The sequence below is a fragment of the Ailuropoda melanoleuca genome, chromosome 7 (genome assembly GCF_002007445.2).
Source record: "Ailuropoda melanoleuca isolate Jingjing chromosome 7, ASM200744v2, whole genome shotgun sequence".
Taxonomy (NCBI): Eukaryota; Metazoa; Chordata; class Mammalia; order Carnivora; family Ursidae; genus Ailuropoda; species Ailuropoda melanoleuca.
This window is the reverse complement of record NC_048224.1, coordinates 41,884,990-41,938,285: the sequence shown is the minus strand read 5'-3', so window position 1 is coordinate 41,938,285 and position 53,296 is coordinate 41,884,990. Positions and strand designations below refer to the sequence as shown.

General features: G+C 45.4%; 1 protein-coding gene across 1 annotated transcript; it reads left to right on the top strand.

Annotated features, from left to right (window-relative positions):
• Window positions 1–14,646: 14,646 nt before the first annotated feature.
• TNFSF8 (TNF superfamily member 8) lies at window positions 14,647–42,748 on the top strand. Its single transcript, XM_002915772.4, has 4 exons — window positions 14,647–15,472; window positions 25,115–25,157; window positions 37,369–37,440; window positions 38,899–42,748. Exons 1-4 carry the CDS (start codon window positions 15,278–15,280, stop codon window positions 39,291–39,293), a joined length of 705 nt encoding a protein of 234 aa, XP_002915818.1. The 5' UTR covers window positions 14,647–15,277; the 3' UTR covers window positions 39,294–42,748.
• Window positions 42,749–53,296: the final 10,548 nt, after the last annotated feature.

The window sequence follows — 53,296 nt, the reverse complement described above, 5'->3', positions numbered from 1 at the left end:
ACCATACAATACATCCTTAGTTTTTGATGCAATGTTCCATGATTCATTATTCGTGTATGACACCCAGTGCACCATGCAATACGTGCCCTCCTTAATACCCATCACGGCCTACCCCAACCCCCCACCCCCCTCCCCTCTGAAGCCCTCAGTTTGTTTCCCAGAGTCCATAGTCTCTCGTCAGACCAGCTACTTTGAATAGTACTGCCTAATACAGTCGTCTTTCCCTGGAATGCTCGTCTTTCCCTGGAATGCCTTCCACCATCAAAGGTAAGATCTATCTATCATTTAAAGCCCTACTCCCATGCTGCCACCTCCAGGAAGTCTTCCCTATTCATCTCCACTGAAAACAGTCCGCCATTGGCACTCCCTCTTATACTACTATGATGTCTTATATTAACATTCTATATACCCATATCCTAACTCTTCCAGTAGGCTACCTGGTGGAAGGGCTGCGCCTTATATGCCTTTATTTCTGCCTCCCTCTCCCCCAAAATCTGTACAGGTCCTGGCACACTGTAAGTGTCAATTAATGGCCTTAAGCAAATTAAAAGACTAATAGGTCTAATCTGATTACGACACTCCCTGCCTAACCTCCTTCAGTGGCTTCCCCTGCACTCAGATTAAAGCCAAACTCCCTCGCAGCAGCTAGAAAGCCAGGTATGACTACGTCTGTTCACTCCCCCAGCCTCACCTGGCACCACGTCTGCTCTGCGCCTACATGTGTGTCTCTCCCCCATATGTCACTTGAACACATAAAATTCTTGCTGGCCTTGGGGCCTTCACACATGCTCTTCCCTCTTTCTAAAACCTGCTTCCTCCCATTCATTTTCTAGTCCATAATTTCTGACATTTCAGATTTCAACCTAAAAGCCACATCCTCAAAAAGACCCTCTTGAGTGTAGTTTAGCCAGGGCCTGGCAGGAAACAAATGTCACCTACCAACTGGGGTAATATTTTGATAAAGAGCCTAACTACAAAGGTACAGCCAGGGTTGAGGGACGCCAACAAGAGATAGCCCAGTACGCCATGGCTAGCCCCAGCAGGTGCCTAAGGCATGAGGGGAGGGAACAGGTACCGGAATCTGGAGACAGCAGGTGCAAGAAGAAGGTTACCGGACACAGTTGCTGGTCTTCACTAGAGGGTCACGCGGAGCAGTAAGATCTGTAGGAGCTAAGGAAGTGAACACCCCAGCGTCCTGCCTCTCCCACTGCCCCAGTGGCCAACCCCCAGCTGGAGCCCTTGAAGGCAGCCCAGCCAGGCCAGCATCCCAGGAGGGTGGGGAACGATGGGAAGAAGGATGACAGAGCTACCCAGCGTGCCCTCCATCCCCAGGCAGAACCTCCAGTTATCCTGCCTCCCAGCAACCTGCTCTTCTCAGTATTCAATAAAACGTTCACTCTTTCATCCTTTTGCTGACTGTCGATAAGCAGCTTCAAACTGGAAGTCCCATGGCCGTGAAGGCATGAGTTTTGTTGGACGTGCTCAGTGCAGCATTCCCAGAATCTATCCTATCGTCGGTGCCCGATAAATACTTGCCAAGGGACACATGGACGCAGAGATGAATCAGACATAGTAACACGTGTACTTGTACACGTACACATCTCAGTTTCAAAGGCAGAAACGTCCTCTACAGAATTAAGAAATGCCAGGAAATTTCACATCAAAGTCAATTCAATGAAAACAAAATGCTGCCTAGCATAGAAAATCAAACTCTAACTTCAAAAAAAAGCTGATCATTTTCTAAGAAGAGAAGAAAAAAGTCTTTCCTATTAACCTGCTGTGAAAACACTCTGAACCAGACTAGATAAGCTGTCACTGCAGTATACAAAATTGTCCTCTTCCCCAATCCACACTGCAGATTTAAATAAGGTCACGGCAAGCGGTATTCTTTCTTAAACTCTGTTTCCAGCAACACCTCGGCAGCTCCCATACCTGATTTATAGTTGCAGGAGAAGGAAAGTGCTAGCAAACCCCCCATCCCCTCCTCCGAGTCTTGGGCGTTAATGCATCTCCCCAAAGTCTCGATTTCTCTGAGCTCTTGTGGTAACATTACGAGGAATATAGATACAAAACTTTAAAATCAAATTCAACATGAGTTTGTTTATGTGGTAAGTGTACTTTATAGAGAGTTGAATTTGATACCCAACCACAGATGTCTACATTTGCTTCTCTCCTCTGTCCCCCAACACATTCACACTTGGCTGAGGAGGGAGAAAGTCTTTTTCCTTACAGCATGTTACACCTTATGATTTCAAAGACTTCATCCTTCTCTCACTTCCTCAAATGTGTCTTGGGCATATTCTCCCCAACCACAGGACTTTCCTGTTTGCCGCTCCCTTTCACTGGAAGATGCATCCCTCTTTTCTCCAACTAATTCTGCAAAAATGGGCTAATATTTGGACCTAGATCACACCGTGATTGTGAGGAATCATTGCGGTAATAGTATAATTAAGGTAGTATACTTAAGACACGTAAAACAGCTCCTGGCACATAGTACCATCTTGTTTGTTTGTGTAATCTCTACACTCAACATGGGGCTCAAATTCACAACTCTGAGGTCAAAAGCCACATGCTCCTGTGAATGAGCCAGCCAGGCACACCATGATCTTGATAAATGTAATCATCATCATCATTAATGATTACTTCCAAATTCATCTTCAGATCTGCTATCAAACATCACTTGCTCAGGAAGATTGTATGTCCCCCAGATTAGATTGGGTGTCCCAATCGTGCCCATTCATGTAACTGAGTACCTTTCCTTCATAGCACTAATTACAATCCATAATTATTGTGATTCAAATTATCATCAAAATAATATATATGTCCCCGACTAGGCCAAAACAAACAAACAACTGTGAGAGTTTGTGCAGCAAGTGAGTTTATTGGTCACCATTCTATCTCTAGTTTGTAGGAAAATCTTTCACACTTAGTGGTCAAAATGCATGTGAAATAAGATGAACAGACATCATCTCCTTTTCTGACTGTGGCACAATCATCACCACCTCTTTCCATACATTTCCTTCATATTTATTCTTTTAAGAGGTGTAAAGGTAAATATTTGAGGAAACGGATGCATCAAGAAGCACATGACCAGAGATTCTAGTTCCCAGCGCCACAGGTAGACCAGAAGCCAAGTATCCATATTTCCAATCATATAGTGTCTTGAGTACAAGGGGAAATGGCAGAAGGTTTCTGTTATGCACTGAATGTTTGTCTCCTCCCCAAATTCATATGTCGATGCCCCTAATCCCTAATGTGAAGGTATTTGGAAATGAGGCTTCTGGAGGTAATTAGGTTTACATGAAGTCATGGGCTGGGTGGGGGAGGTCCTCATAATGGGATTAGTGCTCTTATAAGAAGAGACCTGAGAGCTTGCTCTCCTTCTCTTGGGCCATGTGAAGTACAGCAAGGAGGCAGCCATCTGCAACACAGGAAGGGAACTCTCACTGAAACCCAACTATGGGAGTACCCCGATCTTGGACTTCCTAGCCTCCAGAGCTATAAGAAATAAATGTCTGCTGTTTAAGCCCCTTTATCTATGGCATTTTGTTATAGCAGCCTAAGTGGACTAATACAGTCTCCTATGCAGGACAGGAGTCAGGGAGATTCTCTGCTGTATTCAAGAGGCCCTCTTACTACAATTGTTAGAGCCAACTGTTAAAGCATAGTTCTGAGAGAGTGTGTGGAGAAAACGCTTCCATTCACCACACTATGGCTTCTTCCTAGACACATAGAAAAGCTGCATTTCCCAGCCTCCCCTGTTCTGGGATTGGGGTCATATGACTAGTTCTGGCCAGTAGAATTCAGTCAGCAGTGGTATAAGCCACTCAAAGGCCTGATCCATTGAATATTCCATGTGCAATCCTTCACATTGTCTTCCCTCTCCACAGCCAACTTGGAGGCCACAAAGGTTATCTATTCCCTGCTAGACCTCATGTAAGTGAGAAAAACATTTTTATTTTATTAAGTCCCTGATATTTCAGGACTAACTTGTTACTGCTACATATCCTAGTAGTATCCGACTAATAGAAAGAGACAGAGTGGAAAACTAAAAAGAGAAATGAAGAAACCAAGAATTTGAGGCCCAACTCTGACATCATTATAGTATGACATTGGAAAGTCATCTCTCTGGATCTGAATTTTCATCCATGTTACTCAGACATGACTATATCACCATGGATGGTCCTTGATTTTTCATATTACCTGGAAACTGCACTCAGTGCTTCCTGTATCCCTCTCTCCCACACATATACCCGACTCTGAAAGTGATGGCAAAACACATTGTTTTACTAAAGAATTTGTTGGGTGATAAAATGGGTTCTATCTAGAGTGACCATATGTGCTTGCTTGGACAGTACCCATTTAGACCTGTTGTCCCCGTGTAATTCAGTGTAATTATTAATATAAGAGAATTCTTTTTATTTTTTTAGATTATTTATTTATCTGACAGAGAGAGAGAGAGACAGCCAGCGAGAGAGGGAACACAAGCAGGGGGAGTGTGAGAGGAAGAAGCAGGCTCCCAGCGGAGGAGGGAGCCCGATGCCGGGCTCGATCCCAGGACCCTGGAATCACACCCTGAGCCAAAGGCAGAAGCTTAACGACTGAGCCACCCAGGCGCCCCTATAGAGAACTCTTGACCTCTAGGGCATCCTGGCTTAAACAACAAAATTATAAGTTAAGGTAGTTATATTACACACAACATACAGCAACTCTTACCCAACATCTCTCTGTTGTTTACCCTCTACCCTGAGACTCCACCATCCCCCACACAGCTTCCCTGGAGTCCTTTGCCGGATCTTCTGCACCTAGCTCATTCACTGAGATGGACCTCAGAGAAATATACCAACTCATAACTCCTCATCGTATTTCATTGCTCCAAACTAGTCGCATGGCTCCAACCTAACTGTAAGGGAGACTGATTATTGTAGACTTCATGGTGATCTTATGCTCAGAAACAAAAACAAATAGGTAAGTATGAGTAAAGGTTTAACAAAATGCCTTCACCCTCTCTGTGGGGAAATGACCACGGCTTAACCTCAAAACACTGTTCCCTGATAAAGGTGGGATGGTACGGCTAATGGGGAAAATGACTCCTAATTGATAAACAGCCTCTATGTGGGGCAAACTCTACATGAACTGTGAATACCTGGTGGAAAGGCATAGATTTGGAACTTGGAGGCTGTGAAAACAGATATTAGTTCCAATGGCACTTGGGGTTTTTAAACCAGGGTGGCCCCTATACCCAGCTGTGTAGTTTCACTACGAGGACAACACCTGTGTTATTGGGGGAGAAGGAATATAGACCCTAGACTGCCACAAAGACGCCCACTGAGGAGACTCAACTGGCACTGTGGTCTTGGCCTGCCATGTTTCCTCTGCTGTGTCTTTCCAAGTGGAGTGGACCACTGCAGTCACGTGGGTATGATTATCTACTCCCTCTATGCAAAGTATGGCCCTTGGAGAGACAACATCAGCATTACCTGGAACTTGTTAGAAATGCAATCAGCCCCACTTTACACCTACTGAACTGGAATCCACATTTTCACAAGATCCCCAGGCAATTCTTCTGCATGAAGGTCGAGAGGTGGTGGTATAGATGAACCCAGGACCAGAACAGCTGGTCACTCAGAATGGGCGTAACAGTGGACACAAGCCAATCTCTGCCACTCTTACTCATTCCCAGGTCAGATCAATATTCATGTATATTTTCCTCTTGCTGTTTCTAGTTTTCACTTATAATGACAAAATTACTGATGTTCTTCAGAGGGCTCTGTAAGAGAGATTAAGTCTTTTTATTTTAAGTTACAATTAATCAATGAGGCTTCAGTCCCAATGCAGCAAAGAGGTTACAGCTTCCACAACGTTCTAAATGAGTTAAGTTTGAAGGATTATTTCCGCTCTCCAAAAATGCCTATGAGGCTCCATCACATCAAAGCAAGAGAAAGAGGAAAGAAAGGCAAAGCCATGTGGCCTCAGGCATAGAAGCCCATGAAGGCCAGTAGGGCTGGACCAGTTTTGTTCAGTCCACTCCTTTGAGGGGCATTCACAGGGAAACCAAAGGCAGGACCTCGCAAGCTCAGCTTCAAGAGCCCTTTGCCAAGCCACACCTGAGTGCCAGCCCCCGAGGGCAGGGGACTCATCTCCTAAGGTTTTACCAAATGGACAGATGAGCCCCTTGGACTGATACTCTATGCTCTCTCAGTTCCCATAGAGGTTTTCCAGCTTGTGTAGCTTTTCATCAGCTACGCTCACATTTTCTGATGTGAAGTACAGAATGGGATGCCAGAAAGCAACTTCACAGAGGAAGGAGAAAAGGGCACACAGGGTTGTGTCAACCGCTCTGTGGGCTGGTTTCAGAGGGAGAAATTTAAATTCGTATATATTCCACATTCCCTGGAAAGAGGTAGTGAAAGGTAGTCCATGGTATTCAGACAAGGAAATAATAGATTTTCCTATGACCTATAGGAAACTACATATATTTAAAAAAGAAAACAACATTAGATGTCCAGTAGGATCCCAAGATACTGCTTGTGGTCTCCCCTCTGGGTACAGATTCAGGCTTGTTTCTAGTACCTTCTGCACAGAAAGTGATGCATATTCATTATAAACAATTTGGGACAAACAAAAGCATAAAAGTAACATTGCAACTGGAGAAGGGAACAGAAGAACAAAGGTAGGATAGGACAAGTGAGCGAAGAGGGCAGGGAAGAGCTTGGGAGGAGAGACAGAGGGAGAATGGAAAGAGGGAATGATGTCTTCGGTGGTTGGCCCAGGAATGACGGAAGAGGAGTTCGGTCACCTAGGTAGGTACGCAATGGTTTATGTAGCTAGATTAGTGTCTAACACTTCAAGTCAACAAAAGGAAGGATCCGATCCTTCGACAAAGGTAAACCAAGTGCTCACAACGCACCAGGAGGTGTTCTAAGGTGTTTTAAACACAGTATCAATCTTTTAAGCACCCTAAAAGTGAAAATAAATGATTGCTGTCTCATTGCCAATGACAAATGACGCGGGTGGCCAAGCAGACCCCCTCCCAAAGCTTTCGAGCATTTCCTCACAGTGAGTGCTCAGCAGATGTTTGCTTGAGTAGAAGGAAGGGGGAGGGGTGGGATGTGAAGTCAGGCCTATGTTTCCAGAACACTGCTCTGAACCCCTCTCCCCTTGTGCACACTCTTCTAGGGCTTCTCCTCCTGGCCGTGTGCTCCACAGCACATTCTTCCATTCCTTAACACCTTCTGTGGTCCCTGTCATTCATAAGCCCCCTACAGACACTCACATTTCAGGCTCTCCTTCTGCCAGTCACCCCCTTTCTTTGCATGGCTGGAAGTTTGAGGCTAAGAAGGCAAGGTTAGGTTGGGACTTTTTTGTTCTTCTTCCCAGTAAAAATAACCACAAAAAGTGAATTGGTGCATTTTCTTGTGGTTGACATGTTTTCTCCTCGGGTTGTTGCTTCACAACTGGAAATATGTGACACGGTACAGCCAAAGCACCTGCTTAATTTGAGATCATTTACTCCGGGGATAAATCGGGTTTTACTTCAAAAGCAGGATCCTTTGAGCTTCAAATTTCGTAGAAAAAAAAAAAAAAGCTAGCCCACTTTAAAGAGAAAAGAAAAGAAAAGAAAAGGTCATTTCCTGATTTTGCTACCATCAGGAAAAAACACTTCAGGACATCCACCCCCAGCGAAGTCCATAAACCTAGTGCCCCCAGGGGGTCAGGCTTGCACTCTACTCGAAAGAAGTCTGAGTAACTCAGAAATGAGCCATTCTTCTCTTCAAACAAAACAGACCCCAAACTTCTGAAAAGTTTCCAAATTCTCTTTCTCCCTCCCGCCCCCCTCTTTTTCTATTTCTCCTTTTCTCCAAATAGCATTTGTTCATCGAATTCTTTGCCCACCAATTATGTTCCAAGAAGCCACAGATCTCCTTAGACATCTACGTGTCACACTTTCTGTCTGCTTCTATTTGGAGACATGTGTGTGCGCATATACTTAGGGGCAGGGACTGGACTCGGGAGAGGGACGGGAATTTGGGAATGGAAGGCAGCAAGAGGGGAGGCCGCCGGAGAAAAGATCAGACCTTGGATCTATTCTCTGCAACAGGCTCCTATTTAGACCTCATTTATGAAAATGGCACGGAGTCTTAAAATAAATGGTGTTTCCCCCAACGTTATGGACTTAAAGTGGATTTATTAGGTAAATGTACCATTTAAACATGTATTGGGAGCCTGCTAGGTGTGGACCCTTGCAAGCCATTTATTTACTCCAGGGACGTGCTGTGTTCTCAGGGTGACGACAGTGCCGCTGGGGAGACAGAGCCCTAGGTAGCTACCTGGAATACAGGTAATAGAATTTCATGGTGTTTACAGCCACCTGCTCTGTAGTCAGACAGCCCTGGTTCAGAGGGCCAGCTCCATCGCTCAATACCAGAACGACCTTGGAAGAGCCATTTGGCAGCTTGGAGCTTTAGTTTTCTCTATTGGCCAGAGGGGAATAAGAGCGCTCTCGGGGTGATGTACAAATTAAGTGAAACTGTGAATGTAACGTGCTTAGCACACAATGAGCTCATGCTCCTTAAATGTAGGTGGCGGTTGTAATCGTAAAACCATCACTCTCATCACTATTGACTAGAGGTAGAAGTGGGCTCTGAAACCCTACAGAGGGATTTATTTCTTCCGAAAGTCGGGGGTGGACGCTCAGAGCAGAGACAATATTTGAACAGCAACTTAAACAAACGTGTAGAATTGCCAGAGCAAGAGATGTCAGAAAGGGCATTCGATGTTGCGGTAAGGACGCTGCCTGCACGAAACAGGGCGCCAGGGGAGGGACTAGCCGGCTAGGAGAGCAGCATACACAGGGCACCCGGAGTGGAGCTAGGTTTTTAGCGGGATCAGAGGCCGAAAATGAAGCTTAGGGGATGGCCAGGGAGGCCGTGCAAGGACATGGGACCTGGACTCCACAGGCAAGGACAGATGCTGGAAGATTTTAAACTGAAAGAGGAAGGGAGAGAAGCAACCTAGTAGAATTTGGGTGAGTTTTTACTTATTTAACCAGTGTACACATCAAAGATGTCACCGCCAGGAAGCCCCTCGGGGGAATGATCGATGAGATTGGGTTTTCCCACCATGCACATATAATACCCTGAATTATCTGGCATTAATATCCATTACATTATATTGTATTTACATATTTAATTGTCCATCTGGCTCCCCCGACTGTAAGCTCCTCGAAGTCAGGGGTGATGTCTGTGGTGTGTTCGTTGCTATAGCAGCGGTGCCTAGCACACAGTAGTGCCCTCAGATGTCCAATGGGTGGCGTAGCATAGAACGTGTCATCCTGTCTCTTCTCCTCTATCTTTTACTGAGATGGAAGGACCTTTCCTCAGCTTTGCAAAAAAATGCAAATTCGTCTCTCTGATTGCCAAAGGAGTTCTTAAGGACCATGCAGCTTAAGAGTTTTCTAGTCCTTCAGCTCTCTTGGAAGCTCCTAGAAACCAGGAAAGTGATGCTCTTTTTTTTTTTTTTTGTCTTGAATCCTCCACTGCCCTAGTGTTTGCTCATCTTCATTTCTGCATCACTGAAAATCATAAGACTATATATTTTTTAAAATATTCCAGTATTTTCACTTGTGCGGATCGGTTCTCCTGATTCATTGCGATGCCATGCTTTAAATTCATAGATTACCACCAGCCATTTCATAATATGCTATGTATTTCAAAGCACCTGTACAAGCAGCAAAGGGTCCATTTCCCCTTTTGAACTCATTTGCTTTTTATGATCAAAGAGAGTTATGCAACCCAGTATGTTTTCTTCTTTGCCCTGGTTACCAAGAAGCTCAGAAGCATACATGCTGTCCTCAACCGCTGAACACCGTCGTCTGCCAGGGTGTGTTCGTTTCTTAATCCTTAATGTCTCCCTTTACATCGTGGCTCCTACCTTGTGCCTTGTCCTAATGGCTTCAGTTCCTAGATATGTGTGCATTTATTTTACGTTGCCTCAAAACCTTTTTAAAGGAGGCAGGGATAGCGTGCGTGTCTGCACGTGCATGTGATGTATGCAATCACATATACGTACATGAATATTGCATATTATTTACGAACACACACATATGCATAATGCTGAAAGCATATCCATCTACATATTTCCCAGATCTCTTCTGCCAGCCTCTCTCTCAGCTCCTGGGTCCCCGCCAGTAGTCTATTTGGTCACGCACAAACGAGGGCATCTAGCTCCCAAGAAAGGACCTTCTCACATGAAGACATGAGTTGGTGATAAAAATATAAGTGTAGATTTGATGGAGGAGTCTGAGGAAACGCATTTCTGTTCTTTTCTTCAAATCCCTTCTTTTGTAATCCTGCCTTGAGTTGAGTTTATTTTAATATTCTAAATCAGGGGTTAGAAAACTTTTTCCGGGGGCGCCTGGGTGGCTCAGTCGTTAAGCATCTGCCTTCGGTTCAGGGCGTGATCCCGGCGTTATGGGATTGAGCCCCACATCAGGCTTCTCCACTATGAGCCTGCTTCTTCCTCTCCCACTCCCCCTGCTTATGTTTCCTCTCTGGCTGTCTCTCTCTCTGTCAAGTAAATAAATAAAATCTTAAAAAAAAAAAAAAAGAAACTTTCCATAAAGGGCTAAATAGTCATATTTTAGATTTTTTGGCCGCCGTTGGTCTCAGTTGCAACTATTCAGCTCTGCATTGTAATGCAAACACAGCCATAATGACGCATCAACAAATGAGCATTATTTGAATAAACCTTTATTTATAAAGTAGGTGGTGGGCTGATGTGGCCCATGACCAGAGTTTGCTGTGACCCTAAACCTTCTCCATTCACTGTATCTGCAGTCACTAGGTCCTCAGGGCAGTGTCACTCTGGCAAACACAATGTCCAATCTACACAAGTCAGACTCTGCAAAACAGAGGGCTCTCCAGTTAATGGGACAAGATTCGTCCTGCATGTTTTATTGCTTGAAAATACCCTGGAGATGTTTGCTCTTCTCTCACATATTCCGATAGTTTTTAAAAATATTTGTTTCTACCACATACAGTGTTCACCGCAAGAGAACTTTAGATAAATATTATAAATATATCTCCATCTGCAACAGTATTTTTACAGCCTACAGCCATATTTGAGTTTAGAAAGTGGACCCAAACAAGAGACAGAAAAACGAGTCTTCATGCCAACAATCTCCAGCTACATGGCCCTGATCATAACTTTTCTACGCCTCAGTTTTCTCACCTACACAACAGGGATAGGACTTCACCTGCCCAAAGGCCAGAGCCTGGACCAGATGATCCCTTGTAGACTCTTTCTGGAATTTAGACAGACTATTTTCCTAAACCAAAGATTTCCAAATGGTTTCAGGAATTGCAATTCCCTGGGGTACTTGTTAAAACACAGATTGCTAGACCCCAACCTGATTGAGTAGGTCTAGGGTGGAGCAAAAGAATTTGCAGTGCCACCAAATTCTGTGAGTGCTGGCCCAGGGACCACTCTTTGGGTCTGTATGATAGAGATCTCACAGTCCTTTATACAGGGAAACATTGGCAGGGCAGTGGCAGGCCGTCCTACCGCTGGTTCCTCTTCATTTGTCCAAAATGCCATTCCTTCTGAGAGATTAGATCTGTTTGCTCAGAGTCTCACATGCTACAGCCACACCCCAGCAACCATCTACAGGCTGAAAGGAGGCTGGTGGTGACTTTTGCAGGACCATGCTGGAATGCAAAGGCCAATGGGCAGTCAGGTAAGCCCTAGAGGAGGACAGAGAAACTGGGGACCATTGAGAAGTGAGAGACAAATACACCATCACACAATTCCTTGGTATAAACCAACCTTCTAGAACCTTCTCTCTCCATTAACACAAAATCAACACAAGCATTGACTAAGGGTTGATCATACATAGGTCCAGAACCAAATAGTGCAGGGTGGGAGGCAAGGAAGACTGCACTCAGGAGCTCTCAGTCTTACAGGGAAGGCAACAGTCACATGTGTTCACACACTTGACAGAGGTCAAAACAAGTAGTTAATTGGAAACAATATTGTGTGGCCATGACCATGGAGTGTTCTGAAGAGAGGATATCGGTGGGCTTGAGAGCCCTGGGCAGGCTTCTCTGGGAGATGAAAGCAGGCAGCAGGGGCAAGAAGGGTGAGGACAGCCTGGCAGGAAGCGAGGCTGTGCCTGGAATATTAGCAGGGAGGGGATAAGAATGTGCACAGGGAACTCCTAAGTGTAACTTTACCCCTTCCCACGTGAACTCTCTCAACTCATCTCCACTTCTCTGCCTCAGTTTCCTGATTTGAGGAATAAGGGTTTTTGTTTTTTGTTTTTGTTTTTTTTTTTACGATTTTATTTATTTATTCATTCGACAGAGACAGAGACAGCCAGTGAGAGAGGGAACACAAGCAGGGGGAGTGGGAGAGGAAGAAGCAGGCTCCCAGCAGAGGAGTCTGATGTGGGGCTCGATCCCATAATGCCGGGATCACGCCCTGAGCCGAAGGCAGACGCTTAACCGCTGTGCCACCCAGGCGCCCCAGGAATAAGGGTTTTGAGCTAACCTGCAAGTTTGCAAGTTTGACTCCAGCCTGGAGAGAAGCCAGGCCACTAAAAGGTATATGCGGGCGCTGGGCCCAGCCTCCCTCTTCATCATCCTGCCTCTGCTTCAGCCAGAAGAGCTCTGCTGTCTTATGTTTCTTCACTCACTGCACAGTTTCGCTTCCAGAAGGGATTTGAAAGTCACTCAACGAGAAACTGTAAAAGCTCTTTCCATTTATATATCGGGTGACCAAATGGAAAAGAGAAAGTAGCCAGGTAGCACAAAGGATGGGACCACCACATTGGTCAGGCTGGATCCCAGAGCGGCTAGGCAGCGAGAGGGCCTCAGACCAGAGGGGTGGGATGCAGGGAAGCTTGCATGTGGAGGAGTGGCACGTGGACAGCAGTGAGATCGGGCCCACGGGCTGCTGGAGAAGCAAACGGATCTGAAAATCTCAACTGCTCAGAAGGTTCTGAGTAAAAACAAAGGGTGACTTTTTCCCCCTTGTCAGCCTTCCCTCTCAGGACATTGTACTATATGCAAAACGTGTAACTGTAAGACAAACATTTTTTTCCACTGCCCTTCTCAGCCCCGCGGGCCTTCAGGAAGACCTGCACTTCAAGCAAAGCCCTTTTATTTTTCAACACCCACAGCTTCCATTCCATAATCAGAAGTTTTCCACTTTCATCAAAGAGACTGAAGACAGAGGCCAAGGGAGCACTCTGTTCTCAGCAGCGCTGGGCAGGTTACAGAGCCCCCCGCTACCCACTCACTGTCAGTGCCCACCACCGGACACAGCCTTCTCACCAGATCAGCTACGTACACACCCTGGAGGACACTGGCGTGCTTCCTTCCCACCTCAGTCACCAGACCAAATGAACACGTGCACACACTTGTTCCAAAACTAAGCCTGACTTGGGGTCCAGGGGGCGTCTGCTTCCTTGACTGTAAAATATGTATACTTTATAGCACTCTAGGTAGCCCAAGAAAACAGTTTACCTCTCGATGGCTCTTCCATCTCCAGGATCTGGGATTTTATGAATTCATTGAGAAGGAATGTTCAGACCAATCCCTAGAGTCTGACTCAACTCAGATGATGCTCGGCGGTCTGGGATCCCTGCAACTGCAGCAGGCGGAGTAATCCAAGCTTGGCTTTGGATACGGGAACTTTCCTTAGGAGGAGCTGGGATTTCTGCTGGCTCTCTGAGATACAGTGCAACCAAAAGTGAGCAGAAAGACAGGGGAGGGCAGGCGCTACAGAGAATTGGGTACTTCCGAATGAAGTTTTCAAAGAGCTACATCTGGAGGCACCTAGCTCTGCAGTGATTCATATTTTAAATGGGGTGTTGAAATGGAGATCGTTAGTAACCACAGATGTGACAACTCTGTCCCCTAGAGAATCTATCCTATCTGTCCAAATTCTGGACTGGGCCCAGGGGACCACTGGGAATGGTTAACGGGGATGGAAGAACATGTTTGCCAAGTCTACCCCATTCCTGGAACACCGTTTCTTGACTCTCATGTGAAATGCACAGCGGCTGTCCATGCGTGGGAGGACAGGAGGGGCATGAGGACCTGCACAAGGTCCCAAGGCCAAGAGCGGGCAGGGCTGAGAGCAGACCTCAGTTTTTCCGCCTTCAAGCGCAGTGATGATTGAATGATTTATCACGGTGGGGAGGTGGGGGGGAGCGTACAGGTATGGCTATGCGCCCGGGTGATTTCATTGATCGACATTTGCCACTTGGGTCGAAACAGTTTTCATGCTCTCTGATCCTCAATTTTGCCATCCATGTAAAGGAAATGTGAGCTGCGTCAGAGGGCAGAGGTGAGACCGGAGTGAGGCAAGGTGTAAAGCTTTCCTATCACCAGCGCTGCACCTGAGATCAGCGGGCTTCAGCTGCGTCACACACACACACACACACACACGCACACACACACCCCTCACAACATGCATAAGACACACACAACATGCACCCCACACCACATACGCGCAGCACACATGAGCCACGTATGCACGGCCCACGCNCCTCCCAATGCAGGCAGCAAGAATTTCTGTTGAAAAGATCAGTGTTTCCAGATTCCTGCTCTCTTTGAATTTGCCCCCACATTTCATTTTGCGGTGGGCTTGCCCTCTTGGGGGGACGAACTTCCATATTTGTAGGCTCTCCCTTCCCAGGTGGCTGGTAGCATCTCCAGTTTTCAGCAGAAGCAGATACAATCAGAGAGAACCCTTCTGAGTCCTTAGAGCCCAAGCCGAGGACCCCAGCTTCTCCGAGGCCCCGCAAAGAGACATTTTCTGCCGAGGTCTTCTGAGCTGCAGGCCTCGCGATAGAGAATATGCGGCTTCTCAAGCAGGAAGGCGTTTTGTGGCTGAGTCTAAATGAAACAGAAGTCGCTTTGTGCACACACACATGCACACACACACACACGCACACACGCACACACCCCAGAGTAGGGAAACCGTCATTTTCCTACTCGCCCTCTGACATTAACCACCTTCTCTGGAGCTACGGTTGCTCTGCACTCAAATTCATCCCTGGCAATGAAAAATGAGCCTCTCCCCCACCCTTGCTGCCGCCTTTCGCCTCACGCCCCCAGAGAAGAGTTTCTTCGTGTGGCAGCCGGTGAAGGTTTTTTTCCACGTCACATGATCCAGGATGCAGGGGGAGAATCCTTCTTGGAACAGAGATGGGCCCAGAAGTGAATCAGATGAGGAGAGATAAGGTGTGCTGCGGGAAGGCTATATAAGAATGGACCGAGGGCTGCAGCAAGCACTCTCCCGAGTGGCCCCTTCGCAAGACACAGCCATGCATGTGCCAGCAGGCTCGGTCGCCGGCCACTTGGGAACCACGGGCCGTGGCTATTTCTACTTCACTACCACGGCACTGGCTCTGTGTCTCGTCTTTGCCGTGGCCACCATCATGATGCTGGTAGTTCAGAAGACGGTAAGTGCACTTCTCCTCGCCTTCCCTTTCCGATTTCTGCTCAGTTTTCCCCAGAGAGTGAGAGCCTTGAGAATAAACTAATAAAGTAGTTGAGACGAGGGGGGGGGAGAAAAACGGTACATACAACATGTAGAAAGAGGGAGAAAAGAAACAGGAACTCAAGTCTCTGAAATAATTTGATTTTTAAGAGAAAAATGTGTTCAGCCATCATCTCAAAACTTTCCAGAACTCTCATGGGCCGGAAGAAGAGAGAGGAGCTGTTAGTATTAAGACACTAAGATTTAAATTTTGCTGGGCTGGAGATGGAGATGTGAATCAAAGAAGGAAGTGATAAGGAAATCTGATAACGGATTCGCATGACTCGTGACTATGTCTTCAAGGTCTTCGGACCATATTCCAAGGCTCTCTATTCTCAGTCCAAACGTTGCTGAGATCTCTGGGGCCTCCTCCGTTGCCAAGAGCTTTCTCAACAACGAGCTAAGCTCCAGTGGCCGAGGTGTATGAGGGAAGGAGCAGGACAGGAGCCCAGGCTTAGCTCCTTGGAGCTAGTTAAGCCTACAGGGCAAGTTGAAAACTTTCTCTTGAGCCACTGCTTGGAGGAGCTTAGGATGTCGGGAGGAACCTGGAGCATGGGGGCAGAACGCAGAAATGTTTTCAACACCTGTTCCCTCTGAGACTGCTCAGAATACTAAAACAACAAGCAATCATGGGTACCCACCATAGAGGCAAACGGTCTCAGGAAATTTACTTTGTTTGGAGGAAATGGTAAGATTTGTTGCAAAAACAGAAGAGACAAAGGAGGACACTTCTTCATATTTTAGGAAATTGGTGTTTACAGAGAATCCTGCCAATGTGCATTTTGTAGAAAATACCATATTGATAGTATATATTGCTCATGAACTTTTTAATATAGTAAAGTTTTTGTTAATTTTGGTAATTTGAGAACTCAATCCCTCTACATGCCCTGCCAGAGTGAGAATGTTTCTGTTTATTCCTTCAGAGCTTCCATTTTTCATTACAATCCTGCAGAATTTGTCCCGGTTTCCCTATAGTTGTCTTAAGCTGAATGTTCTATGGATTGCTGAAAAGAACTAGGCTTTAAAAGATTTTGGTATCTGTTTCTCAAGTGTCATCAGCTTTGAAATTTAAATGACGCTTTGAGGCTCATGTCTCCATAAAAGTGAAAGAAAAAAAGAATTACTAACATTTGAGTTCGATAGTATAATTTATGAAATGCATCCTTGAATGGGCTCATCTATATCTACTAAAAATAATACTCTTGGAAATATTCGAGGGGTTTTTGTTGTTGTTGTTGTTGTTGTTTTTGTAGAGGCTAGATAATTTTCATAATCCTAATTTGAAGTAAACCAGAACTATATCATTTTTTAGCAATGGCCAAAGAAAAGAAATTGAAGTGGTCTTTAAGAAGTTTTTTGGTTAAATGTTGTCACTAGAACTGCTAAGAAGGAGGGAAAGAAGGATGGATGGAAGGAAGGAAGGAAGGAAGGTAGGTAGGTATTGGGGATGATGGTGAAATATAAAGCTGGAGAGAGCTCTAGAAGGGCACTTATTCAAATCCATTCTTTCCAGGAAGGAACTAGAGTGGATCCTTCTGCCCCATTTTTGTATCTGTGGAAAATCAGGAACAGAAAGGAGAAGGGGCTTGAACTAAGTCATCCTGAGAACGTGATGTCAAGACTGTTCTTGACTGTTCAATGAGAACAGCACTCCCTTGGCCAGTACAGCCAGCCACAGAATCACCCAGAACCTTTGCTCCTACTCCTCTCTCAGGAGCTTTATCTTCTTGCGCATCCATTTCTGTCACTTACTCCTCATGTTAGGGTCTGAAAAGATTCACTTCACGATCTGATTGTATGGTTTGGTGGGCTGTGGTTTCTTCAGTCTGGCAGATATCAGTTACTTGATTAAAAGCTAAGGCTTGTAATACTAATCGTGATATTAAGTGTTCAGTGTTTTGCACCTATATCATTTCCAATAAATTGTTCAGACATTAACAACTACAAGAGTTGGGAAGAGGGAATGCAGGCTGACTTTAGGAAAGGTAGAATGTAGATAAACGGAGAGCCTCTAACAGGACCTCTGGTAGAGAAATCAATGGGAGAGATCCAAGACACTTAAACTCACATCCCAATTATCAAAAAATGGGATGGGTCGATGGCTATATAGCACTCTGTGTGAGGTTGGAAGGGGGCAGGGATATTAGTACCGTGAGAATGGTTTTACTGGCCTAAGAAGTCACAGTTCTGGGTAAGAAGCACATGAACACAAAATTTAGAACAAGATCAGTCATAGTATATAAGTACATAAGAAGTGTTGGCAGGTAGCCACACAGGGTTTCCATGACACCACAAGTTAAGGAGACAGAGTGTTTTCCCAGATTTAAGGAACACTTCACTGGAGATTAGAGTCCCAGACTGGCTTGAGAAATTTAAAGCAGGTGGGGAAGGGGAGTCAGAGGAGAGGGCACTTCTGGCCAATGGATCAGCATGAAAAAGTGATGGAGAAGAGAAGACACAGGGAGGTAGGAAAACCCACAAAGCTTATCTCGAGATTTGGCCTGAAGATCAAAAAACTCCAAGGTCAAACTCCTTGGGAGAGACAAAGAAGAAACTTAGGTTTCAATCTCCAGTATTTATTGGGCATCTTCTGTGTGTGGGACATTGTTCTAAGCAATAAGGATATAGCTTGAACAAAGCCAACAAAATTCCTGCTTTTGTGTTGCTTATCTAGTAATGTCTTTAGAGTCCCTGTGGTAGTTTTTTTAAATTTACATTTAAGCCAGTATATTTATTATAAAATATTATATTCATATGGTTTAAGAAAAGTAAAGAGTAAACATGGGAAAAGAAATTAAAACTCACACCCTGCCCACCCAACCATCCCTCTTCCCTAAGATAACCACCATTAATAGACTCTTCCATGTCCTTCCAAAAAAGGACATATGCATCTGCGAATATATAGTACAACATGTCATTAGAGTAGACTCATAATTTTGCACCTTGCGCAGTAAATCTTGGAGACCCTCCCATGGCAATACAGGAAAGTCTGTCTCATTCTTTGGAAGAGTCACATGGTATTCTATCATATAACTGCTCCGTAATTTATCTTACCTGTGCCTAGTAAAGGACACTTTGATTTTTCTCTAGAAGTTTTACCCACTGTGCATATCTGCAGGTGTACCTGTGGGATAAATTCCTAGGGATGCGAATTGAATATATATTTTTCACTTCAATAAATATCGTCAGTCAGCCTGGAAAGAGATTGTACCAATATACTCTCGAGTCAGTAAAAGGCCTACCAACAAAGAGATGCCTCTTCATGTCCATATGAAAAGACAGAAAACTGATTTAGTATTAAGTAAATACAACAGAGGGCATGCATATATGTCAGGATGAAACTTCGTACATTTTGTACAGCAAAACAAATGAAAAACAATTAAATGTATCTTACTCTTCCAGAAACGAAGGGTATAGAAGGAGATAGGCTGCAAGGTTGACGGTAGAGGTGTCATTTCAAAAGGCTCTGAAGTCTTCAATCTAAGGGCCAATGCTATAAACCTAGGGACTGGGCGTATCCAATCCCTAAAGAGATTTATTTACATTCCAAAAGGTCAGAGCAAGGGCTCAGGATCTCAGGATCATTAGGTTTTCAAAAAGACCCTTTCTAGAAAGAGAAAGCATCTGCCTCTTTTCCCTTTATAAGAAAATACCTTTAAAAAAAAAAAAAGAAGTATCCTTCCAGTACCACTCTACCTTCCCCACCAAGAATGGACTTAGCATCCGGTTAGGTGTAGAGATTGGTGGTGGTGGTGGTTTGGATTTTTGGTTTGCTTTTATGTTCAGATATAATATAGGGGTGAGTTGAAATGCCCCATGATGCTTTGCTCTACCCACACTACTCTCTCCAATGCATTCAATTCATCAATTAAAAAAAAAAAAAAAAGAAAGACCACAGAAAGTCTTCAGGCAAACCCTGTGCTAGGGTAAGAAGGGAGGACCCATGTGGACACGGCAGGACCCCTGTTTTCTGAAGATTCTCTAAGTAAGGCCCAAACACCCAATAGCTTGAGTTCAGGGCAGCATGGCCCAGAGTGCCATCGGTGGGAGGGGAGGAAGAGTTTCTGCTTGGGATGAGGGCGGGGCTTGCAGAGAGCTAGGACAGAAGCTGAGCCTCCTCCAAGGATTAGGATGTCTTACGCCTGAAGTTTTATTTTGAAAATTGTGAAACCTACAGAGAAGTAGGATGGTAAACACCCACATAGCCTTTCACCTAAATCGGCTGTGTTAAAGTTTTGCCCTATTTGTGCTCTTTTTATGTGAATGACAGGAGGGTGTGGACGGTGTGGCCTTTTACCTGCCCTGTCTCAGCACCCATCTCCTCCTTACTGCAAGGCCATCATCACAGCCAAGAGAGTCGATGTCAATTCAGTGATACCATCTAATAATAATGCACAGTCCATATATCAATGCCCCTCCCCCGTCCAAAAATATCTTCTACAGCTGTTGTGCCTTGTTTTGATTGGGGATCCTGAATCCACACTCCAGTCACACAGCACATTTGGTTACGTCTGTTTCAATTTAGAACGTTGCTATTTAAAGGGTGGCCCTGGGAGCTCGTTGGAAATACAGAATCCCAGGCCCCATTCTAGACCAACTGAATAAAAATCTGCTCTTTAATAAGGTCCCTCGGTGACTCCTGTGGACACTAAAGTTTGAGAAGCAATCATCTAGCAATTTCCTCTGCCCTTTGTTGTTTGTTTCTCAGGACACTGACATTTTCAAAGGGTCCAGGCCGGTGCGCTTATAGATTGGGCCAGGTTCTGGATTTGGCTTTGTGTTTGTCATGATTATATTCAGATGAAACTTTTTTTGGCAAGAATAGTACATAGGTAATGTCACATCTTGTTGCAAAACACCTAGAAGCATGTCAGGTTGTCCCATTCTTGGTGATGATGTTTGGTTACTTGATTAAGGTGGTGACCACTGGTGAACTCTTTCTTCTTTCTTACTAATAAGTCATCTATGGGGTAATACTTTAAAGACATAGGAATATCTCTCACGCAGCAGTTTGGGCATTCCTCGATGATCCTTGTCTGAATCAGGGAATGCACTGAGGGTTGACGAATGATGGTTGCCTAATCCTATCATTCTTTCTGCATTTATTCACTGGTATTCTTCAGTAGAGGAGAGCTCTCCATTGGAAGGATGGTGGCAGGTGGAGTTGGGGCAGAGCTTTCCGGGCAAGGCAGAAGAGTGAGCAGAGACACAGCCCTGAAGAAGGCAAGCCCGGGGGTCAGGAGAGGAGTGGCAGGGCCAGGACAGAAGTCATGCCAGACTGCACAGGGGAACAGCAGGAAGCAGAGGTAGCTGGAAGAAGCATTGATAGAGGCAGACAAGAGAGTAGAAAGAAGATTTCCCAAACCCATGTACGAGCCCAGCCTCCTGTAGCCAACCCCCTCCCCCATTCCTTTGGGAAGGAAGACCTCAGGTGTTCTGATGGCCTAATGAGTCATGTCTTTAAATCCTTGCTACTCTAAGTGTAGTCCATGGCCCGGCAGCCCTGGCATCCTCTACAAGCTTCTTAGACATGAGAAACCTAAGGTTCCATCCCAGACCTACCGAACCAGAGTCAGCATTTTAACAAGATCCCTAGTGGGAAAAGCACTGCTTTAAGCCACTCAGTCCAGTTCCCACTTGCACTAACCATACCAAAACAGAGGCTGCCAAAAAAAAAAAAAAATTGTCTTTCTCCTGCGGATTTTCTGTGACCTCCATCCACTTTCTCATTGAGTCTCGGGAGAATTGTCTGCCCCAGCTTCAGCCTGCCCTGCTCCAGAAAGCCAGGGTAGCATGGCATGGAAGACACACTTGATTTGAATCTTTTCCCTGCTTTTCACCATTTGTAGGACCTTCTGAAATCTCTAAGGCTTCATCAATCACGAACTCTTGGGGTAAAGACCAAATGAAATAACGCATGGAAAGCATTTAGCCCTGAAGGACTTAGCACCTTCATGAACAGCTTCCTCATGCTAGCTTGGAAGTAAGGGAAACATTCCTGGCCCAAAGCTCCATGGCCCACCTTACAAGACAATGTGAGGCCAGCAGAGAAGGGGATATGGAATCTCCCTGGCATATTCCAAACATTAGATGCCTTTGGCCATTTTCAATCAGAAAGGACATCTTTGATCAAAAGCATGTGTGGTACCGGATTGCTTCTGGACAGCATCGCTCTGTGAGAGAAATGAGATTTTCAAGGTATTGGGGCAAATTAAGGATGTCCTCAGATACCTATCATTTCGAGCACTTGCCAGCACTTTACATACAATATCTTGTTGTCTCTGCAACAAGCCAGTGGAGGGAAGGATGATTCGCCCCCTAATCACAGTGACAAAAAGAAACAGGAAAACAGAGTCCTGAGCAGGGAACATGATTGGGATTGAGTCATTCCACCTGGGGACAAGTAGGTTAAACGTGACTGTTCGTCCCTCCATCCACAGACACATTATTGGAAATACCCATCAGATACCTGGAGTCTGAAATGGAAGAAGTACAATGAAGGCAGTGTAGCTGGTTGTTAACCATGGAGATAAAGTTTCCTGAGCTACTCAGTGGAGCTGAGAATGACAGCCTGGGCGGGTCCATTAGCTTGGGTCTGTGTCCAGTCTATGTGCAACTGACCACAAAGCCAAGTCCCTGAGCAAGATGGTCCACATTTCCCCAACCAGGACCCAGATCCCCAAGCAAGATTTGGGAGAGAATGCTAGGACAGGGAGGCACCTTGCCAAAGAGGAGTGGATGGACAGCACTAGACAGTGTCTAGGGCATAAACAACTCCCAGCTAATAGTAAAAGTCATCGTCTCTTTACACCCTGCCTGTCTACCTCCAAATGGAAGGGTTGCCAAAGGGAGGGGAGAATGAGCATCACCAACCTTGGCTTCCAGAGCTAGCATCTCTCTTGGGGCAGTGGAAAGAACACCAGCGAATTTCAATCCAGGATCTGCCACTGACTCATGAGTGTCTCGACTTTCTCTTCTATTCGATTAGCCTGATGGGCTAAAAGATGCCTAGGTTCCTCTCTGGCTCTGCTTCTCTGATCTTTTCTACCATGGGAGCCAGAGGAGCTTTCGTCCCAGGAGCTCTCCAAAATAGGAATAATCACATTTCCGTCTTGGATGGCCCTGAGTGCAGGTTTAAGCCACAGAATTCTTTCCTGTACTAAGACGTGTTGTTTTTGTCATGCTTCCGCCTAAAGTTAGGAAACCAGAAAGCCCTCAAATAACAGACAGAGGCCTCCTCTGACCCTCGTATAAATGAGGCCCTCCTCCCAGATATCCTCTCTTACAACCTCACCATGTACGCAAAGTGTGTTCCATGGGCCAGAAGCCTCAGCGACACCTGGGAGCTTGTCAGAAATAGAGGCTCACAGGCTCCAGCCAAACCAGCTGAACCAGAATTTGCATTTTAACCGGCTCCCCAGGTGATTCGCATAAGTGTTAGTTTAGAAGGGTTATCTTGGCACGTATTGCATGGTGCACTGGTTGTTACACGCAACTAATGAATCGTCGAACTTTACATCAAAAACCAGGGATGTACTGTATGGTGACTAACATAATATAATAAAAAAATATTATTATAATAAAAAAATAGGAGGGTTATCTTGAAACACTCTCTTCCTTTACGGTCCTTGCCTCAACTTGCCATTCAATCATATATTTATTTGTATATTTTTAATGACTGCTTTAATGACTAAGCCGTAAAATCCACAGGATGTCTTCCGGTGACTAACGTGGTTCGGCACACACCAGACCAGGTGCTCATTCGACAGGTGCTGAATGTCTGACTTTCTTGTATTTCCCGGATGGCTCCTGCAGGCTGGGACGGCCCCCGTGGTTCTGCTGTGCCAGCCTTCTCCCACTCTCCCTGGACACTTTCCCGGGTGGCCGACGAATTCAACCGTCTTAGCAGCACATTTTTTCTGTCCATTTATTTGCCCATCACACTGATTGATGATCATACTTGGTAGTAAATTAGCTGTTCATTCGATTTCGAAATGCTCTCTACAGTCTCGCAGAGGCAACACGGAGGGGAATTTTGTGATGTCAGGTTTTCCTGTGAACTGTATGCGTAATTGAGAGACCACAAATGCATGGCATTGTCACTTCGCTTAAGAGCTTTCAACTAAAGCAATAAAATCATAGACTATTAGAGCCGAGAGAGAAGGACCTTCCAAGCCAGGTTCACTTCCTTTGCCCTGAAAAGCTGAAGGCCAAAAGTTTATACTGACTTCTCCATCTCCAGAGCAGTGCTAGGCTAGGGCCTCGCTTTCAGGAGACTTCCCCAGTTCATTACAACATACTTGGGCCGGAGAAGAGATCCATTTATCAGAAAATGAGCCATCCGTGGAAGGCAAAGGACAGAGCCCCCAGGGAAATGGTGGAATAGAAGGGAAACTCCAGATGGTCCTAGGTTTAGAGACAGAACACTAAGGAAGTAAGATGTGCACAGCTGCTAACTCCTTGCTCTGAAAGAGGTTGGGGGGCTCTTTTCATCCACATTAGTGTCACACCCTCTTTAGGTCTTTATGAATATCTCAAGCCAGTGCGTTACAGGAGACCCCAACCTAGACAAGTCAAAAGAGAAATAAGATACTCGATTCGTTATTGGCAAGACACCTGAGGTGCGGCTCCACGGCTGAGGCGGGGAGAAGGGGGAGGGAGGCTAGGGGTGAGGACGTCAGTCTCTGAGGGATTTGTGAGGGGTGAAGAACTGTGCCCATCTGCTTCTCTTGCCTCATTCCTCAGAGCACCCCAACAAGACCTCCGTATCAGCCCCTTCAACCCCCAGGCCAGGAGGCCCCCCTTCAGAAGACAATCCACTTCTATCAACCTCTTACTTCTCTGTATAAATATTTATATATATATATTTGTTTATTACAGAAGAGATAATATGAAATATAATGTGAATTTATAAATACATAATATTCCTTTGTTAAATAGTTATAAATATTTGGATATTATAATCATATATAAATTTGTAATAAAGTCAGGAGGGCAGGGACCCGATTTCATTATTTACCATATCGTACAACGTTTGGCATATAAACATTCAATTAATTCAGAATTTCCAACCACAGGAAAGAGAGAGATGTACCTTCCCAGGTGTGTTTACAACATACTTTTACTGTTTGATGAATCAAATATGGAAAAAAACCCACATATATTTATATATTACACTTGTTCGTTCTTTTGTTGACCAAAGGGGGGAAAATATCAAATGCAGAAGTGAAAACAAAAGCCCTGGACGGGGCGATGAGTTGTAGATTCTGGTCCCCGGAGCTGCCATAAACTTTTCCTTTGACCCTGCTCGGCCCCCAGTTCCTCACCTATGAAATGTGGATAGTAACCCTCAAATTGGGTTTCTGATAGGCAGGTTATGGTTGAGAAAGCCCAATGTAAACTGGGTCAACGAATTAATTTTTTTTTTAAACTTAAGATTCCAATGGAACACAAATTCTCAATTGCACAGCCCTTGGAGGGCAACCAAAATGGAAAAGAAAAAAACAAGTTCTTTCCATTGGATGACGATCTCACGCTGCCTCTTTTTTTCTTTCTTCTCTTCCAGGACTCCATTCCCAACCCACCGGGAAAATTCCCCCTTAAAGGAGGTAAGACCTTGAAATTGGTAGTCAATATATAGTAAATCATCCATATGACATCATAGTGGATTAACGACCGGAAGCGTCCTAACAGTGCCGACAGAAAGCGGGTGGAGGCGAAGGTGGTGGCTGCTCAGAGCTGAGTGGGTGCTTCTAGATTCATCCAAGCAGCCTCAGTTTGGCACCCTGGTGCCCACAGCTCTCCTATTAATGAAAATTCCACCTGTGACATAAGCCATCACATGGACCCGGACAGGAATGCCAAGCAGCCTTATGTTAACAGCTTGAAATCTGGAGTCAGGCAAATGTGGGTATGAATCTTGGCTCCACATCCCACCTGGGAGCCTCAGTTTTTAATCTATAAAATGGGAATAATACTACCTACCTCATGAAGGAATTGGAGAAGCCAATCAGATCTCATCCATAAATTGCTTGGCATGGCCACTGGTATATTGTAATCATTAAATAACTGGTAGTAGCCGAAATGCATAACGAAGGTAGAATTCTAAAAACAGACCTTCTCCTCACCCCTACCTTTCCTATCATTGCAGTCACTAGTTAGCACATCATCCCTACAAGCCCCAGAGGGGTTACGCAGAGTTAGCGCCACACTGAGGATGAGAAACTTTGCGATCATCTGGTGAATGTTTTCCTTGCACAGAAGAGGAAAATTGAGAGCCAGTGAAGTGTCATGTCCAAGATCATATGGAGCCAAACCCAGAACCCAGATGTCCTCATCTCTTATCCAATGCTTTCTTCCGCCCCAGAACATGAACCCATGTCTGTCCTATAAACTTTAGAACCTAGGTAGCATCACAGCTAGATAACCAGACGGCTCAGAGAAAAAAGTAAAAAAAAAAAAAAAAAAAAAAAAAAAAAAAAAAAAGTGGGATATGATGGGCACCCATCTAGAGACACCAGGGTGTCCGTGGGACAGTGTCTGAACACAGCCCTGCATACCAGTAGCATCTCACTGGGAGCTTCCTTCAGGATGCCTTTCCTGCTATCTATCACAGGGACGTTTAGCCAGTAGAAGCAAAAGCTGCAAACAGACAAGCATTCTGGATCTTTCAAGAAAGACTAATAACTACATCCTTGTAACAATATGTTAACCTTGGCTAGAATTACTTCACAAGTGACCTCAATTCCCATAATGCCTCTGTAGGGCAGGAGCCGCCCTAGCCTCTGAAAACCAGCAGGCACAGCTGTGGGTCCCTACACCTTTATTTCTAGAATGAGGTGAGAGGCTGGCTGTGACGCACAGAGCAGACAGAGTCTGAGACCCTATTATGGAAACAGCATAGGCTCTGGAGTCAGAACGTGTAACACATTGCAAAACACCCAGGCACACTGAGTCACTGTCATTTCTCCTTCTCCGCTCCCACCATTCCACCACCACATCCCCCCGGATCTTCCAAGTTAAGACCAGATCTTCTCATTTCTTGAGAGAGAGAGAGAGACAGTCTCTAACGGGAACGCAATTCAATGTCAAGGGTAGTTTTGATGAGGCAACGTGACCCCAGCCATTCTGGATCAAAGTTCCCTCCTTCACAGGTCACCAAGTGCCGGGTCTGGCCCTGCGCTGATGTTCTCCAGTCCAGAGTGAAACAGGGAAGAGAAGGACAAGGTAGCCCCTTCTTCCCATAGTCAATTATTTTTAATGTAAGGGGCACTCCTCTCCTCTGAGAGTACATCCTTCCCGAAAGCATAAAACTGTCCTTTCCTTTATGACATGGAGCTGATATGGATGCCAGTTAAGTTCACTTGCTTTTTGTCCGAGTTATTCTGTTTTGTTTTAATGGGCACACGAGACAAAATCAAAAGCTGCCCGCTCTATATTGGCCACGAATTTTCATTTGGGGGTGAATTTCTTTGGTCCATGAAGCCCAAAATCGTGGGAGCCAAGGACTAGGTCCCTCATCAAGGCCCTTCTGATCTTGGGCATCACTGTTGCAGACCTGCTTGAACCCAAAAACCAACCTCAGCTGGCAATTCAAAGTTTCTGCAACCAGATTTTAGAAATGCTAATAGTAATCCCCACCAGGGCTATGAAACTTTCGTTAAGGATCTTCCCACGCCTCGCCTGGGTTGATCTTCACCTCAGTCCTGCGAGCGAGCATTGTGGGGGTTAGTATTTCCATACTGCATGAGAAACTGAGATCCAAGCCCTCAAGGTGACTTGCCTGGGGTCACCCAAGGAGCTGACGGCAGAGCAGGCATCAGAATCCAGGCTCCCTCTCTGTTTCCTGCATGACGTGCTTCAGCCATGAAATGTTCATGGCCAGCTGTGATGTGCTCCCCGGCTGTCACCTATTCGTAATGCACACCTGCCTCTCTCCTAACATGGCCAACTGTAGACACAGTTCTAGGGCGGGGTGGAAAGCATATTACCAAGGAGCAAGTCTCCAGAACGGATTTTCAGGCCAGCAGGCCGTGTTTCTCTGGGCAATCTTTCTCCTCTCTGGGCCTCATGTGTAATGTAATAACAATGTACTAACATGAAATGAAAGGGATCTTCCAGCTTTGACACTTTATGATACTTCGATTCTTTGGTTCACTCTGTCAATAGAGAAGGAAAAAAGTCTAACAGTAATTTTGAGGGACTCTGTCGCCACAGCCCCCTTCTGCAGGAAGCCCCTCTTACACAGATACAAGCAGCACATTGCCCCCTTTAAAGAGCCACTGCAAGACCTGGCAGAGGGGAGCCATCTCCCAGAAAGCCTTGGGAAGAGGCTCCAGAGGCAGCACGTGGTTTGTCACTGGGGTGGGCAAGGGCAGAAGCCAGGCACTTTCTAGGGAGCCCTCTGCCACTACCGAATGCGACCCCCACGCCATCAGCAGGAAGCCAGCAGTAGCCCGGAGCCCGGGAAGCAGGCTCACGCACACACACTGAGGCACCTTAACACTGGATGACACTTCACTGCAGGATAACCACAGGAAAACAAGCCTGTTTTGTCAGGAAAGGATTTCTTAGTACCCACACAAGCTTCCCATTCCAGCCAGGAGACCGGTCACCAGCAGACTGCCACCTCACACTCATTCCACGGTGCTGAGGACACAGGGGACCATTCTGGGGCTTCGGCAGGGACTGTGGGCCAGCAAGACCACAGGGAGGAGAACCTTGCCCCACCTCCGTCTCCTCTCATCTAGAAAACAGAGTTAATAAGGACCCCCCCACACACAGAGCCACACGAGGGTGACAAGGGACAGCAAACACGACCCTTGTCTGCTACCTGGCTGAGCTTATGTCCCTTGGACACACAGTCTACTCTGTTCTCTCGACCCCAAGTGAAATGACTCTGTCCCATCCCACAGAGGGTGAGTGACCAAGGTCGGGCTCCAGGGAGAGCCTGGGCTTCTGGGCTTCCTCTTCTCACTTGTTATTCCAATTTTCCACTTATGCCACGTTTTGAATGTCACACGTGCTCATGTTATATGGCCTATCTGTCCAAATCACAGAACACAGGCGCCTTTGCCCTGATGCCACCAGAACTCCAACAGCGCCCCACCTTTGTGTCAAGCCAAATGTGCTGTATGATTTAGGGTACGTAGCGGAGCTGGTAGGCCATTGCATCCCATCACAGGGATGATGCAAACTGAGTACTAGAACCCTCTGTTCTTGTAAGACCTCTGCCCCTCCAGCCACTGGGAATTTCTCAAGGGACAGCTTTCCACATTGGGACTCAGCCCTCTGCCCTGCGTACTAACCCACTCTCCTCCTACCTCTTTTTTCCCCCCATTTTCACTCCCTATCTCCCCCTTCCTCACAAACTCAGCCTTTATTTCATAGAAAGGTTTTGGCCACCTTGATGTCAGACCCTGGCCTTCCCAACATCCCAACGAGTAAATGCCAGTCTTTTCCACACCAGAGGAATTCTGTAGACAACTTTTCAACCAGTTTTTCTTTTATTCCCTCATTACATATGTATGAGGCTCTGGAGGATGAAAACGGTGGACACTGATGGGCGCCCACCTTGTGCCAGGCCCCGGGCTGAATGCCTCGAGACTCGGCCGGCAGTCCTCACGACATGCCCCAAGGATATTACTATCCCTGTGTTATAGGGACGGAACAGGGAGCACAGAGAGGTATACTGACTTGCCTAAGAGTGCACAGCTAGAAGGGAATGGGGCAAGACCTCAAAATGCAGGCCGACTCTCCTTGGAGCGCTTTTGCTCATCCAGGATTATATTGCCAGATGCTTAGTAAAACACCACTGCGCTTCCTTCTAGCGCCCCTCCCGGCTGGTTCTTCGAGGCTGGGCACCCTTCCAGCACTATGGCTTCCTCGACACCTGCTCCCACAGCTGTTTGTTTTCTTGTTACGGAGTTCTGCAGCAGTGGGAGGGCATAAACAGCCCACGGTAGGGAATCTGGAAGCCGAATTTAAGCCCTAGCTTTGTGGCTGAGGTGTCATGAGGCTGGAGAAGTCCTTCCTTCCCTCCCCATAGCCTCCTGTTAGAAGAAGTTGGCCTTTCCTGTGCCCCAGGGTTCCCCTCGCCACAGGTTCCTGGAGGCCCTGAGGAAGGGGAAACAGTGGAGACACCGCATGTGGGTCCTGACAGCCCCTTTAGCACATTCCCTGCCCTCCTCTGAATATGCTCTCTAGAATCCAGTACCCAGCTGGAGACAGGGGCAAAGACAGAGAACCGGGTTGGACTGCGGAATACCTACATTCCAGTCCTGGGATTGAAGCAATGCCTTTTCCCTCTCAGGGGGCAGGAGGGTCCTGTTGTCTAAAATACCGAGAGTAAGGGGAGTGAGCCAGATGACCTCGCCCTGGCACGGATTTTGCTTTGAGTCTGAAATTCCCGGAATTAGACAAATGGACTATTGACAATTTTTACGTGGCTTGGCCGACTACCCTCCTTTCCGCTCCCTCTGCTAAAAAGAAAATGCAGGCATTAAAAAACATCGAGTAAGGATGGCTCTTCATTGTACCTAGTAAACCCACCCACACACAGACCATAAAACCCGCCGTTGAAGGCAATGAAACTAAACCACCACGGAGCCCGGCTTCTCAGGGATCCCCAGCCATCCCCGCTGTCCTGTGGCTCTCTATGATCCAGGTGGTCACAGCCCCGCCAGGACGCCACACCGGCAGCAGAAGAGGCAGGCAGAGAAGCAGCAGCCACTCTCACCCTGACTTTTTCTTAAGGAAGAGCTAAGAGGAGTCGGGAATCTCTCCACAAGAAATAAACTAGAAAATGGGCAGCTCAGAATACAGTGAAATCAAGGCCTGCGGAGGCCATCCAGAGCGCTTAAGTAACCTCTATGTAATCCCTACCCCCTTCTGCCAAGGAAAGGGAGGGGGGAAGAGAGAGGAGAGGTGGGGGAAGAGAGAGGAGAGGTGGGGGAAGAGAGAGGAGAGGTGGGGGAGGAGAGGAGAGGGGTCGAGACAAGAGGAGAGGAGAGGAAAAAATATTCAGATCACTGGGAAACGTACTAAAATGTATACTTGAATTTAGCACATACAAATTATAAATCTCTAAATCTAGAAGAAACCCCCATCTTTCCAATACTTCAGGGAAGGAAAAAGGAAAGAAAAAAGAGGTAGGGGAAGGAAGGAGGGACAGAGGGAAAAAAGGAAGGAGAGAGAGAAGGCAGGACTTAGATGATATATTTTACTCAAGCTCTCTGGACGCTTGAATTTCTACCAGCCCAGCAGCACAAGCCCTGGACCAGGGAACGGGAGCCAACCATCACCTAGCATCCTTTGGTTGGTGGGCACCAGGCTCATTGCTATGCATGATCTCATCTGACCTTCCAGCAATTCTTCAAAGGAGATTGTTACTATCCTCCCTTTGGGGGAGGATTCAAAAAGGCTGAGTGACTTATGAAAGCCATAGGACTTAGTAAAGCGGAAGAGGTGGAACGTGAACCCAAGCTTGTTTGATCCTAAGCCTAACTTCCCAAAAGTGCTGTCATACTCCTACACCTAGAAGAGCTAGGAGGTGTTTTTAAAAAATTATTTAAAATGTTAGCAAATTTCACCATGCGACTTCGGATTCAGTTTGCCTTTTGAATTATACACTTTATATGCTTCTTAACTACCCCCAAAATATCAATTCCACCTGCCTTTAGATTAAGTGAATCCAAAAAGCCACCCAGAGAGTCAGATAGGTTGATCTTACATACTACAACAGCTCACGATTGAAAAGACTCTAAAATTCTAAAAAACTGTCAAGAAATTCAAATGAATTCCTGCTTGACCTCAATTTGTGTCTGCTGATGACTGTCTATGTGCTCAACACTGAGCATGCAGGGATGAGTTTTCCCAAGTGCTGTTTGTAAATCCAGGGTCACCTCCCTGTCCTTTGTTTAACAAATAGCCCATCTGGCCACTAGTTGGCTTTGTGGCATCAAGGAAATGGTCTAGTTGAAGCCAGCTGAAATGACCCTTAGGATAAAGATTCACTTTGTGGGGTTTTGTTTTGTTTTGTTTTGTTTTGGGTTTTTTTTTGGTTTTGTTTTGTTTTTTTAAGATTTTATTTATTTATTTGACAGAGAGACAGCCAGCAAGAGAGGGAGCACAAGCAGGGGGAGTGGGAGAGGAAGATGCAGGCTCCCAGCGTAGGAGCCTGGCGTGGCGTTCGATCCCAGAATGCCGGGATCGCACCCTGAGCCGAAGGCAGACACTTAACGACTGAGCCACCCAGGCGCCCCTAAAGATTCACTTTGATACTAAATTCTACTGATAATGGAGAGACTCTCCCCTAGATGTCACTGTTGGGACTTTCCTGGCTCTTCCGCCAGAGGAAGGGACTGCCAGGACCTTGATAGATGCAGTCATTAAGATAATTCCTCTCCTTCTTGGAAGGCTTAAAATATTTTCAGCAGATGGAAGGAGCATTCTGCACACACTTCTGGAAGCCATCAGATGGCCTCAAGCATTTATGCACATAGTTGAGAAGCTTCCATCCATCAGATAGTGCCATGAGCTCTGCTTTCATAAGCATTTCGTCAGCCAGTTCACTCTGCCGAGCGGCATGGCTAAGCTGTCTACTGTAACAGGACAAGAGGAGTAGGGGAGGAAGGGGCTACCATTTCCTGGATGTCTCCTCTAAGCTACACTCTGTGCTACACTGGCCACTTTTTACATCCATTGCATCTTTGCAACGATCATTCATTTGGGTTATTATCATCGGACTTTACAGACGCAGTAACTGAGGGTCCATAAGGGGAAGGGACAGCTAAAAGCCTTGAGCAGAGTCCAGATGCAATGTGTCTATTCTGTCCTAATATCAGCCTGGAAGGTGCCAGGCACTCTGACCACATACCATCTGGCCGGAGTGGTTGGCGTGGTTTGTTTTGCCACCGTGGGCATTGCTGCATCTTGACGGAAGCCCAGTCAAGGCTTATGGCTTATAACTTGGCAGGGTTCAACACATGGCCCTGAAGTCACCTGCTGGCATTCTTCTGTGGGAGGGAGTCCAGAAGGCTCATTGGTGCTCTTTTCCCAGCACCTCTAGCTGTCCCATGAGTTTTCAGCCCAGTGTGTATGGTGGCTGCAAACCCACTTCTTCCTACATTTAACCCTTCCTCCTCCATGGAAAGACTAACAGAGGACAGAGCCCTGGGCCAGGAGTCAGGAGCCATGTGCTCTGGACCCAGCTGTGCCACAAATCTGCAGTGACATCTTGGGCCAGACCCTCAGTTCTTTTGGGCTCAATGTCCCCACTCGTAGAACAGGGTCTTGGTTAAGTTGGCGTCAAATGGCCCCTTTCAAGTCTAGCATTTTGAGATCCCAAGTCAGGGTGCAGTCTTCAGGTTACCATTATGCTGCTTTCTAGAACATGGTCGTTCTTTTCTTTTTTTTTTTTAAGATTTTATTTATTTGAGAGAGAGAGCATGAGCAGGGCAGTGGGGGGAGTTTGCAGAGGGAGAAGCAGACTCCCCGCTGAGCAGGGAGCCCCATGCAGGGCTCCATCCCAGGACTCTGGGATCATGACCTGAGGCAAAGGCAGTAGCTTAACTGACTGAACCACCCAGGCGGCCCTAGAACACGGTCTTTTCAACCACCTTAAGCAACATCTCTCTCTCCCTAGCTCTCTTTTCTGTAAAACTGGCCAAGAGGGTTTCATTGGCACATACTTCTCTCCAGGCTTCCAAACAATGCCCAGAAAAATTCCATGATCCTAGAGGAGGCCAAGTTTGGGCTTATAAATCTTGCCCATCTAAAGGCCTTGGTCCTCAGAAAAATTCACAGAGCGCTTAAGTTGTTCGAAAGATTAAATGCCCCATAGAATGGGGTAAGGTGTCCAGGCTGTGGTCCTACCTCTGTCACTAATTCATGGGGTGACCAAGGACAAGTGTGCCATGGGGGTGACATTGGGGAACACATGTGTTATATGTTTACCAAGCCTGGACAAGTAACCTCTCCAGGAACTTCCATTTCTACAGACGGGGCAAATCCTTACAAAATCAGGCTGTTCATAACTTAGATTGTCCCCAGATGTAAAATGTGCTGCTCTACCGCTGCAGGTGTCTGGAAATCTCCTAGAAGGGATAGAGCAACACGCCCACAAAGACAGACCTGGAACTGGGACTGACTTTCCCCAGGCTGCAGCAAGCCTAGCTCTGTATAGCTGAGTCTGCACAGCCTGACAGACTAACCTAGAAGGGCCCTTCTAGGCCATCAAACCCACACTGCTCTTCGTCTAGCTAAGGGTTCCAGGGCCCAGAGAGGGGAACTTCCTAGATTCTAACTCCCAGACCACCAACTCAGACATGATTTGCAGACAGATCTCATTTCCCCCACCTGAGTGGTCCGTGCTTCCAACTAAACCCCTCCAGACATCACATTCAGCTGGGAAGTGAGTGAAACAGGGGTGTTTTGCTCCCCATGCTCCCAGCATTCAAAATTCCAGGGCCAGCACAGGCTTCCAGCTGTAGGTCGCACCACCTGTTTGTAAATTACTTCTTCCTGTCCTCCTAACCAAAAAAGAAAGTCGTATCATGGACTCTCAGGGTGACGCGTGCTGGTGAAGTGCCCATCTGGCTCTTGGCAAGAGCCTCATGACCCTCAAAACAGCCCAACACATCTTTGAATAGCACTAACTGGCCAAATGTTTGACTGCCAGCTCTGTGATTTACAGTGTGATGTGTGTCCTTAGAGGTCTTCCTGTTGACTCATCTGAGAAATGGGGACAAGGGCCATGTTGGTTATGAGCTGAGCGCATCATCCCTTCAAACCTCCACGTAGAGCCGTGGTTTCTGGGCCCCGCAGAGCAGGCTGCACCGCCTCCCTGCTGACAGCCTGTCAGATGTGAAAGGCCAACAACCGTGCCCTCCTCTGGGCTCCTCTCCACGTTCAACCGCCCCCTTCCACCAACAGCTTCACCAGTGTCCCCTTCCAAGGCCCCTTGCCTCAGGCAGCTCCAGCAATGCCATGTTTGGAGAGGGTCGCCCATGTTTTTCCTTTTGCTTGAAACCATCTAAAAGATTCTTAAAGAAAAACTAAAATACACCTTGCCATTTGACTTCAGGAAATGCAAATGTTTCAGAATGAGGGTTGTTGTGTTTTTTTGTTTTGTTTTGTTTTATTTTTTTTCCATCCTTGGGTTTCTCAGAATTACAGCTGAGGTCAACCAACCAAACATACAAAGACCAAAGGGGAAAGGAAAAACAGACCCTGCATGTGTGAGAGGCAAGCCCAGGCTTGTACTTCTCCAGCCACCCACCTGTTTACGGAAGCTCACCTGACAGATACCACCACAAGTGACGTGGTGTGAGGGGCCTCCAGCCAATGAGCAGTACCTGTTCTTGGCATGATGTGTTGGCCTCAGCCCAGGGCATGAGTCCTCTCCTCCCGTTTAATCAATGCTAACCTGAAGAACGATGGGGGAATGAGGCTAGTGTTATTCCAGCCCCAAGGGGAAGGGCAAGCCAAGCATCCCCATTCACCTCACTCATGCCAGAACTCAGCTGACATCCACGGAGGGAAGTAAGAGGGAGAGACGAGATGATTCAATTCAACAAACATTGACAGAGCATCTTCTGGGCTGAGCAGTGGGGATATATAAATAGTTGTCTCTGCCCTGAGGGCTTACAGTCTAATGGAGGAGGCAAATAGGCAAACAGAGGGAAGGTCAGAGATGACTTCCAGGCCATGCTTTAAATAAGGAATAACTTTCCCGGTGAAGGGGGGCTTCCAGGTGGAGAGGCAAATTAACATGCACACCACGGCCCCCAAACACCAACATAGTCGTCAGCAATGGACCCGGGCCATTCGAGTCAGACAGCCTGGGTTTGAACCTCACTCTATCACTGACAAGCTGTGCAAATGTGAAGAAGTCATTAACCTTTTAAAGCCTTTGTTTCCTTATGTACAAGCCAGAAATCACTGTAGTATCTTTTTCATGGGGTGGTTGTAAGAATTAAGGGAAAGACCAGATGTAGCATGCTTAACAGAGGACCCAGAAAATCGCCATCACTCAGTCTGCATTAGCTATTATCGTCATCTGCACTATTGCTATTACTATGGGGATCGGGAGTACGAGGGAAGGAGGGAAGGTGCGGGTGAGACTGGAGAATGCAGGAGAGACAGAACACTAGGGACCATGAATGCCCGTGGAGGATCTGGGCCCTGATCCAGCAGGCACCGCAAAGTCCGAAAGGGACTCCCAGCAAAGAAGAGACATGGCCAGATATGCCTCACTGCAATGTTTTCTGACTCGATGTTCCACACCCCCAAAAAGGGGAGGCTGGCCAGGGGGACTCTCCTAACAGCACTCACAGTGCCTTAGAAAATGAGCAGCCCTCATGTCCTAACTCTGAATCTAACACCTCAAGAGTGTGGGCTGTGTCTGGAACAGGCAGGACAAGAAGGTCAGGTAAAGAGATGGGATCCAGAAAATGGCAGCTTGTCTACCAGCCCTCATCACCAAGGAGACCTTTGGGCCAGAGCGTCTTTATGGGTTGAGGGCCGACAAGGATCAAAACCACCCCCTGCTTCTGCAGGGGTTGCCGCGAGCAGTGAGCTTGTTCAGACAGCAGAGGGAACTGTTCGCTTAACTTCTAACCTCTCCAAGTCTCCATGGGGAAGTGAGGAAGGCCAAGGCCGGGAGGGATTTCCTCAGGCCTGGGGCAGAGAGGCAAATGGGGAATATTGTGAGCCCAACAGATACCAGTCGGAGATCCAGGGAGCAAACACATCAGGGTGTGGCTGCTTCAACCGAACGGGCCCATGGCTGCCTAGTCTCTGGATGGAATGAATGGTCACTCTGATGACATCATCAAAAAGATGTCAATGTCAGGTCTTAGATCTCCCAGTTTTATAGATAGGAAACCAAAGTCCAAAGAGAAGAAGGAGTTTACCCAGAGTAAGTTGAATTCATGAGTCACCACAGGAAATGTATAACTTGGCTCTTTGCATATAAAATAGCTTCTATAATAAAAAGCTGCTAAACCAGCATCACCAGTGAATATATTAAAAATATTTTCGTTTCTTAAATACCATAATGACATAAACACCGTCTTTCTCCCCCGCCAAGGAAGCTCCAGATAGCAGGCTTCCTGCTTAGGTCTCTTTAATCCTATATCCTCTTAAAACTGAGCCCAAGAATGTGTTTATCTCTACTGTCCAGCAAATGGCTTTGAGATGGAAAACTGGTCTCTGGAATCAGACATGGGGGTGAATCCAACGTTACTGCCAACTTGCTTGGCCTCGTGTCATTGACTCTGTCTAGGCATTAGGGCACCCACTTGGCAGAGTTATTTGGAGAATTCGAGCAGCAGAAATTCGTAAAAGTGCACAGATTAGCATCTGGTGCTCTCTCAAAAGGAGGATAGCAGAATTACTATTGGTAGTGTCGTTCTGACCACCACTGCCTGGCTGAGTGACGTGGGACAGTATACTGAATCTGTCCGGTGCCCAGGCTTTTCCCCATCTGTAAAAGGGACTTAATAATACCACTCTCATCGAGTTGCTGCAAGAATGAAGTGAAGTAAGTCAAGGGGCGGAAATGGCACCTGTTACCTAGGGGAGATCAGGTCATCTTTGCTTCCCTTCCCCCAACTTCTGGTCTTTGTGGAATCAACCCATTCCAAAGAATTCTAAAGGACCTGATAGCAAAATGAGAAATAAACCAGTTTCCTTTTAGGCCCCCAAATGGAAACAGAATACTAATTGTCTCCATCCAAGGGTCATGGAAAAGGATCCAGTGTCCCCAGTTCCCTAGAGCAGAGAAAGACATTTAATATTTGATCTCCTTATTTTTAGGAAACTGCTCAGAGGACATCTCATGTATACTGGAAAAGGCTCCATTCAAGAAGTCATGGGCCTACCTCCAAGGTCAGTAACGAATCCAGGAACTCTAGCCACCTGAGGGTCGCTTCCTGTGGCCTTTCAGAAACCTCTAAGCCAGAGGGGTCACAAGGAGAAGTCTCTGGTCAAATATGACCCGCAGATGTGGTCTCTAGCCTGCATACTATTTTTTTTTACAATTTGAGTTTAAAGACTTTAGGGGGAAAGGGGAGAGAGCCACAAGACTCCTCCTTCCTCAGCCCCCCTCACTTTTCTGTGTTGCCAACCTGGCCTCCGAAGGCATCTGTGTCTGACCCTCATGCCCCCTCTCTATTCAGCCACCTGCAAGCCTGGGGCCAAGTGCACAGTACTTTTCCTCACGAAAGAGAAGCAGGCTTTTAGTCTCTGCCTCTGTCGGGTTATTCACAAGGGAACCACAAACTTGCCTTGTCCCCTGACTGACAACTTAATGAACATGCTCGCACATGGCCTATTTGCATATTGCAGTATGCTTCAGCCAAGAGGCCCCTTCTAAAGAAAATAACGCGAGCCACTTAGTCTGGGAAAGCCGAGATACGGAGAGGATGGCCAAGATCCTCTGAATAGCTATTCTGCCCACTTTAAAAATTCAATTTTGCAGCTAGATTAGTTCTCACTCTTCAATTGAATTGCAACGAGGTTTAAAGGGAAGGCATGGAGGCAATTAAAACGAAGGCCAGCTTTCCAGTTCTGAAAGGCAGCCTGACTAATCAGTGCCGATTTGCACTTGTTAGAACTCAGAGAGACTTGGCTTTCCACACGAACATGTCGGCTCACAGGGTCTGCCAATCCTCTGCTTCTCGAAAAATCCCAGCTGGGAAAAGCCCCTTACTGTACACCTGCGTGATCTACACAATCATGTTGTCTGCCCTTTCCAAGAGAGGAAGACATTAAAAAATGGAGACAATGAATTGTTAAAGGCTGCATCTTCATGTGAAGATCAACAGGCTGAGATTCTCTTGGGCATCTTAAATTGGTTACTAACTGAACAAAACTGAATATCTTATCTCAGATACTTGATGCAATGCCTACCCAATAGTAGTCCCTTAGTGATGGAGCATTGATCGATTGATTGATTGATTGAACATGACAGTCCAGAACTTTTGGGGAATATAGTCCAGGAGCTTACGGTCTGAAAGGGGTAGTTAATAATTATAATAATAATAGAAAAATAGAATATAATAAATAAGTGGAAAGTGATTCTATCGAGTAGTCCACCACCATGTGTGTTCTGACCCTCCAGCTCGAAGCATTAGAGAAAAGGAAGAGGGGTGGTTTAGCCCCTGTGCCTTGAATATTAAGCAGCACCTAGAATGAGTAACATGGAAGACGTTCCAGATGGTTGGAACAGCAGGCAATGTTATAGAAAACACAGGTCTCGAATGGAATGGGAAACCTTGAATAAAGCCACTTTCCGATCTGCACCTGACATATGCCCAATAATCCTTTTTGTCCTTCTCTTTCCAGTGTCAAAGCATATAAACAAATCCAAGTTGTCTTGGAACAAAGACGGCATTGTCCGTGGAGTCAGATATCAGGATGGGAATCTGGTAATCCAGTTCCCAGGTTGGTATGTCATCATTTGCCAACTGCAGTTTCTCGTGAAATGCCCAGAACATTCTGTTGACCTGAAGTTGGAGCTTCTCATCAACAAAGACGTCAAAAAGCAGACGCTGGTGACAGTGTGTGAGTCTGGAGCGCAAACCAAAAACATATACCAAAATCTCTCTCAATTTTTGCTGGAACACCTCCAGGTCAACACCACCATATCAGTCAAGGTGGATAAATTCCAGTATGTGGACACAAACACCTTTCCTCTTGAGAATGTGTTGTCTATCTTCTTATATAGTAGTTCAGACTGAACCATTTCTTCTGGCCTTCAGGAAGAAAACCACTCTCTACCATACAGTACTTCATCCATCTAAACACCTGGGCAAAAAGAAAACTCTAGACCAAGACTGAAACCACAGGGGTATTAAATAATACGCTTCTCCTTTTGTCTCTTGGGAAGATACAGCTCCAGGGTTTAAAAAAAAAACCAAAACAGCTTTGAGTGACATATCTTTTTCAAATAGAAGGCAGGGAAGCAAGACAATATGGTGGGAAAAGCCTTAATGAATATCAGAAAGGATGGATTTATGTCTTGGCCCAACCACTAACTAACTCACTATATGACCTGGAGCTATTCCTTTACCCTCCCTGGAACTCTGGATTCATGTCTGAAAAATGAAGGGGCTGGATTTGAATCTCTCCAAAATCTCTTCCATCTCAGAAGACCAGGCTCTTTCATCCCAGACCTGTGAACTAAGATTCCATGCAGTGTTCTAGAAGCCCCAACCAAAGGGAAGGCCCTCACCTCACACCAGTATAAATCTGATGGAACTAGTAGGGTCTGGCCACATGTCACCTCAACAAACAGAGTCAGAATTTGGGAATGGGATTCAGGGTACCTTGGCAAATGATGTGAACTGTGGGATCTAAACCGTGTAAAAGAAAGGACTGTGCAATTGACCATCCCCAATCTAAGAGGCCTCCTGGTATTTGGAAAACCATCTGACAGGGCTTGACTCCTTTCAAATTAAGATTGACAGCACATCGACAACAGACAGCTTCTGTTTCCTATAGGGAAGGGCTGTGTGTTCAGCAAGCACTCCATCAGCATGCAGTGGTCATAGTGATGCTGCCATTTGGTCAGGGACCAGCTGCTGCCATTTCTCACATGATCTCTTTCTCTGCTCCCTGCTTCAGACGCCTCTCAGGAAACCATTTCTGTGGAGGACCATTAACGCCCCAAATGTTGTTGATAAATGATGATGACCCTGCAAATGGTGAGGACTTCTGAACAATGGCAACCATGAGATTTCTCTAGCTACAGCGACCTACCTTTACATCCATCCATCATTTCCAAAGGGGCACCTTATCCGTTTAAAAAGACCATGGAGCTTGAAGTATAGAGGCCCAGAGTTTATGCTTCAGAAACAAAAGGGACCCTTCACTGCCATGCAAAGAATGGAGCAAAATTTGCATTTTTCTCCAAAAAGGTGGAGGGAAAAGAAAAATGTAGGAAATCAGGAAAGTTTGTCAGAGAAAGACTAGAAAAAATTTCAAAGAAGAAAAGAACAAAGAAACCCAGCAGTTTTGGTGTGGATGAGAAGGACTTGGGAAAACAAAATAGCTGGGGGAAAAATTGAAGTCCTTTTCTGAGCAGCGTGCTGTGTTAACCCCCTTCCAGGCCTCCTCTATGAAATATCCAGTAAAGTCTACATTTCTCCTAATGCTTTCTATGAGTAGATTCTTTGGGAGGAGCGGGCATTGGAAGAGGTGCTGAATTCAGCAAGCCAAGTACGTAAACACAGAGACAGGTTCTGAGGACCCAGACCTAGCAAGTGAGAGAGCACCTGGCATTTGAGTTATACCCAGACTCGGAAGGACAAATGAACCTTGCGTAAGCCAGCTCGTGCATTCTTGGGGAGATATCTGCAATCTAAGCTCGTGTACACTAAGCAAGGTTTCTATTGTCTTATACTCATACTTGAGGAAGTTTCCATTCCTTTTCTGAGCAGAGGCACCTGACTTTTATACTTGACTGTTTCCTGCTCTCAGTCTCCTCAAGCAATGCTCTGAAAGCCGACCGCTGAAGACACAGAGGGCACAGCATTTGAAGGAGTCCTGTAGCAAGACAAAGAAAGGAAAAGAGAATAATCCGTTAGTAACGCAACTGAAAATAATAGGGTGTGGATACGCTGGAAAGCTTAAAACCAGGTTCTGTTATTCCCTGAGGGTTAACCAACCCCTGGGAATGTGGTAGCATCTATGCAAGTAAAATAAATAATTTTTCTAACTGGGAAGGCAGGCTACCCGAAACATATGTCCCCTGGGGAAAAACCCACAACTCGCTCTCACACACACACACACACACACACACACACACCACAAAACACAGTATACTTGCAGAAAGTGTAGAGAAGGGCAATGTGTAAGTTGATAAGAAACAAGTCAGTGTAGACTAAATGTGTTCCTGCCCTTGGGGAATTTATACGACTTTCCTTCTCCACATTTAGTAACGTTTTCTTCACCCCATCTGTCTATCACCCACTGATGCCTCCTTAACCTACCCTGTTCCCTCTCAGAATTCCCCAGTCACACAAAGGTTGGCTCAGAGGAGGTCCCTGCACCCCCAGGAGAGTGGATAGGAACAGTCTCTAAAGGGAGGAAATGCTGAAGAGAGTTGGGCAGTTTACCAAAGAGGAGAGCCTTCTGGAATCCCTGGAATACCACTGATTATTCTGACACTTACATTAAGAGGATTGCAAAGTCAGTCAGTGTCGTCTCTGGAAAGATGCTGATTGAGGAGCTAAGCCGGTGGTGGAATGCATGCCCCGTAGCGGGCAGAGACTTGTCAAGTGCTCACGAGTGGTTAGTGGCAGAGCTGGGATTTGAACTGGCAGTGGGGCCCAGTCGCCTGATTCCCCCTCCATTATTTCCCACCCGGCTTTACTCTTCTCATCCTGTAGCCTGTCTGTAATTCTTTGGGTCACATCTTTACCCTTGTACTGGGGCGGTCCCCAGCGTTCAGGGACTTCCTCTGTTCTTCTTTGTCCCCACTCAGATCCTCCAGGATTATCGTTCGAATATGAGACACGGATAGAATCTAGGTTCAGTACACGGTCAAATTACAGAAAAAGGGCGGGTCCCCATATATAAAAGTTCGATCTCTCAGAAACTGAAGAAACAATTTACGAATTAAAGCTTATTGTTTTAATCTGAATGTATACATGTATGTGTGTATCTGTATATGTATGTCTGTGCATGTGTATATCTGTATGTGTATGTGCATGCATGTGTATTACATATACACATATGTGTGCTGTGTGTATACACATCTATGTACCTCTGTGTGTGTGAGTGTCCCCGCTTTCCTCTTGTAATTGTTTTCAGGTCATCTACTTAACCTGCAGTCAGGGGAGAAAGCTTTATTCTTGCCGCGGGCATTGCAAAATGTATGTACAGTTGTATTTATTTTTAATTATGAGAACAACAGAAAATAATATTTCTCCCATGCCTCACTGCTAATTTAATAACTATTAATATTTTGCCATATTTGCTTCTGCTTGTTTTTAAAAAATAAAACACTGCAGATAGAGCAAAGCCTCACTCCTCCATCCATTTCCCTCCACCCTCCCCAGAGATAGCCACTGCCTGGAAGTTTGCCCAGCCCCTTCACTTACATAATTTCATACTTGCTTTCCCATAAGAATCTATAGTATAATTTTGTGTGGTTTTAACAATTTCAATAAATGAAACTTTTTTCAGTAAATGATATCGTACTTCATATCACATTTTGTGACTTGAAATTTTTCAGGTAATGTAAATTTTTTGAGATTTATACAGACTGACACCTGTTCGGAACTAGGGCACTCATTTAACTGCGATATCCTATTTCATTTTTGAGCGTACTGGACTGGCCATGCTTCTACGGATGAACACCTCGTTTGCCTCCCGATTTTGCTACAATGAGCGTATCTCCCTGTGCAGCTCCCACCCCTTGTTGCCATTTTTCTATATGCAGAAATACTCTTTGAAAATTGTAACTAGTACCCTAAGGCTGCTGGGTCACCCTCTGCTAGTGAGTCTAGACCCCTCTGTGGTCCCAGCTCATGAGCTGGAGCTTTGGAATCTAAAATCTCTTTCCATCGTTCTTGGAACTTCTTCGGCTCTGTACACGCATTCCACACACAAGTCCTGAGGGCCAGCCCCCGTGCCAGCTGCTGGTTTTTCCAAAGCATTCTGGGGCTTCCCTGGATCCAGTTCTCTCTCTGGAGAGCAAATGAAAAATACCAGAGTACAGGAAGGATAAGCACAACCCCAGATGTAAAATTCTCCCCCAAGTCCAAATGTCTGTATTTCTAGGTGTCTATCCCCCACCTCTTTCTCTTCACACTCCATGCTGTCTCCTTGGATGGCTTACTCAACTTCCCCTTGGCTTCAATGACATCTTCTTGCCAATGACTGCGTAATCTAGATCTCCAGTTTTGATTGCTCCTAAAATGCAACCCCATATTTTCAGTGGCCACTGGGCTCTACCCAGGAGCTCTTTCTGAGATCTTGCAATGGAAGATTGGCCCTCCACATCTAGGGTAGTGATGTTCAATTTTGTTTGTTAACTGTGGCTCAGAGGAAGAAATGCTTTACTTTGCAAACAAAGATGTGTATATACACACACCCGCACCCAAAATCCCTAAGACAAAGGTTATATTAAGTAATACTTACTACTTGTGACTAAGAAAAAAATCTTGTCGTGACCACCTGAATTGATTTTCATGATGCTGTCATGAGTCACAACCCACAGTCTGCAAAGTACTGTCCTAGCGTGACTTTCCCTGCTCCAGAAGCTGGACGGCTCAAAATATACTTTCCTAATTCTCTGGCAGCTGGAGTCCTAGGGGCGTGTAGTCCAAGGGGGACAAGATTTTGCGCCGCTGTCCACTCCGCCAGCAAGCCCAGCCGTGGAGGTGTTTGGTTTGTCTGCAGGTGTCTTTGCAGAAGTCCCAGTGTTCAGGTACTAGCTTGGTAGGTGCGGTGAGTCTGGTGCAGGGACGGGAGCATCCATTCTGCTGACATGATCTGATGCAGATTCGCGGTGGTTCTAGATCTGACAGCAGTAGCGGCTTCCTGATCACGGTGGTTTCCTGTTTGAAACAGCCGGGTTGTGACTCTAAAGGGGCATCTTCCTGATTGCAAGATGATTGAAGAGACAGCAGCTACCCTAGCAGCCCCGTTGTGAGGGGTACATTAGAGGTCGCTCCTGAATTCTGAATCAGAAGTTTGAATCAGCCCGGATTCTGTTTCCTTGGCCCTCTCGGCAAGTCTGTAAGGCACCTGACACGCTGTGAGAAGTGCCTTCCTGCTAACAAGCTGGAGTGACATCTGTTCTCTGCAAACGATCCCTGATGGATACAAGCTCAACATTAAAACTGACTTCACAAGACTCATCCCAAATTTGTCACTATCCCTACGTTCTAAATCTCAAGGACGATCTGAGTCTCTCATGACCCTTCTTTCCTATTTCCCATCCAATCAACACCTGTCCAGTTTACCCATTTCTTTTGTCCCCACCAGCACCATGTCACCTGCTACCATGTTACCCTTGTTACCTCCTAACTCACAACCTGGATCCCGTCTTACCCCTTACAAACCCCATCCCTAGGTGGCACCACCGTCCTGGGTACTGATAACAATACTGACCTCTTACCAAGCTCCTGCAGGGTCTGCACTTCTCACATACTTGCTCACTCCCTCATTTAATCTTAAACAGCCTGGGAGGCAGGTATTGTCCTCCCCCACATTCCAGACAGTGACATTGAAACTCTGAGACGTTGAGTGGCATGGCCAACATCACACAGCCAGTGGGAGCTAGAACTGGAAGTCAAGCCCTGGTGTGTGACCATCCCCGCCCAACATTCCATTCTCCAACCACTATGGACCCAACCTTCCTAAAATCTAAGCTCTCCCCCTCTCCATCAAGATCCTTCCTTCCTCTCTCACTTCATGCCACCTCTCACCTTGCGCTTGATACTCAAATAACATTGAACTTCTCCCAGTTTCTCAAACCTTCTGTGCTCAGCCTTGCCACCTGGTGTTTGCAGGTGCTCTTCCTTCTGCCTGAAATATTCACTTCACTCTCTTTGCTTGGTTAACTCCTGTCATTGCCCTGATCTCCTTAAAGAAGTCTTCCTATCAGAAGGGGGAATGAAACATGAGAGACTATGGACTATAAGAAACAAACTGAGGATTTCAGAGGGGAGGGGGGTGGGAGAATGGGATAGACTGGTGATGGGTGGTAAGGAGGGCACGTATTGCATGGTGCACTGGGTATTATACGCAACTAATGGAGCATCGAACTTTACATTGGAATCCGGGGATGTACTGTATGGTGACTAACATAATATAATAAAAAATCATTTAAAAAAAAAGAAGAAGTCTTCCTGACTCTTCTGGCCTCACCTGATTCCCTGTTGTCTTCTTCCCCATTTGTCCCATCCTTTAGTGCACGACATTCTTCCCTCTGGCTCTCTCTATACTCCCTCTCCAGCATCCAAACTCCTGGAAGGCAGGAATCCTATCAATCTTATTCAGCACCGGGTCCTCACAGCCCAGCACAGCTCCCGGGACATAATAGCTGTTCAATAACTATTTCTTAAGTGAATAATCAAAGAAAATCTCTTTAAACATAGGCCATATTCTAGAGGAAAGACACCAAAGAAGTCATCCAAAAGAGAAAAAGAAGGACTATGAATTCTTTAAAAAGTATGGAAATGTGAATTAAAAGCTACCTTTTTTCTAAGGAAAGTTTTTCAGCACTCAGGAGAGTGAGACAGCTATTAAAGAAAAGGGAAATTTCCAGATGCCAGAACCCATCTGTGCCATCTGAGAATTTGGAACGGAAAACAACCAAACATTCGCTTGGTTTGTTGAACCCTCTCTGTGAGCTAGGTGTAGTATATTCGCTATATAAGCCATCTCCCTCTTGTCTCTGTGAGACAGCTCTATGCAGTTCTAATCATTTGGTAGGTGGGTATACTCTCCCTAGAGTTTAAATCCAATTTTGGTGCACTTTAGAATCAACTGAAAGATTTTTTAATGCCCTGGTCCCCGGCGCAGAGCCCAGATCAATTAAATTAGAATCTCTAGGGTTAGAGCCCAGGCATCAGGATTATTTTAAGCTTCCAAACCTTAAGTCCAAGAGTCAGCGGTTCAAATCCTTATTATCCGTACTGCGTCCTGAACTCTGCAGCCCTGGCATCACCAGAGAGCTTGCTAAAAATACAGAATCTCATATCTACCCAGACCTACTGAAACAAAATTGCCATTTTGATAAGATCTACAAGATGGAGGTTCGTGGACACCTAACGCTTTGAGGGCTGCTGGTTCAGATGATTTTCCCTGGTAAGTGTAGATTTCTCTGACTCCATTATGCTTCCCTATTTCCTCCCAGCTGACTTTGGGAAATAGATTCTCCCTCCCCTTCTACTCTTTATGCAAATATGAGGGTCTAGACACTACCAAAAGCATCATTAAGTCACCATGATGGTATTCTTTTGTAATTATCACTGAATTTTTAAAAATTGCTTTTGGTCCAGCTCTTTCCCTTGGGTATCTTGGGCAAGAGCTGGGACAAGACTGTAGCCAGTATGTTGAAAGCTTGGGATGTAGTCCAGAGGAGGGGAGGTGCTCTACTATGGCCAAGGAAAGAGAGAACCAAGTCTGGGGGTGGCGGATGGGAACGGATGGTTTGGAAACCTGAGTTTGAGTCCTAGCTCGGGCAGTGATTAACATGGCTTCTTGATGAGTCACAGACACTCTCTAAATTTCCTCAACTGTAAAACAAGAAACATAATCCTTCCCAAAGCTGTGGGAAGAACATACAATAAGCTTGAAAAGTATACAAATGGGGAGGTCTTTTACTAACTTCCGTATCTGCAAAGGAGTTTCGTGGTGGGAGAGGAGCAGGAAAACGCTCAAGGGCAAAGGTGAGAGGAATGATGTTTCCTCAGACTCACTGAAGCCCGCGCCATGGGCATCTGGAAAAACCAGCCATTGGACGAACAAAGGTGTTCATGAGGCAAATGCCCATGAATGCTTTCATGTTCTAGGGAAAACTAGACTGGATAAGCCTGGATAAATATTTGAGAGATGGAAAGGGAAAACTAGCCTGGATAAGCCTGGATAAATATTTGAGAGATGGAACTACTGGGGGTCCCCTCCCTCCGTCTCCCTCAGGGCAACACTACTCACACGTTGGAGTGTTGGTGATTGGGTGTCTTTTTTCCCCCACTTAAAGTGGAGCGCCTAGAAGCAAGAATCCACTCTGAGCCCCAGCACCCAGATCAGGGTCTGACACAGAGCCCGCACTCAGGAGATGTGTAGAACCCCTCTCAGCCAGGCAGGGAATTACCGGCGGAGGGTATCCGTTAAACTGGTTAGGAACATGCCGAATGGGGGTCTGATCCAGCTTCGTCAACAAGAAAGCTCCAAAGGAAAACCAGCTGAACTATTTCATCATTCCATTCCCACTGCTGGGGGCACAGAGAACATAACTGCCGTGACCTTTCTGGGTTTGCCTTCCGCTCTCGCAACTAGTTTCATTTTAACAGCTGGCCTGGCGCACTCAGCATCAGGCGCAGAAGTAGTCAAGGGAAGAAAGGCCATGACCCGTCATGGGATTGACACATCGAGATGAGGAAAAAGCAAGAAAATGCTTGAGGAAGCTTAATTCCTACTGTCAAAATGACTTTCGTACCCTCAAATACACAGCCGTCCACGGAATCTGACCTTTTCATTATTGCTCCTTCATCAATTCTGGTGTGTTTACTTAAAGAGCTTCATATTGCATAAATAGATCTCACTGCTAACTCTGACCGAGGGCTTCCTTACCGGGCTCCAGGCATCATACTGAAGCCTTCAATACTGTGGTCTGTTTCATCCTCGACACTGTTTTATGAGATCAAGATTTCCATTCCCGTGTTAGGTGAGGAAACAGAGGCTCAGAGAAATGCATAAACCTGTCTAAGTAGCTCAGAGGCCAGGATGTAAATGCCCACGGCCTGACTCCAGAGTCCCATCCCTAATGACATTGCACGGCTCCCTCTGAAGCCACTTGCCTTTCACATGAGGATCCCTCTGTCTGCCTGGTCCTTGCCCTCCTTCTCTGCTTGGTTAACCTGACCCCATTCTTTAAATCTCAACTCAGACCTTTTTTCTCAAGAATCATTTCCAGGCTAAGTTAGGCATCCAATTTCCGCCTTGACATCCTCTCTTCTATCTAAACACTTACCACCCTGTACCAAAATTGTTTGATTATAAGAACAATGTTTACACGGAGTTCACTTTCTGCCAGTATCTACAAAATAAAATGATTCTTGCTTCCAAATTATTTTGGTTTGATCCTGCACCATTCATGCCCTACTCTGGATACTGGATGGGATCTTGCTTTTTGGAGGCCAGCAACTCTCCAACCCTGGGCCTTCACACTGGCTGTTCCAGAAATACTGATTGCTTCTCCTCTTGGTTGCTGGCTCCGCTAAGGAGAAAATCATGAACTTGATGATACCAGTCACTAGAGGCCTAACTCCACATAGCTAAGAAACATCTCACACCCCAGTGAGATTTATTTAAGCCTTTCTGTGACTTAGGATCTTGGCACAACTCTTCCTGGCCCCAGAGAGAGAAAGACGTATGAGCACCCCCAACCCAAAGTGCCAACTCATTTCCTGCCCAGAATTAACCACTTCCCAAAACGAGTGACTGTGTGAACATCAATTCCTTGCAGGGGAACCCCCCACTCCCACCAGGCTGTCATCTTACCCTATGACCCCAACCTGACAATCACCCAACAGTCTGATATCGGTACCCTTTCCAAAATGTACATGACTCATTCTTACCTACTACCACCTTATTGTTGTGGGACAGCTCTGACACACAGTGAGCATTTGATATATATTTGCTGAATAAACGAATGAGTGAATGAATACCATCTTAGATGTTGGTACAGTATTTTCGAGCTTACAAAACGATTATTTCAAGTGACGTGAGAGAACTAAGCTGTGCACTCAGCTGGTACGGGGCAAAGCTGGGATCCCCTGGCATTACGAATTCTTGTCCAGACTATACTATAGTTTGGGGTCAGCAAACTATAGCCTCTGGGGCATCTGCATGTTTTTGTAAATAAAGTTTTATTGGAACGCAACTGTGTCCATTCATGTACTTACAGTCTAGGGCTGCTTTTGTGCTATGATGACTACACATTAAGTAATTGTGCCAGAATGCAGGACAGCCCCCATAGCCTGCAACACCTAAAGTGTTTACTATTTGGTCCTTTATAGAAAATGTTTGTGGACTCTGCTATATATTACTGATGGCTCCATATATGTTCAGATATACATACTTACATACCATACATCCTAAACTCATCCACAAAGTGAATCATTTGGCCCCTGCCTTTACTTGAATCTCCCAAGAGGTGAGAGGGGATTGTGAAGTGTTTTGGAATCATGCAGAGACCATGTCTGTAAGTGCTGAGTAAGAGGTTCTATGGGCAAATGCATGGGCTTTGATCATTGTGGTATCTATCCTAACAATATGAAGAAGTGACACACTAAAAGAAGGTCTAGAGTCAACTCCAACCAAAGGCAATGAGAAGGGATCACTTCCAATAAGAAGGGATAGAAGAACCACGAGAAACAGAATAATGTTAAAATCACAACTTGGACCTCTTAGCTCAAGGAAATTCCTGCACACCATTATAATGACCCAATGCAGTCTAGTTGTACATAATACAGTAGCTGACACTGAAACAGGGTTCTTGTATTATTATTATTATTATTATTATTATTATTTAATCTTGATGATTTAAGCAGCCAGGAACTTTCTAATATCAGAAGCTTAAATTAACCTTTGAAGACAAAAGGGTTTTTTGTTTTGTTTTGTTTTGTTTTTGAAAAAAAGACAAATCATGAGAGACTCTTGACTCTGGGAAACAAACTGACGGTTGCGGAAGGGGAGATGGGTGGGGGGATGAGGTAACCGGGGTGATGGACATTAAGGAGGGCACGTGATTTGATGAGCACTGGGTGTTATACGCAACTGATGAATCATTGAACACACTACATCAGAGACTAATGATGTACTATATGTTGGCTAATTGAATATATATTTAAAAAACACTAACTGACATTTTAGTTACACAAAAACAAAGTAAAGATCATGTTTTAAATAAAAATGGTTTGAAATGTGAGGAACTGAGCTTCTTTACAATAATGAAAAGATTTTTAATGAAGATGTCTCTTTCTAAATTATGGATTCAGAATGTACTGCTCTAGGACAATTGTCCGCTCTTAGATTTGTCTGTTTTTCTTCCATCAGCCTCCCAGGGGAGTTTGGAGGCAGAGGCAACATGATAACTGGAGAATCTTCCATTTACATTTGTAAAGGCGACTTAAGTGAACTTTCCTTGAATTATGGAACCTTCTTTATGGCTATTTTCTAGCCTGAATAATCTAGACTTCCAGAAATATACTATCAGGCATGGGATTCTGTGCAAACATGGGGTGAAATCCAACATCGTGGATGGTAGAACACTGTAAGTTCCCCCAAAAGACCAGATACCATTATTATTCTTCTTTGAATCACAAAGTAGGTACTTATGAAAAATTTGTTGATCTGAATAGAAGCTAAAATCACCTTTAAAAAAACTTGCTATGTTGAATTTTTTCCCTTTTAGTTCAATATCTTTCCAACTGAAGATGTTCTATCCAAATACTCATTAAATGAGCTCTATGTGCATATATTTTTAAAATAATTAACTCCAGGCCCCTTTTAAATAAAAGATTAGCAAGAATAACATTCTGTTTGAGAAGACGTGGTATAGGGAAAAATTGTGAGAGACTAAAATTTAGAGAGAGTACTGACTAGTTCATGAATTCAGATTATTTTAAGCTTTCATTGTCTCTCAGATTTTTTACCACCCTAAAATTGTAGAAAATTGAAAATAATGCAAATAATTCTCATCCATAAAGATTCAAATTGTGTCTCGTGCACTGTAAGTGATTATCATTCTGTGGATATTGACCACTTTTGCAAGTTTTTCATCTATTTGTAACCCTGTCCCCCACCCAGGAACATCTATTAGCATCTCCAGAGAAATTTCTTTAATAAACATTGGTCTATACCCTTTTCTGCAATTAATTCAACAATGCTAGATACACACACACACACACACACACACACACACATTCACACATGGTGACAGTACGGATTTATAGTATTCTAGTGGGTCAGCCACATTTAAGTAATATTTTTGTTGAAGAAATATGATTATTTTGGTATTGTAATCTGAACACTGAAATATGGAAGAAAGCTCAATGTTGCACTAAAAAGGGCAATTACTAGGCCCATCTTATTGATACAGAGAAATTGAGACTCAGAGATGAAAATCACCGAGCTAATAAATAAATGGAAAACCCAGGACTCCAATCCAGATCTTCAGCAAACAAACTAGTTTTTATTCTACTTCTTGAAATCCTTCTTCATCTCTTTCTCTGAATACTTAAAGAAAGTAAAATCTTTGTATATTAGAGACACAACCATGATACCCAAAATATCGCCATTTCAAAAAAGATCAGGCCAATGTTATTTCAGAAATACAGGTAGAGGGGCACCTGGGTGGCTCAGTCATTAGGCGTCTGCTTCTGCTCAGGTCATGAACCCAGGGTCCTGGGATCAAGCCTCGCATCATCCCATCATCAGGCTCCCTGCTCAGCAGGAAGCCTGCTTCTCCCTCTCCCACTCCCCCTGCTTGTGTTCCCTCTCTCGCTGTGTCTCTCTCTCTCTCAAATAAATAAAATCTTAAAAAAAAAAAGGGGGGGGGGCGCCTGGGTGGCACAGCGGTTAAGCGTCTGCCTTCAGCTCAGGGCATGATCCCGGCGTTATGGGATCGAGCCCCACGTCAGGCTCCTCTGCTATGAGCCTGCTTCTTCTTCTCCCACTCCCCATGCTTGTGTTCCCTCTCTCACTGGCTGTCTCTATCTCTGTCAAATAAATAAATAAAACCTTAAAAAAAAAAAAAGAAAGAAAGAAATACAGGTAGAAAAACAATCCCAATACTATGATTTTGCTGTGCTATTGCAGACAGTAAATTTGATTAGCGCAAAGGAAATTCGAGAAAAGTACAAGACTCAGAATTGCTTTTATAGAGCTTCAAAACTAATTTGGAAAATAAGCTGTATGTACCTAAAACATCCTGATTAAAGTATAAAATGATATATTGAAAAGCCCAACAAATGCAATAAAACCAGCTAATAATAATAAAGGCTAACATATAATCAGAGCTTACTCTGAACCAGACATTAGTGTTAGTGCTTTTACATTCAAATAACCCTTTTAATCTTCATAGGTATACAATGAAGGTGGTCCTATTACTGGTTCCCACTTAAAGATATGGAAGCAAAGCCCTGAGAGGTTCATTTACCTTAAGGCCTGTCTGGGAATGTCCAACTAAGGGTGGAAGCAGGGAGATCAGTAGGAGAAGGAAGAGAAGAATGAAGGGGGGGTAAACAGAAGGGGGAATGAACCACGAGAGACTATGGACTCTGGGAAACAAACTGAGGGCTTCAGAGGGGAGGGGTGTGGGGGACTGGGATAGGCCAGTGATGGGTGGTAAGGAGGACATGTATTGCATGGAGCACTGGTTGTTATTTGCAAACAATGAATCATGGAACACTACATCAAAAACTAAGGATGTACTGTAAAACTAAGGATGGTGACTAACATTAACATAATAAAAATTATTAATAAAAAAAGGGATGGAACATCTGTAATAACTGTGAGATTTGGCTTTGCAGAGCCTCAACCATGGCGCATCAGAGGACAAGAGAACTGTGCATATGTGGTGGTGCGTATTCAGTGGTGAAATAGTAAACATTTGTCCACTGGTTGTTAACAAGGCAAGGAGGCCCATTATTGCCACTTCTATGCAATACTGAGCAGGAGTCTTAGCTAGAGCAATAAGGAAAGAAAAAATATATTTTTTAAATGTCTTTAAATGTTATTATTAAAATATTTTGATAGCATATGAAAGACACAACCATAAAAGAATGATAAATTGGAATTCATCTGAATTAAGAACTTCTGTTTATGAAAAGACACCATTATGAAAGTGAATAGAAAAGCCACAAATATTTGGGAAGACGTTTGCTTTATATATATGACAAAGGATTCACACCCACAATATATAAAAACTTCCGTAAGTCAACTGAAAAAACAAACCAATCTAATGGGCAAAAGAATGGAACAGGACTTCAGAAAAGAG

What these genes read in the sequence shown, in the direction of transcription:
- TNFSF8 (XM_002915772.4), top strand. Translation starts at nt 15,278, where the DNA reads ATGGACCGAGGGCTGCAGCAAGCACTCTCCCGAGTGGCCCCTTCGCAA. An exon ending in AAAATTCCCCCTTAAAGGAG is followed by an intron (nt 25,158 to 37,368) that starts GTAAGACCTTGA and finishes CCTTATTTTTAG; the next exon opens with GAAACTGCTCAGAGGACATC. An exon ending in GTCATGGGCCTACCTCCAAG is followed by an intron (nt 37,441 to 38,898) that starts GTCAGTAACGAA and finishes TTCTCTTTCCAG; the next exon opens with TGTCAAAGCATATAAACAAA.